The following is a 72,089-nucleotide window of genomic DNA, read 5'->3' as shown; positions in this document are numbered from 1 at the left end:
TTGTAACTGGCTGATATTCAAGTCACAAGACACGACCGTGATATGCTAAACTTAAGGATGGGCTAGGTAAATAACCTAACATACCGGGTGGCTATAATTAAACTGCACATACTGACAGAGGTCCAGTGTGGGCTGTAATAATATTATAATATACCAGCGAAACTTGGTAGGTATGGTACTACATTAATGAGATTTACACTGCAATGCATTAATGCGATTTACACAGAAAACAAAGAAAAAAATAGGTCCAGTTTTGGTCGCCAGCTGTAATTCCGGCGCTGCACAGTACCTCGTCCTAGCCTCCAGTGATTTAACAAATCCTATAGGCGGCAGTTAATAACGACATCAATTTTATTTCTTTCTCATTTGCTTGGGCTTCTTAGCCCACCTTCCCATCCTAATCCATTACATATGGAAACATTTTTAAGCATCTTACTTGCATTCACAGCCCCAGACTTCCACCTGATGGCTAAAATTCAAACTCTTTTGTTTCCAACGTACACTACGTGATCAAAAGTATCCGGAACCCTAAAAACATACGATTTCCATCTTGGGTGCACTGTGCTGCCACCTACTGCCAGGTACTCCATATCAGCGACCTCATTACACATCGTGAGAGAGCAGAATGGGGCGCTCCGCGGAACTCACGGACTTCGAACCTGGTCTGGTGATTGGGGTTCACTTGTGTCTACATCTGTACGCGAGATTTCCACACTCCTAAACATCCCTAGGTCCACTGTTTCCGATGTGATAGTGAAGTGGAAACGAGAAGGAACACGTACAGCACAAATGCGTACAGGCCGACCTCGTCTGTTGACTGACAGAGACCGCCGACAGTTGAAGAGGCTCGTAATGTGTAATAGGCAGACATCTATCCAGACAATCACACACAAATTCCAAACTGCATCAGGATCCACTGCATGTACTACGACTTACCCGGGAGGTGAGAAAACTTGGATTTCATGGTCGAGCGGCTGCTCATAAGCCACAAATCACGTCGCTGCATGCCAAACGACGCCTCGCTTGGTGTAAGGAGCGTAAACATTGGACGATTGGTCGATGGAAAAACGTTATGTGGAGTGACGAATCACAGTACACAATGTGGCGATCCGATGGCAGGGTGTGGCTATAGCGAATACCTGGTGAACGTCATCTGCCGGCGTGTGTAGTGTCAACAGTAAAATTCGGAGGCGGTGGTGTTATGGTGAGGTGGTGTTTTTCATGGAGGGGGCTTGCAACCCTTATTGTTTTGCGTGGCACTATCACATCACAGGCTTACATTGATGTTTCAAGCACCTTGTTCCCTGCCACTGTTGAAGAGCAATTCGGAGATGGCGACTGCATCTTTCAACACGATCGAGCACCTGTTCGTAATGCACCGCCTGTGGCGGAAGCGTTAGACGGTAGTAACATCCCTGTAATGGACTGGACTGCACAGATTGCTGACCTGAATCCTACAGAAGACCTTTGGGATATTCTGGAACGCCGACTTCATGCCAGGCCTCACCGACCGACATAGATATCTCTCCTCAGTCCAGCACTTTGTGAAGAATGGGCTGCTATTCCCCAAGAGACCTTCCAGCACCTGATTGAACGTATGCCTGCGAGAGTGGAAGCTGCCATTGAAGTTAATGGTGGGCCAACACCGTATAGAAATCCAGCATTATCGATGGAAGGTGCCAGGAACTTGTCATTTTCAGCCAAGTGTCCGGATACTTTTGATCACATAGTGTAAATCGGTTCCCGCATTAACGCATCAAAATGTCTGCCAAGCTTCGTTGCCATTCGATAGTTACAGTCTGCACTGTGAGTAGCTACACTTTAATTTTAACCTTCCGGTATTAAGTACTGGGTGGAAATGTATGAAATTGCGCGATCATCTTGTCAAAGGTCTCCTAATCGAGCACAGATAGGTGGACGTCACTCGACGCAAGGTCGACGTGGCTATAGCGCTAAATGGGGCTGGTCGCGCAGTGCGAGATAGTTGAAAGAAGGGGAAAAGATTGCGTGTGTCAGCCAGCGAGCAGTCACGGTCCACTGTGGTGGTGTTCTTCATTGTAACATGGCCCAGAGACAGGCTTTGGATGACTTAATACGGTAAGGATCATCGGGAAACTGGAAGAAGGGCGAAGTGTGAACGAGTGTAGCCATGGAGTGTGGTTTTGCGAACATCATTGTTTCATGCGCTCGGAGAGTCTTCCATACCACAGGTATTGCTGCTCCAGGGAGTGGAGATGGTCCGCCACGGTAAATATAACCACTACATTGGTAACAGGAAGCAAGGGACCACGTAAAACAGCGAGTACAATTAATAGGATTACAAATTATCTCGCGCTCCACAGTCGCATGGCGACTATATGGTGGTCGCATGGCGACTAACGACCAGTTCGTTAGTTCCGCTGACACGCGCACCGTTTGCGATGGTGCCAAGAGCTAAGCGAATGGACCAGAGAAGAGTGCGGTCGTGTTGTCTTCTACCAAGGCAGTGGACTCAGCCTGAGTTGTGATTCTGGACGCTCCCTCATATGTACAGACGTGGCAATACGTAATCCACTCAGAAATGTTATCGAACATGATGATTTTGGTGGTCGAGATGTTACAGCGTAGGGAGGCATAAAGTTGCATGGGTGCACCGACCTCCAAATCTTGTTATTGTGAAACTATATTCCTTCACCAGGTACTTGTTTTTTTTTTTAGGGGTGCATTCGGCTCTGACATTTCTATGGATGACAATGCGCGACCGCATCGAGCAGCCCACGTGGAGGAGCTGATGGAACGAAAGAATATTCAGCGAATGGTCTGGCCTCCCCATTCCCCCAACTTAACACACGTGAGGACGTGCAGGATGTGGGGGAGAGCCGGCCGGAGTGGCAGTGCGGTTCTAGGCGCTACAGTCTGGAGCCGAGCGACCGCTACGGTCGCAGGTTCGAATCCTGCCTCGGGCATGGATGTGTGTGATGTCCTTAGGTTAGTTAGGTTTAAGTAGTTCTAAGTTCTAGGCGACTGATGACCTCAGAAGTTAAGTCCCATAGTGCTCAGAGCCATTCGAACCATTTGATGTGGGGGAGAGACTACTGCGGCATGTCCTCATGCACTAGCGACAAACCAGCAGTGGATCACATTGCAGAACATGCATTGCTCTCTGTCGTGATCACAATCTCTATTAAGAACCTTGTCCAACCTTTTGTAATGACCACAGGAGCATCATTAATCGCGGTGACTTCAGTGTCATTATGAAGTGTACCATAAAGCTAAAAATTGCGTGCCCGTATCCAAGTCAACATTAGCTGTCACGAACCGCGTGAGGACGGCATAAGACGATATGTCTAATAGGAGTCGATTTTTTTATACTCTTATTTGCGAAATGGCTGTAATTCTGTCACATTTTCACAGTCATCATCATCATCACCATCACCATCATCATCATCACCATCTTGAACATTATCCAGCTCCAGACTCGGTATGTTTGGAGAGTAAGTCTCGCCATTAGTCCCATTTTCCCATCATCTTCCTGAGTTCACTCTGGTCCAGTCCTCGTCTCTTTTCTCAACACACTCTTCCACACCTTTCAGCCATCTGTCCCATAGTCTTTCTCTCGGTCCTTTCCTTCGGATCTCCATTTCGAGTATCTTCCTGCGCATCCTCTTGTTTTCCAGTTTCTTCAAAGAAATGGTTCAAATGGCTCTGAGCACTATGGGACTTAACATCTATGGTCATAAGTCCCCTAGAACTTAGAACTACTTAAACCTAACCAACCTAAGGACAGCACACAACACCCAGTCATCACGAGGAAGAGAAAATCCCTGACCCCGCCGAGAATCGAACCCGGGAACCCGGGCGTGGGAAGCGAGAACGCTACCATACGACCACGAGCTGCGGACTTCCAGTTTCTGCAAGTGTCCATATCATCTCAGCCATTATGATTCTATCCTGTTCTGCAAGAGTTCCTCTTTCACTCTCTTACTCTCCCATTCCTCATACTATCTCTCACTGCTACTCCTGTTCTACTTCTGAAGAACTTCATTTCACATGCCTGCAATCTGCTTACATCTCTTTTCTTCAACAGCTATGTTTCAGATGAACAGGTCAGTACTGGGACGTACTAACTTCTATATATTACTTCTTTGCTTTTTTGTGGCACATCTTCGTTCCAAAGCAGACTCCTATCACTTCACAGAAATGCTTCTCCCTGTCTGCCAGTTCACTGTTCTCTTTTTCATTTCGTCCATTTTCCTCTGTCACACTTCCCAAGTACTTCACATTATCTTCTATCTTACTGACCTCATTCTCATTTCTTCAGTTTTCCTCAACCACCTTTCCCAAGTACTTGACATTTTTCACTTTCTTACTAATCTCTTTTTCATTTATTTCGTTTTCCTCTATTACACTTCCCAAGTGCTTCGCACTTTCTCCCATCTTACTGATCTCTTTCTCATTTCTTCTCTTTTCTTGTATCACAGTTCCCAAGTGCATGCCACCTTGCAGCTTCTTACATATCTCTTTTTCATTTGTTCCGTTTCACTCTAACACACCTCTCAAGTACTACACACTTCCTTCCATCTTACTGATCTCCTTTTATTTCTTGCATTTTCCTCCATCACACCTCCCAGGTGCTCAACACTTTTCACCTTCTTATTGATCTCTTCTTCATTTCTTTCATTTTCCTCTACCGCACTTCCTAAGTAGCTTTCCACCTTCTTACATTTTCATAGTACACATTTTTATTTTTCAGACTTCCAGGAAAACCTGTACTTCGGCCTCACTGCCGTATTTTTACTTTTCTGCCAATTTTCATTTGTTCCTTAATCTAGAACATGCGTTATGTTCTACATTCCCGCGTCTGTGCTAAGTGAGTATCGCATGGACCGTGTTTCATGCTGCAGACTGTACTACCCCGTGCTTTACACGCTGTGCGCCGAGTTAATTTCGCGAGAAGACAGCGGCGGCTGCGAGCTGGAACAGCTGCTGTTGCCGACGTCGCGGCGCGGTTGCGGTCGGTCGCAGGTTGAAGGGTTGTGAGGGTGGAGGGAGGAGGGAGGGAGGTGTAGAGGGAAGATTAGCCCCCACACCGCACCGCGCCACCCAGCAGTTGCCGGCTCCAGGGCTAATTCGCACCTTGTAGCGGTCCGGCGCCAGACATTAAGTGCCCGGCTCCTGTTATTGGACCGAGTTTACAGGAGGGGAACCCCCGAAAGCCGGCGATGCAACGGCAGGTAGTTGAGCAGTGCTGCCAACCTCCCCCTTGCAGATAATAGCCTCCGAGCGCAGTTAAAGGCCGAAAAATATTCAGTAATGGGACTTAATTACCTGCAACTAGTCCACCTCCGCAACTGAGTGGTCAGCGTGTCTGACTCCTCTGGGAAAACCCGGATTCGATTCCCAGTACTGCCTAGGATTTTTCCTTGGTGGGAGGACTGGAATGGGATCCACTGAGCACCTTGAGGCCAATTTTGGGGCTACCTGAGTGAGAGGTAGCAGATGTAAAGTCAGGATGGCCTAAAACAACCGGGAAGGTAGTATTCTGGTTACACGGCCCTTCATGTCGAACCTACATCACGTCATTGGCATAGAATGACGCGACGGTCGGTCGGTCCCATTGGCCTATCTGGGCCAAGAACGTGGAGCTTTGCTGTTTGCTTGCTTAGTGCGTCTACATGTTTAAGCGGCAAGGCCCTTATGGTATGTAGAGGAGGGTACTTTCTGTAACAATGTCTTTTCTCCACGTACCTGTTCGAGTTGCGGATGCTGTTTGGAAAGAACAATATTGTTGGTAAGTGTCTGTCTGAGCTCGAATCGTTCTGGTTTCATGTTTATTGCCATTTTACGACGTATATGTGGAAGGAAACGTCTGTTATTTGACTCTTCTCCAAAGAATACTCAGGAAATTTTAATGGTACACCACACTTGTACGAACAGGACTCTATTGTAAGGTATTCCACTGGAATTGGATAACAATCTGTTTGAAGTTCTCGCGCTTACTAAACGAATATATGAAAAATACGCTGCTCTTCTTTGTTGCTTCTGTATTTCGTCTATCAGTTCCATCACAAACTGACGCACAATATTCAAGTATCGATCGAACGACGGTTTTTTAGTAATCAATAATCACCTTCGTGGGTGGACAGCATTGCCGGACGATTTTTGCGGTGAATCTGTCTGCAGGTCTACTCGTATTCCGCCACAGTTTTCTAGCGTTACAGAACAAAGGACCTTTCCGCCTATTTATGTGTCTTGCGTTACATTGGTTTATGTTGAGGGTCAACTGCCAAACGAAGCTCTGCAGACCTACTCGTATTCCGCCACAGTTTTCTAGCGTTACGACTCGTCTGAACACAAGGGCGTCATAGTGCACAGCCTCATAGTGCATGCTACTATACCCACTGATAAATTAATGGATACTGTGTAAAGTAATGACCCTATAACACTCCCTTGACGAAACCGAGTAGTTATTTTTATGTCTGCAGTCTTGTCTCCGTTAAGAATGAAAAGTTGTATGCTGCTTACTAGAAGCCCTTCACTACAATCAACAACCTAGCCTGAAACCCCTTACGCCTGTAATTTGGCATTGTGGATCTCTGTCCAGAACCCTCTGGAACTGAAGGAACGCGACCTGAAACTGGGCGCAAGAGCCTGCTACGTTCCACGTCTCAAGAATCAACGATTCCATTCAGTGTTGGTTTAAAACGGAGCGAATTCCCAACTAATTCAAAGATTAAAAAACCTGGATCCTCGCAGCAAACGAGGCATTTCCATCCAGAATGGCTGTGACACTTCTGGAAAGAAGTAATTTAATTTTAATACCTTAGAACGATCAAAAAAGGCTACTTACTAAATCTCTGGAATACTGTAATTATGTATGTCTAGACGACTATATAAAGAAAAGTCAATGTTTGATATTTTTACCAAAAATCTGGGAAACTACCTGACCGATTTACTTCAAATTTTTAGACGATACTCTAATTAAACGTCGGATGAACACAGGCTATATATTTTCGTTATATATACAATACATTAATACATATGTAATATTCAAGGCAGAAAAGTTGTTAGCAAATATTTCTTGATCAATTTACCTTAGCTTTTGCACGAAGAACTAATAAACATTTGGACGGATGTACGTTATGCATTTTTGAATACAGTAGATAAAGCAATGCCTAAAGCAAAAACGTTGTTACCAAAAGTCTCGAAAAGTTCTTCACCGATGTACTACAAAGTTTTACACGCTTCTCTAATGAACATTCGGAGAACCATAAGCTATGAATCTTTTAATGAATATAATATGTAGATGTAAGTAATAAATAAAGGAGAGATATTATTACCAAAAACTTCGAAAAGTTGTTGACCAATTTACTTCAAATTCTTGCGCAATACGCTAATAAACATTCAAACCGTTATGGGCTATGTAGCTTTTAGGCAACAATGAACAGGGTTTTTAGTTGAAAAATGACCTTAAGGAGGAAAATGCTGTGCTGTCAAATTGCACAGTTTCGATTTCATTCTCCCAGTCATCTTGAGCCACGATAGGATGGCATGTTAAGGATTAGACAAATTATATATATAAATTGTATACACAAAAATGTGCTGTTTTTTTTTTCCTCGCTATCAGTTTCACAGCAAACAGGAAAGTTGTATTTATGGCTTATCGGCTTAAGATTGCAATATTATTACGAAATCTGATTCGTCCAGAACGTTGTAATCCTACCCACTCACAGGTTAAAACTATGCGAAACAGTCAGTGAAGCTACAGTCTTCACAGATCCTGCAGCTGGAGAGGTCTCTCTAATACCCCATATAGCAAGTATCCCGACCGATTTAACCATTCATTTTAAGCTACTTCACTTCCAGTTCCCAATCAATGTTTCGTTGCCAACCACAATAGCGAAGGGCTCATACCCCACATAGCAAGCCGGCCGCGGTGGTCTAGCGGTTCTAGGCGCGCAGTCCGGAACCGTGCGACTGCTACGGTCGCAGGTTCGAATCCTGCCTCAGGCATGGATGTGTGTGATGTCCTTGGTTAGTTAGGTTTAAGTAGTTCTAAGTTCTAGGGGACTGATGACCACAGATGTTAAGTCCCATAGTGCTCAGAGCCATTTGAACCATTTGAACCCACATAACAACAATCCCAACCGATTTACCAATTCATTTTAAACGAACACAATTTCAGTTCCCCGTCAACGTTTCATTGCCAGTAACAAGAAATGAGGTCCAGGGTCAGAGAGGGGTAAGAGGGCATAGAGAGGAGAGGAGACGATGAACAGAGACAGGGAGGAGGACAGAGCAGTGAGTGATGGTAGAAGGCGATGCACAGAGAGTGGGGAGGGGCAGGAGACGGAAAAAGAGAGGGGGGAGGAAGACATGTGCAGGGAGGAGGAGGGGAGAAGGTGATTAGGATGTTTACCCAATTCTCATACACAGTTTGCAATTGTTCGCTAGTACGATATTTGATGAAGTTTACAGCTATTCTTAACCAGAAGGTTTGCTTGATTGCGACAGTACGTCAGCAGGCATGATCCTGTTGGAGGTGGTGTGCAGTTGCGTTACAATAGCTTGTCAATATCTTCAACAGTTTGAGAAGAGATTCTGATTAAGTAGTCAGTTAACTCACCTCTTACAGTATTAGTATAACAGATACCTGCACAAAAGTTACAGACAGAGGTAGGGCAAAATTCAGTCTTATACTTTAACACATTTTCTCCTAAAATATTAGTTAAAATAGTAAAACATGAGACTACCATGTATAACATTACGCTTGATAATCAGTGCAATTTTTGTTTGAAAATGTGTATCGACATACATATTACAAGGATTTCACTTTTTAATCCCCATCGGTTCTATAAAGCCAACGGCCTTGCCGCAGTGGTAACACCGGTTCCTGTCAGATCACTGAAGTTAAGCGCTTTCGGGCTGGGCTAGCACTTGGATGGCTGACCTTCTGGTCTGCCGAACGCTGTTGGCAAATGGGATGCATTCAGCCCTTGTGAAGCAAATTGAGGAGCTACTTGACTGAGAAGTAGCGGCTCTGGTCTCGTAAAACGGCATACGACCGGGAGAGCAGTGTGCTGACCACATGCCCCACCATATCCGCATCCAGTGACGCCTGTGGGCTGAAGATGACGCGGCGGCCGGTCGGTACCGTTGAGCCTTCCGAGGCCTGTTCAGGCGAAGTTTAATTTATTGTATTTCTAACGCACCTTTTCTCGTAAACTGATCAATCAATAAAAATGCAGATTTACTGTTTACAGCTGCATAAGAGGCTAATAAAATGCGAGGAACATATTTTTGTTTAAGGTCATATTTACTTTCAAATTAATTTTTCAGTTTTGTGTTACTTCTATTTTTCTCATATTTTTAAATAAAACTTTTTTCAGTGGAAAGATAACGGAAAAGTACTGCACAGGATTATTCAGGAAGTAATTCTTAAGAACTATGCCAAATTTTAGGATGTTAGATTTTATAGCTCCTGAGAAAAGGTACGTTATAGCTCAAAAGAGTCAGCCTATGGCAATTCGCATTTATAGTTATTTCAGTTTTTGACAGAATTGCTATACCTCTAGTGACTAATGTTGTCCCTATCCTTGATCTTTATTCTCTTCCTCGTCTTTTTGGAGTTACCTCTTCCCCTGCCTCCTCTGCCTCCTCTGCCTAGCCAACTTTCGCATTTTTTCCTTCTGCTGCCTGAGTTTTGTCGAGCAGCGCTTCGTCGATGCTTCTGAGTGTCTTCAGTTTGAATGCATCTGGAGGGAAGCCTAGTCTCTGGAGACACTTATTCTACCTACATTTCCACTAAACAGGCATCACATGCAGATATCTTCACAACAATTGAAGACACAAACACTGTTTTTGGACAACTCATCCATATAAGGTGACTGTAGCTCTCATCTGTGTTTTTCCGTGTACACATTTTTTCGCCCGGTCAAGATTGGGCAGTTACCTAAACCCATTGAGAAACTCGACTTTGGCACTCTACACAGTATCATCAATTCCTTCCTTATTTTCTTCTCCGATAAACTCAATGACTTTGTCGAAGATTGTTATTCACACTTAGGAGCAGCGCCTGTAACAATGCTATATAAATTTCCTGTCTTTTTACACCTGAAATTCAACATTCCCTCACTTTTTTCAATATGCGTCTACTTTTACGACCTATTTCGAGCAAGACAGATTGATATATGCAAAACTAAAAACTAAAATAAGTTTGTAGCATGTACTATTAAAAAAACACGTTGTAAATAAATGAACGATCAAAGATAATCTTAGTCAAAGCCTCATCTGCAGTTTGTTTCGAATTAAAACACAAACAATTTCTAGCTTAGAAAAAGTGTGAGTCACACCATAGAAAAAGGCGCAGGCGGCCAAACTTTTCTAAAACGTATTTCTACCCAGAATTCGATTATGAAACTAAAATTTAGAATTTCGCAATTTTGCCCTACAGCTGCCGTTAATTTCGTAGGACTGTCTCTCTCTCTCTCTCTCTCTCTCTCTCTCTCTCTCTCTCTTACACACACACACACACACACACACACACACATTCCGCTGCTGCACATCAAGTCCCCGTCGTTGTTACTGTCCATCACTCTCTACATGATTTACTGCGAAACTCGCGTTTCCGAGAGTATATTTTCACCCCAACATCAGATGTTTACATTAATTTACGTGTGGTAAACAGTGTTTCCTTACTGACGACGTTTTACCTTCCGTTGCAAATTTCTGCAACGCCGCTAGCAATGTTCACGACAGGTAAACAAATGTAAACACGTGAAGATTGGCCTCCAGGAGTCTTTAAATGCCACCATGGGAAAACAAGCGCTTATAAAACCAACAGACTGCAAGTAATTCATTATAAATTACCTTTAGTTTCAACAGTTGCAATGTTCTAATACATCCGTAACGGACGAGAATTATTTAGGAATGTTAATACGAGAAAGGATAGAGAAAGAAACTACGACAATGAGATGGACAAAACTAGTCCATAAGCAGTTAGGAGTAGCTTTACGAGTTTTGCCCACAGGCAGGTCACTCGAATACTTGAAATTCAATATGAAAATACCCACGAACTCTGTTTATAAGCACTTTTTAAAAATTTGACCAAAAATACTTTTGATGACTCATCGCATATGCACGGGCTATTTTTGTAACACTAAATAAATTAAGCATTCATTTCATTGTTCATTGCAAAAAGTTTAAAGGTCAAAATCGCTTCATCTTAGAATATAAGGATCGTGATGTACGGAACACGAACTGGAAAAATGCGAACAGCAGAATGGTGAATCGTCAGATTGATAATACTCGTCCTCACACGCTCAACACGCTGTAGTAATACTGAAAATATTTTGGTCGGCATCGTTACTGTTCCTCAATATTTCCCTTTCTCACCAGAGTTTTATCTTGACGTATTGAAGATACTATGGAACGTGTGAGGGGCCCCAGAAGTATCCTAAAATGCGATCCGGACGGAGTACAATCCAAGCCCCTCTTTCTCACACAAATTTCTTCCGCGGGCCGGAAGCCCCACTTTCACTGCAGTATGCTTGTTTAAACACTTTATACGCCCGCAGAAAATCCTGTATCTACATAGATAATCCGCAAGCCACCGTACGGTGCGTGGCGGAGGGTACCTGCACCACTAGTAGTCATTTTCTTTCCTGTTCCACCCGCAAATAGAACGAGGGGAAGACCATAGTCCACATGCCTCCGCCACCCAATTTCTCGTATATTATCTTCTTGCTCCTTACGCACAATGTATGATGGCGGCAGTAGAATCGTTCTGCAGTCAGCTTCAAATGCTGGTCCTCTAAATGTTCTCAATAGCGCTCCTCGAAAAGAACGTCGCCTTCATTTCTGGAACCCATTTGAGTTCCTGAAGGATCTCCGTTACACTTGCGTGTTGTTCGAACCTACCGGTAACAATTCCAGCGGCCTGTCTACGAATTCCGTCGATATCTTCCTTTAATCCGATCTGTTACAGATTCCAAACAGTCGAGCAGTATTCGAGAATAGGTTGCATTAGCGTGCTATACGCTATCTCCTTTCCAATGCTCCACATTTTCATAAACTTTTTCCAATAAAGCGAAGTCGACCATTCGACTTCCCTATCATAGTCTTCATATGCTTGTTCCATTTAAAATCATTTTTTAACGTTTCGCGCAGATATGTAACTGACTATACTTTGTCAAGCAGGACACTATACTAATGCTGTATCCGAACATTACGAGTATGTTTCTTCTAGTCATTCGTAGCAATCACAATTTTTCTACATTTAAGGCTAGCTGCTGTAATTTTTCTTCCTATCTATGTAATTATATAGTTATGTAGTTCTCAATTCGTTCGAGCAATCAATGATTCATAATAGGAACACAATCATAACTCAGTCACTCAAAATGATTCAGAAATTTTACTTGTTAGAATGAAATCAGGCGATGATTCTTCTTCTCTGCAGGCTCGTGATTTGCGGCAGTCTGCTAATCTGTACAAATAAAATGCCCGGTATTTTAGGGAGCGTTGTATAATCAGTCGGGAAATCTCAGATCAAGCGGATATTTGGCTTTGATGAAGTTGAACCTTCCGAAGAAGTAATGGGGCTCTTGGACTATTAAATGCAGGTTCGTATCCAGTCTCTCGGAAGTTCCCTTCCGATTAACAACTACGCAATATATCAATGAATATCATTAATTCTCAAATGTCAAATAATGTAAATTGTTACACACCTTTTGTACGAAGGAGCATATATATATATATATATATATATATATATATATATATATATATATATATATATATATATATATATCCCTTTTAATCGTACAATTTCGTATCAGTTATCTATTGTCATAGATCTCAATATTCAGATTACAATTCTTCAAACAATGCTCAGGCTAATCGGTACGAAGACAATCTCGGAAGCCTTTTTCTAACAACCACCAGAGAGAGTTCTACAAAGAATAATTATGCGCTCATGGCATAGCTATTGTATGAAACTACTTTGCGCATGGATTCTGCGAGTATGAAGATATAAAATTAGTAAACGTCATTCAAGGGTAGAATTGTATCAGAATAATTCATCGAATATAAAGAGATATTACACTGCCAAACATCACACCGACAAGACGTTTTCTCTATTTCATCTTCTATCCACCTACATTAACTCAACTACGACACCTTACTGTACACCAGAGCATCATAAGCAAATAAACGCAGATTGGTGTTCAACCTGTCCGCCAAATCATCTATATATAAAACAAATAGCAACGGTCCTATCACTCATGCCTGGGGCACTCCTGATGTTACCCTTGTCTCTGATGTACACTCCCTGTCGTGGACAACATACTGGGTTCTCTTATATACGAAGAAGTCTTCCAGCCACTCACATATCTGTGAACTCATTCCCTATGCTAGTACCTTCGTTAGCAGCCTGCAATGGGGCACCGTGTCAAACACTTTCCGGAAATTAGAAATATGGAATCTGCTGTTCCCCTTCATCCCTAGTTCGCAGTACCTGCGAGAAAGCCGCGCGGGATTAGCCGAGCGGTCTGAGGCGCTGCAGTCATGGACTGTGCGGCTAGTCCCGGCGGAGGTTCGAGTCCTCCCTCAGGCATGTGTGTGTGTGTGTGTTTGTCCTTAGGATAATTTAGGTTAAGTAGTGTGTTAGCTTACGGACTGATGACCTCAGCAGTTAAGTCCCCTAAGATTTCACACACATCTGAACCTGCAAGAAAAGGGCAAGCTGAGTTTCTCATGAGCAATGTACTGTAAAATAATGCTGATTCGTGGATATAAGTTTCTTGGTCTCAAGAAAATTTATTACATTCGAACTGAAGAATATGTTGAAGGATACTGCAGCAAACCGATGTTAGGGATATTGGTCAGTAATTTTGCGGGTTCGTTCTTTTACTCTTCTTATACACAAGAGTCGCCTTTGCTTTTCTCCTATCGCTGTGCTGGGTGAGATATTAGCGATAAATGCAAAGTAGGTAAGAGGACAGTCCCGTACAGTACTCCTTGTAAAACCGGATTGGGATTCCATCCGGACCTGGTGACTTACTTGCTTTCAAATCTTGAAGTTGTTCTCCACGCCAGGGATCTTCATTACTACGACTCCCATGTGGGAGTCTGTCCAATGGTCAAATGACGGTATGTTTGTACGATTCTCCTGCGCGAACGATTTCTTAAACTTTGGCTTTCGTTTTGTCTTCAGCTGCCACAGCAGACTGGTCAACAAGTGACTGGATGGGAGGGTTAGTTTCGCTTAGCGATTTTACATGGGACCAGAGTTTTGTCGAGTTTTCTGTTAGATCTTTCGGTGATGAATGACGGTGGTAGTTGTAACCTTCGCGCGTATATCTTTTCACATATTGCCAGACTAATAGGTGATGACTGAAGTAGAGAACAGTAATGCAGTCATTGAAACTGGTGTGTGGCTCCGAAACGTATAGGACTGAAACAGGGAAACAAAATATTCTGAGTGGAGACAGAGTATTACTAACAAAAATATTGCCAACTGAAAGCAACACTCGCGGACGCTTCACGAGGAAATGTATGTTAATAACTTGTCTACGTCGGAAGGATGCACGAGTAACAGAATACACTGACTCGGTTGTAGGGTTCCTTTGGACTGCTGGTACCTACATCTTCCAAGAGAGAGGGCCGTACAAGGCGCTGCGGTGCGGGCGGAGATGAGTGGGCGGAAATGCAAAGGGAATGTCGCGGCAAGGTGTCTGCAAGCGCCGGAGGCCGGGGGCGGTGGAAGACGGGCGCGCGCCAGCGGCAGCGGGGGCGGGGGGCCGCGCCGTCCTTGTGCAACAGCGGGAGACGACAGCGGGACAAACAGGCTAATTTCCTGCCGCCGCGGCGGGGGCGGAGGCGGCGCCGCTGTATGTGGGCGGGCCGGGGTAAGGTGAGTGCGAGGCGGAGGGTGTTTTATGAAGCCGCCAGCCCGCAGCCGCTGTAGCAGGCAGAGATAATAGCAATAATAATAACAAGGCGCTGCCACGCGGAATGCCAGCCGACGCGGCAGGTAGCGCCTGGCTGCGCTGGTAGCTGTATACATATATATATATACGCCACGCTTGCTGTTGTGGCTCACACAGCGTCTCTGCTCTGCCGTGTGACGTCAAAAACAGGCTGCGGGCAGGACTGTGTAGCAGGCAGCTGGAGGCTACTGAAATCACGCTGTCACACAAATGTCTTGTTGATTTTCCAACTTGTATTTATATAGTTTCCATTTCAATCCTTCCAATCTTTCAGCCCCTCGCTTACTCTTTCTGTCCATCGCACCTGTTTCTTTCAATTTCATTCCTTGTCCATAACTTTCACTTTTCCTTTCTTCTTCTCTCTCTTTACCTCTCAATTTCGATCTGTCTGCTTAGTATTCCCGTTAATCTCACTATAATTTTTTACTTTCCATTTATCTTCCTATCTCTTTCTCCCTCCATATCTATATTGCCCTCTCTCTCGTTTTTTCGCTCCGTCTCTCCCTTTCTCCTCGTTCATTTTGCTGTTATTCTACCCTATTTCTTTTCATCTCAGCCCAAACTGCGATGCACTTTTTACTTTCGTTCACCCCAAATTCTTTCCCACTTTAATTCTCTTTCTTCTCCTTAGCATTGCCGTCCACGCAAATTGCAGCCACATGCTCGGCAATATTTCGAGTCACAGTTGCCTAGTGAAATTTGCTGTAACACACTAACGTCACAAAAGTCATGGGATATCTCCCAATATCGTGTTGGACAAAAAAATGATTCAAATGGCTCTGAGCACTATGGGACTTAACATCTGTGGTCATCAGTCCCCTAGAACTTAGAACTACTTAAACCTAACTAACCTAAGGACATCACACACATCCATGCCCGAGGCAGGGTTCGAACCTGCGATCGTAGCAGCCGCGCGGTTCCGGACTGACGCGCCTAGAACCGCTTGGCCACCGCGGCCGGCTGTTGGACAAGTGGTTGTGATATTCGCTATTTTTGGCTTCATTAAAACAGCAAATAGTTAATAGTTTCAGCCAGAAGGCAAATACGTGTTTATGAAGAATGATTAATGTATAATAATGTGTCGCGTAGCGACGGTGGAATTTCCAAAATAATGTAATTCGTCGTCTTTGGGCGGCAATATAAACAGAAGAATACGGATCGATATGCGATCCTTCACGATTTTGTTCGCTGGAGAACAAATGAAGCCTTGAGCGCTAAACACTTGTACTGTTTTTCTTAAGTAAGATGGACGCAGATTTGTGGCGGTCTGATCTAATTTTCTACTAAATACATAAAAACGTGTTCCGTCTAAGTTTGAGTGAAATGTAAAAAGAAGAACTGTTGTAACTTATCGTGACGACACACGGCCGACTCAAGAGCACAACGGCTATATAAAAGAGCGCTCAATGGACATGAAACGGACATAAAAATCTACCGTCATTGTAGCACTAAGCATAAGGCACGATATATGTTTTAGTTATAATAAATATTTGTTCTGAAAATACTGAATCATTTAGCAGTGCTCATTCCTATCATCTCCTCCGTATTATTTTCATTTTAATTATGCATTTTGCTAAGATTACAGACACCAAGATCAGCAGCCCAATGTGCGTGTTACACTGACTAAAAGAGAACTGTTTTATCGTCTTCTTGCATCAGCTTCAATATTGAATTTCCCTTTTGTGTGGTGTTACAGTTGCTTTTGCGCCGTTAAGAGTTTTCTGGTCCCTTAGGAAATTGTTTTGTCATAACAATAAGTTCACGACCGGGTATGATCGTATCTACGATCATGAAGTAATTAGAAAGACGATAATGCAATTTCTTAATCAATAGCACGCTAGCTGTGATTGCTTCAAGCCACGCGAAAATGCAAGTAAAGACTATAGACATTTCATAATGCAATATTTTATGACAATGGTCAATCCATGATTCTTACGCCAATTGTGATTGATAAAACAGTAAGCGAAATCTCAAATTCCAACTTTTCCATTGAATAACAACATCACATTTATTTTGCTACATCACATGGTGCAGTCCAGGAAATCGACGTGGCATGGACTCAACAAGTCTTTGGGAGGTCCCTGCAAAAATAATGAGGCCTGCTGCCCGCATAGTCGTCCGTAATGGTCGAAGTGTTGCCGGTCCAATATTTTGTGCACCAACTATCCTCTTGATTATGTCCCATAAACGTTCAAATGGCTCTGAGCACTATGGTAGGTAACATCTGAGGTCACCAGTCCCTTAAAACTACTTAAACATAACTAACCTAAGGACGCCACACATCCATGCCCGAGGCAGGATTCGAACCTGCTACCGTAGCAGCAGCGCGGTTCCGGACTGAAGCGCCGAGAACCGCTCGGTCGTAACGGCCGGCCATAAATATTCGATGTGATTCATGTCGGGCCATCTGGGGAGCCTAATCTTTCGCTCAAATCGTCCAAAATGATCACCAAAGCAATCGCAGAATGTTGTGGCCCAGTAACATGGCACACTATCACCCACAAAAAATCCAACGCTGTTTCGCAACAAAAAATCCATGAATGACTGCATATCGTCTCAAATAGCCGAACATATCCATTTCTAGTCAAGGATCGGTTGAGTTGGAACAGAGGTGCCAGTCCAGCCCACACCATTCTGGAGCCACCACTAGCTCGCACATTGCCTTGTTAACGACCCGGGTCCATGGCTTCCTGGGGTCTGCGCCATACTCAAACCTTACCGTCAGCTCTTACCAACGGAAATCGGGGCTCATCTGAGTAGGTTATGGTTTTCCAGTCGTCCAGGGTCCAATCGATATGGTCACGAGCCCAGAAGAGGCGCTACGGACGATGTCGCGCTTTTAGCAAAGGCACTCGCCTCGTTTATCATCTGCCATAGCCCACTAACGCCAGATTTTGCTACACTGCTCGTCGTACGTCCAACATTGATTTCTGTGGCTGTTGCACGCAGTGCTGCTTGTCTGTTAGCACTAACATCTCGACGCAACCGCCGCTGCTCTCGGTCGTTAAATGAAGGCTGTGGGCCACTGCGTTGTCTCTGTTGAGAGGTAATGGCTGGAATGTGGCCTTCTCGGCGCACTCTTGACCTTGTGGATACCGGAATGTTCAATTCCCTGAAGATTTGCGACATGAGGGTCTTCCATGTGTCCAACAACCATTACACGTTCAAAGTCTGTTGTCTCCCGTGGCGCGGCCATAACCATGTCGGAAACCTTTTCACGTGAATCCTATGAGTAGAAATGACAGCTTCGCCAATGCAATGGCCATTTATACCTTATGTACACTACACTACCGCCATCTGTACATGTGAATATCGATATCGCATGACTTCTGTCACCCTAGCGTACATTTGTGGGCCAGAAGTATTTACAACAGACCGGCCGCTGTGGACGAGCGGTTCTAGGCGCTTCAGTCCGGAACTGCGCGACTGCTCCGGTCGCAGGTTGGAATTCTGCCTCGGGCATGGATGTGTGTCATGTCCTTAGGTTAGTTAGGTTTAAGTAGTTCTAAGTTCTAGGAGACTGATGGCCTCAGATGTTAAGTCCCATAGTGCTCAGAGCCACTAATTTACACCAGGCACACTATGGCTGCTAAATGACGAAATCGAGCTGTAGTAACACATTCCCTGAAGGAAAAACAGTTACCAGCAAAAAGAGAAGTCCTGCTTTGTGGCTTCATTTTTTTTAACTAACCGAACTGTTACCGAAAATATTGAACTGACGCAGGATACGTATCATTCCTAGAATACCATTTTCAGTATTTCGTTTAAAAGCACTTCGCACGAGAACTGGTAAGACCAATACAAATATCAAAGTATATCCACCAGTTAGATCAGACTCGTGGTCAACCTTCAGTTTTGGCTACAGGCGACTCATACAGAAATATGATGCACCTTTTTAAGGAGTAGGCCTATTTGTCTTCGGTATGCCTCTTGGTACCTGTCGTTTCCAGCCCTCTGGCAACCTTTTGGTTACATTACTTTCTGTTCGTCGATGTAAGCGTTACATTTATTGAATTCCTTTACTGTAGGCAACAAACAAATCACGTGCGGGGTAGCAAAATGGTTCAAACGGCTCTGAGCACTATGGGACTAAACTTCTGAGGTCATCAGTCCCCAAGAGCTTAGGACTACTTAAACCTAACTAACCTACGGACAACACATACGTCCATGCCCGAGGCAGAATTCGATCCTGCGCAAAGCAGTCGCGCGGTTCCAGACTGAAGGGCCTAGAACCGCTCGGTCACACCGGCCGGCAGTGTTTATGACGTCATGTCTCCTGAACTATGATTGGTAGGTGGTTCTCATCCCCAGAGCGATTCTTGTCTGGCAGTGAAGGATGTGTGAACCAAGATTGGTTGGAATCAGCCCTGTGGTTTAGGATGAGACGTGGAATGTACATACATATACACATACACATCCGCGTATTTATGGATGCGACAACCAGTTTCTGTCCGTTATGCAACATGTAAAGATACATCCTGTTTTGCCAGTTGGAGGAGGTGTCTAAAATTTTCGCTGTCCTCAGTGTCAGCTGTATCTTCTATTCTTTTGAAATCAGTCCACATTTTACATAAATTTATCCGACCATAAACACAAAGTAGAAGAAATAAAAACTGCAATGAAAAATTTACATCGCGTACCCAAACGATCCATAGACAATATTCTGGATGAACTCGAAATTTATATCCACCGAGACGAATTTCCAGACAAAATTCTTAATAAGCAAACGGAAATAAAGCATGAGCAATATTTAGAGAAGTTTAAAGTGCACATAATTTACGAACTTGTAAGAAGCTTCAACAGCACAGGAACTGAAGACACAATCCCAACAGAAACTTCAAAACTATATTGGGTGGGAGGATGGTGTAGGTTAGCGTTCAACATCCCGTCCACAACGAGGTCATTAGAGACGGAGCACAAGGTCGGACTATGTAAGGACGGAGAAGCAAAGCGGCCGTGGTGTTTTGAAGGAACCATCGCGGCAATTGCCTGAATCATACAGAAGTATTATGTACCTCTCCAAAAAGTAGGCCTATTTTTCATCGGCATGCCTCTTTGTACCTGTCGTTTCCAGCCCTCTGGCAACCTTTTGTTTACATTACTTCCTGTTCGCCACATTAATGGAATTCAAGTCTATCTCCTTTACCCACTTCTACATTCCCGTAGGCAACAAACAAAAGCGGCGCGGGGTAGGAGCGCGGTCTAGGCGCCTTGTCACGTTTCGCGCGGCTCCTCCCGTCGGAAGTTCAAAAAATGGCTCTGAGCACTATGGGACTTAACTACTGAGGTCATCAGTTCCCTATAACTTACAACTACTTAAACCTAACTAACCTAAGGATATCACACACATCCATGCCCGAGGCAGGATTCGAACCTGCGACCGCAGCGATCTCGCGGTTCCAGACTGTAGCGCCTAGAACCACACGGCCACTCCGGCCGGCGTCGGAAGTTCGAGTCGTCTCTCGGGCGCGCACGCGTGTGTGTGTGTGTGTGTGTGTGTGTGTGTGTGTGTGTGTGTGTGTGTTGTCCTTAGTGTAAATTACTTTAAGTTAGATTAAATAGTGTGTAAGTCTAGGGACCGATGACCTCAGGAGTTGAGTTCCATAGGAACTTACCAGCACCAAAACAAACAAATACAGTTCCCCTACGTACGCCATGCAAGTAAAGCGTAACAATATTGTTACATTGCTCGATAGCTTGTTACTTGACATATGAATGCAGCGGTGTCAGCATGACAAGGAACAGGCATCGCCGGGAGTCGAAGGAAAACATTTAAAGACAAGGACAGGGTCAGATTTTGTCCGACAGTACGAAATACTCTTCACCCTCGGTGGACGGCACCGGCAACACATCGGCAATCCCTCGGAAAATAAATGGATCATCCTGCCCCGTCAGCAATATTGCTGGGCGATACCGCAATATTGCCAACAGCCTTGCCTCAGCGGTAACATCGGTTCCCGTCAGGTCAGCGGAGTTAAGCGCTGTCGGGCTGGGCTACCACTTGGATGGGTGACCATCCGATCTGCTGAGTGCTGTTGGCAAGCGAGTTGCTCGCAGTCCTTGTGAGGCAAACTGAGAACCTACTTGATTGAGAAGTAGTGGCTCATGTCTCGTAAACTGACTGGCAGAACAGGTAATTAGGATTGTGGAAAGTGCCAAATAAGGTTGGGGTCAGTTTCACCTTCTAATTGTAATTTAATAACACATTTACAACCATAGCGGCAAATAGCCGTACCTTTACCAAATGCAACTCTTTCACGGCTGAGGGCCTCCAAAGAAGGAATCTTAACAAAGCAACAAGTTAAAAATCCAATTGAAATAGCAATAAAATAATTAGAAAATACATCTGTCACAGCTAGGTGGAAAGCCTCGGAGCAAAGTAGATAGAACAATGAGAGGTGCAATGCAAATGGCTGAAGGTCACAATTAAGTATCAAAATTTTAAAATACATTACCATAATCGTTTAAAGGCAGAAGGCCGCAATGTTTAAGCTTGATAGATACTTTTAAAAATAAGGTTGCAAGACTGAAAGCCCACAATTAGTTTTGCAAATTTTTTAAGGAGAAGAAGAAAAAATAACCACAAACCTTGAGTTATAAGCAGCTGAAAACATAATTAACACCGGTGGGAAAGGCAATAAAAACAACGGCACTCAGAAGCCTCCAGGGTGACGGTCTGTCCTCGTTCAGTTAGGTGAGACAGATGGTGAGCCCAGCTATACTCGATCCGTCGGATCCCAACCAGAGGACAGCCACGGACCGACCGACACAACGGCTTGCTTCCCATCAATCAGGACACGAGAACTCAAACATAAAATGTTACAAACGTTATAATCCACAATGGAGTATATACAGGGTGTCCCAGCTATCTTGTCCACCCAAAATATCTCTGGAATAATAACAGCTATTGGAAAACGACTTTCACCGGTATCAATGTAGGGCTGGGGCCCATGAATGTACATATTTGGAAACATTCTAAAACGAAAGCATATGTGTTTTTTAACACAAACTTATGTTGTTTTTTTTAATGGACCTCCTGTATTTTTTCTTCAGCAATCCATAGCGTGACAAAGCACATACACAATGGCGTTGATTGCATCGCAGTATTCCCATTACATCCCGAGATACTGAGACGCGAAGTTGACGCTTGAAACACCCGACATGCGCTGCTAGCGCACGTCCTGAGGCTCAGGCGTGAACCCCATGCTGCCCGTAATCTCGATGTGATTGACATGCGTAATCACACTTCCATACTTATCAAGAGGTCCGAAACGAATAATACGGTCTGCTGCCATCCTGCTGCGATTACGGGCAACATGGGGTTCACGCCTGAGCCTCAGGACGTGCGCTAGCAGCGCATGTCGGGTGTTCCAAGCGTCAACTTCGCGTCTCAATATCTCGGGATGTAATGGGAATATTGCGATGCAATCAACGCCATTGTGTATGTGCTTTGTCATGCTATGGATTGCTGAAGAAAAAATATTGGAGGTCCATTTTAAAAAAACATAAGTTTGTGTTAAAAAACACATATGCTTTCGTTTTAGAATGTTTCCAAATATGTACATTCATGGGCCCCAGCCCTACATTGATACCGGTGAAAGTCGGTTTTCAATAGCTGTTATTGTTCCAGAGATATTTTGGGTGGACAAGATAGCTGGGACACTCTGTATTTGCTGTCAAAATTACACATCATGTTGGACAGCGACAACAGGTGAGGAAAGGACGCTGCCTGAAATTACGTTAGTGGCCAGGGCAGGTACCCGGAACACTAGCGGCCACTAGGCAGAAAATTCCGCAAGTAAACTTGAATTTGAAACATGGTAATATTGTTAACTTCACTCAAAAGAACACTGCCTGAATTTACGTCAGTGGCCAGGGCAGGTAAGCAGAACACTAACGGCCACAAGGCAGAAAATTCCACTGGTGCACTCGAATCGTAGTCAAGCAAAAAAGTTAATTGCAACGCATGGCGGCCAAACTCCAGCAGTAGAAACACTCGGTGTTGCTCACAGGAAAACCTCCCCAACAGCGAACCACCGAAACGAACCACCACAATATGAGTGGACGTGGCTTGGGTAGTTGAAACCACTACTCAACTTTGACGTCCTGGGTCGGTGAGCCACGAAGCTCGCAGCTATCGGACAGCTCCACACACGCTCCGACACTGCGAAGGTACCGCCAGCGGACCCAGCCGACTGCACCACTCGGAGATAACTTCCCTGGACTGCAGCAACCGACCGATTGCCTGCAAAGCCCCCTGGCGTGCCACAGGGGAGTGTTATGGGACCATTGCTTTTCACGATATATATAAACAACCTAGTAGATAGTGTCCGAAGTTCCATGCGGCTTTTCGCGGATGATGCTGTAGTATACAGAGAAGTTGCAGCATTAGAAAATTGTAGCGAAATGCAGGAAGATCTGCAGCGGATAGGCACTTGGTGCAGGGAGTGGCAACTGACACTTAACATAGACAAATGTAATGTATTAAGAATACATAGAAAGAAGGATCCTTTATTGTATGATTATATGATAGCGGAACAAACACTGGTAGCAGTTACTTCTGTAAAATATATGGGAGTATGCGTGCGGAACGATTTGAAGTGGAATGATCATATAAAATTAATTCTTGGTAAGGCGGGTACCAGGTTGAGATTCATTGGGAGAGTGCTTAGAAAATGTAGTCCATCAACAAAGGAGGTGGCTTACAAAACACTCGTTCGACCTATACTTGAGTATTGCTCATCAGTGTGGGATCCGTACCAGATCGGTCTGACGGAGGAGATAGAGAAGATCCAAAGAAGAGCGGCGCGTTTCGTCACAGGGTTGTTTGGTAACCGTGATAGCCTTACGGAGATGTTTAATAAACTCAAGTGGCAGACTCTGCAAGAGAGGCGCTCTGCATCGCGGTGTAGCTTGCTCGCCAGGTTTCGAGAGGGTGCGTTTCTGGATGAGGTATCGAATATATTGCTTCCCCCTACTTATACCTCCCGAGGAGATCACGAATGTAAAATTAGAGAGATTAGAGCGCGCACGGAGGCTTTCAGACAGTCGTTCTTCCCGCGAACCATACGCGACTGGAACAGGAAAGGGAGGTAATGACAGTGGCACGTAAAGTGCCCTCCGCCACACACCGTTGGGTGGCTTGCGGAGTATAAATGTAGATGTAGATGTAGCCGGAAACTATATGCACCAAACCAAAGATGGTACACGACGCAAATATCGATACACATCACTGCTGCCGCACGTAGAAGGAAGAAGAACCACGACGTAACCGCAACAAGGGCGGGAAACCAAACACAGATAGACAGCCAAGTTCACGAAATCGCATAGCTGGGAGCGAGTACGGCTCACTAACATACGGCCGAGAGAGGGGTGTGCTGACCACGCCTCCGTATCCGTATCCGGTGACGTCTAAGGGCTGAGGATGACACGGCGGCCGGTCGTAACCGTTGGGCCTTCATGGCCTGTTCGGGAGTTTAGATACCGCAATATTGCAGACTGTTGCAGCCGCATTGCAACAATGTTGACGACAGCACTATTGCTGCGACACGCCGCCCTAAGACACTGCCCTTACGAACGCACCTCTAGCACCAGATCTCGGAGGCGGCGCCGCTGTGGCGAGGCGGCAGCGTCGGCCTCATTAGTTTCCTCGCGCCTGGGACAACGCGGCGCCACAAACAGCTCTAAATCGCGGCCGGGCGGCGGGGAAAACATGGCGGCGATAACGCGCGGCGGTGACATCACCAGCGGCCCATGTGCGGCACCTCGTGACGTCACACGCTGAAGAACGCGAGGCCGCGAGGTGATGGCTGGCGAAGCGACCTCTGCCGGCCGCGCGTGGCCGAGGTGCACACGTGCCACAGGGCAGGCCTTAGATCCACTGCCGGCTCGTTCACTGTAACGACTTTAGACCACAGCTGATATAGACTGCGTGTGACGTCATTACACTGAAGCCCCGACATCTACGGTTCTGTTTTTCCCTACATCCACCTGGATAATGGATCAGCAGGTGATCGGAATATAGTGCATAGGTTCCCAACATTGGTGTAGAAAATGAAATTTTCTGAGAGGTAAAAACTAAACGATTCGATTCTGCTTTAGTAACGAAACGAAATTATCAAAAGATTATTACGATTATCACAATTTTGAAACACTCCAATAATAATTATATAAATTATCAATAATTACTTTTTCTCTATTTGTAGCATTAATGCGATAGAGATTACAGGTTCTTCATACAGTCCACCCCCTACACACGTATGCTGCGCTTTGTCCCGTACATCGCTGATGATGAAAGTGAGACACATACGTAACAAATGCTAAATATCTCAAGAGCATATCTCCTCCAAGTTGTCGATAGTACCTACAGTAGTGCCGAAATTGCTTCATTACTCGCTTCGAAACAGACGAGTTAATTGACAGCAGGACACAGCAGTAACTACAGAAGGGCTACTATAGTGCTGTACACATTTTATAATTATTATTATTCTTATTATTATTGTGCCGTCTGCTATTACTGTTAGTGTTGTGGTCTGACACAAAGCATTAACAGCCTGAAGTCTTCCAATTTCTGCCAGTTCAAAAGCAAGGAGTGCAGCAATCAAGTAATGTATGAAGTAGAGTGTGCACATTTTAACGTGGTTGACTTTAAATGGGTTTGCAGTGCGTAGGTCAAGCAAATGCCGGAATGGAGAGGAGTAATGTAGTGGGAGAGTGCTATGTAACAAGTGAGTTCCCTCACTATGGAAAGTTAGTTAGCTTTGTTACCTGAGGAGGAGTTGTGAACAGCACTAGCGATGCACCATGAATCATCCTTCATCATACACACACACACACACAGAGACAGACAGACAGACAGAGAGAGACTGAACGTGTAATTCAGTGTTTCACATTACACCTCGATCAGTTGACTGGTGCCAGCATGCGATTGCGGGTGACTTCGGCAATACTACTCAACTTATCTTAATTGTGGTATTTTCTGTACAGATTTCTTCATTACGCTGGTGAAATATCGCGCGGCGTTTTGTTCCGCCGAAATATATGTGGAAGGAAGTAATATTTCATACCATAGGTAAAAAGTTTTATAAAAAGAAAAGAACAAGCAAACACCTTTTTTAGATTAAGTCAGTGAATTTACAAACTGAACCTAATACTGTTACCAGGCAAATGTGACTATCCTCCTATTTCAGGCTAATTTCTTTGTGTCAGCCTTTACACGAAGAGGATATAAGCTCCGGAGGGGAAGACGAGCCGTCCTACAAATGCTACGGAAGTGACTTGTGAACTGTATTCTTTTGCTTGCATTGAAATTGTATGTACCGAAGGACACTGATTATTTGCATGTAGCAGTTGCTTGCGACGCACCTGTCGAGGGCACAAAGTTAAATATTGTCAGTTTAACCCACTGTAATTTGTTTATTTAATCGTATGGCTAGGGCCCCCTGTCGGGCAGACCGTTCGCCGGGTGCCGGTCTTTCAATGTGACGCCACTTCGCCGACATGTAGTAGATGAGGATGATGGGATGATGATGATGATGACAGCGCAACACCCAGTCCCTGAGCGGAGAAAATTCCCCGACCCAGCCGAGAATCGGACCCCGGCCCGGGGGATTGACAAACCGCCAAGCTGACCATTCAGCTACCGGGGGGCGGACACCTACTGTAATAAACTCCATTAATAGGATTTGCTTGAATTGCTGTCTATCAGTCCTAGAAAACAGCTTCATAGGCACCCTATACGAACATAAGACCTAAAGCAGGAGACCGGAATTGGAAACCGTGCTGCAATTCTAGCTCTGCATCAGGAAAGCTATTCTAGTAGGACAACAGCAACAATCATTTTCGTAGCCCAATCTACAGTGGATGTAGACATTGCACACTGATACCAATGCAAGTGTTCCGCGATCCGGAACACCCAGTATTGTGTTCTGTCCACTGGTCTTTATAATGGGCGTTCCGGATCGCGGAACACTTGCATTGGTATCAGTGTGCAATGTCTACACCCACTGTAGATTGGGCTACGAAAATGATTGTTGCTGTTGTCCTACTAGAATAGCCTTCCTGATCCAGACCTACAATTACAGCACGGTTTTCAATTCCAGTCTTCTACTTTCGTTCCATTAGAAGGTAATATGGTATGAACCTTATAAACCTTATAAAGTACACAAGCACACTCCAAGATGCAGGCAATGCAGTCTAAATTAATGCGACACGATTGCTACACAGACACCATAAGGTATGAGGACCATCCGAGAGGGCCCGTCTTCAGTAAAAGGACGTCGGTGTTGTTGAGGATACTCATGAGCACGCTCTAGGCAAAGAACCGGTCAAATACTCAACAGAGACGCTTAGTCTTCATATATTTTTGCTTGTTTTACTATCAGAATAAGGATATGATGGAATACTGAAAGCGAAATCCCTGTTTCAACCACGTGATAGCTGACCAATAATATATCTCGTAAAAATACGTATAGGAACATATAAAATATTACTTCCATTGTCTTTGTGACGTGTTGAAGCCAGTGGCTGCACTCTATAATTCTTGGGGTACGCGAGGTTATCTTTCAACAGGATAACGCAAGACCACATGTGGCCCGTGCTGTCCTGACCGCTATCTCAACACAGAAGGTCTTCGACTGCTGCTGCTCTAGCAAGCACGTTTTGCATACGTTTCACCATCAGACATCTGGTCTCGGGTGCCGGGGGACTGACACGCCAGCACTTGTCAGTCATTATGATAGATGAAATCTGCTGGCACAGAGCTGAAGCAACGTGGAAAGACGGACCCGCATCTCTAGTCCAAACTCAGTTCCACTGACATGGGCAGAGTCATTGCTATTGTCACACGTGACAGCTCAGCGTACTGGATTTCGCAAGCTGTATACTCAAAAACCCCACCAAATTAATCAATAGGCCTACTCTTTCAACACAGTGTATTTTCACAATGTGACAAATCCCTTTAACTGCTAACCTTAGTTTCGTTGCCTTTTTATTGGCCAGCAGGCAACATCCGTACTGCAGATGAATGAACGAACAACAAACTGACTATTTCAGACAGAGCAGTGTTTTCCTTAATCCGATGTGGCCTATTCTACACCATATTTTAGATGTATGTGACGATGGTATGCTGATTATATTTGTATGCTTGGACGATGCCATTATGGCCGTGTCACTTTAGGACATGGTGTATTAAAGGTACGTTATACCATATTTTATCTGTACATTTCCCTGGTGTATGACAGTATATTGTGATACATATTGCTGTTTTATGTTAAAAGACACATTGCTCACTAGATGTTTATATTTATATATTTTAGATCTGAAGATGGTAATTACAGACTGAAACCGGTCATTGTCTAAAGAATTCATTTGTGATCAGAGACTGAAATTAAAAAGCATTTTACCGAAGTTAAGCGCTGTCTAGCTTGTCTAGCACTTGGATGGGTGACCGCCCATATCTGCCTAGCTATGTTGGCCAGCGTGGTGCACTCAGCCCTTGCTCCACCGAGGAGCTACTTGACGGAGAAGTATTGGCTCCGGTCACGAAAACTGACCGGCCGGGAGAGCGGTGTGTTGACCACTTGCCCGCTCCGTATCCGCAACCAGCGATGCCTACAGTCTAAGGATGACACGGCGGTTGGTCGGCACCGCAAGACCTGTTCGCACTGAGTTACCCAGAGCAGTAACGTTCACACCGAAGAGAGGCCGTTTAAAAAGTTACTGCGAAACATGTTTGTGATGCAAGACAGTGACTCATTCACGGTTTTCTGATGAGGGCTCTGGAAGCGTGATGGGTGAAGACGCTTCACGTCAGCGGCGAGACTTTGGCTGTGTGGCGCCTTTCTGGCGTGTTTGCAAACAAGCTCCGAGCGGAGTGCAACCCGCTGCTCTGGGACGGGAACTGTCTGCGCTGTAGCGACGAGAAGAAGTTTTTCTAACGCGCAAACACAAGCAAACGGGACGGAGCTCTCTCTTGCCAGACTCCTAAGTTCAGATAGCGCTGAACGGCGGCCACAGGCGGCCATTGTTTTCATTGTGTCACTTTCAGGGAGACAGCTCACAGACTCTTCCTTGGCCCACACAGTACCTGCTGTCTGCCACTTTGCACATCTGAGTTCCTGAGGTCCATCTCATTCAGCGATGTTCTGTTAACTGATTTCGTTTCCTGCGGCGTAGCCGGTCGCTGTGACCGAGTAGTTCTAGGCGCTTCAGCATGGAACCGCGCTGCTGCTACTGTCGCAGGTTCGAATCCTGCCTCGGGCATGGATGGGTATCGTGTCGTTAGGTTAGTTAGGTTTAAGTAGTTCTAAGGCTAGGGGATGATGACCTCAGATGTTAAGTCCCATAGTGCTCAGAGCCATTTGAACCATTTGAACCTGCGGCGTACTCCGGATCGATCACTTCCTCTGGAGCACACCGGATGTAAAATATCTTCTCAGTTACGTGATTGGATACGTGATTTTCTTTCAGAGAGATCACAGTTCGTAATATATGAGAGAAAGTAGGCAAGTAAAACAGAATTGATTTCTGGTTTTCTCAAGGTAGTGTTATAGGCCCTCTGCTGTTCCTCATCTATATAAACGATATAGGAGACATTCCGAGCAGGCGTATCAGGTTGTTTGCAGATGACACTGTCGTTTATCGACTAGTGAAGTCATCAGAAGATCAAAACTAATTGCAAAACGATTTAAAAAACATATGCGTATTGTGTGGAAACTGCAAATTGACACCAAATAATGAAAAGTGTGAAGCCAGCCACGTGAGTGCTAAAAGAAATCTGTTTAACTTCGGTTACGCTACCAATCAATCAAATGTGAAGGCCGTAAATTCAACCAAATACCTAGGAATTACAATTATGAACAACCTAAATTGGAAGCAACACATAAAATGTTGTAGGGAAGGCGAACGAAAGACGGCGTTTTATCGGCAGTACATTTAGAAAAGGCGGCTGGAATGGCCAGGCGGTTGTAAGCACTATAGTCTGGAACTGCCCGACCGCTACGGTCGCAGGTTCGAATCCTGCCTAGGACATGGATGTGTGTGATGTCCTTAGGTTAGTTAGGTTTAAGTAGTTCTAAGGCTAGGCGACTGGTGACCCTAGATGTTAAGTCGCATAGTGCTCAGAGCCATTTGAACCATTTTTGAACATTTAGGAAATGTTAACAGATCTGCTAAGGAGGCTGCCTACATTACGCTTGTCCGTCCACTTTTAGAATACGGCTGCGCGGTGTGGGACCCTTACCAGAGATATATGAAGACGGTATTTGTTCTTTCGCACATTTCCGAAAGAACAGATATCATCTTAATACAGTTAAGGCTAACCGGCCACTGGCCATTTTCTGTGCTGGATGCACACGCATTGCCCGAACTCTTACGGGACTCGGTAAGATTGTCTGCCGCTATTAGTGAGTGTAATGGGCAGGGGACCACGAATGTAGTGTGTGAACATTAAGTTGTGAAAGTGGGTCGCACGGGTATAAATCCCTCAAAGGATAAATTCCTGCAGTCGCACTATCCCTGTTCTCTCGATGGCCCAGATGAATAGCGCGTCTGCCATGGAAGGAGGAGATCCCGCCTTCGAGTTCCGGTCGGGGCACACATTTTCAACTGTCGCCGTTGATGTATATCTACGCCTTTCGAAAGCTTAGGGTCTTGATTTAACTATCATTTCATCCTTACCAGAAAGGATTAAAGGTACACTTCGAGAATATTCGAAGAAGAGCAGCACGTTTTGTATTATCGCGAAATAGGGGAGGAATGATGCTGGATTTGGGGTCGACCTCGTTAAAACAAAGGCGTGTTTCGTTGCGGCGAAATCTTCTCACGAAATTTCAACCACGAACTTTCTTCTTCGAATGCGAAAATTTTTTGTTGGCGCTTCCCAGCACTCTGTAATTTTGCCCAGGAACTGAATATTTGTGTTGTCATCGTCATCGTCATCGTCATCAAATGATCATCGTCATCGTCATCGTCGCCCCGTCATCATCGTCGCCCCGTCATCATAATCGTCGTCGTCATAATCGTCGTCGTCATAATCGTCGTCGTCATAATCAGCGTCATCATAATCAGCGTCATCATAATCATCGTCATCATAATCATCGTCACCATAATCATCGTCATCATAATCATCGCCATCATAATCATCGCCATCATGATCATCGCCATCATGATCATCGCCATCATGATCATCGCCATCATGATCATCGTCACCATGATCATGGTCACCATAATCAGCGTCACCATAATCAGCGTCACCATAATCAGCGTCACCATAATCAGCGTCACCATAATCAGCGTCACCATAATCATCGCCATCATCATCGTCATCATGATCATCGTCATCATGATCATCGTCATCATGATCATCGTCATCATGATCATCGTCACCATGATCATCGTCACCATAATCATCGTCATCATGATCATCGTCGTCATGATCATCGTCGTCATGATCATCGTCGTCATGATCATCGTCGTCATAATCAGCGTCACCATAATCAGCGTCACCATAATCAGCGTCACCATAATCATCGTCATCATAATCATCATCATAATCATCGTCATCATGATCATCGTCATCATGATCATCGTCATCATGATCATCACCATCATGATCATGGTCACCATAATCAGCGTCACCATAATCAGCCTCACCATAATCAGCATCGTCATAATCATTGTCGTAATGATCATCGTCATCATGATCATCGTCATCATGATCATCATCATCATGATCATCGTCATCATGATCATCGTCATCATGATCATCGTCATCATGATCATCATCATCGTCATCATAATCAGCATCACCATAATCAGCGTCACCATAATCATCATCATAACCATCATCATCATAACCATCGTCATCATAATCGTCATCATAATCATCGTCATCATGATCATCGTCATCATGATCATCGTCCTCATGATCATCGTCATCATGATCATCATCATGATCATCGTCATCATAATCATCGTCATCATGATCGTCGTCATCATGATCATCGTCATCATAATCATCGTCACCATAATCATCGTCATCATAATCATCATCATAACCATCGTCATCATAACCATCGTCATCATGATCATCGTCATCATGATCATCGTCATCATGATCATCGTCATCATGATCATCGTCATCATGATCATCGTCATCATGATCATGGTCACCATAATCAGCGTCATCATAATCAGCGTCACCATAATCAGCGTCATCATAATCAGCGTCACCATAATCAGCGTCACCATAATCAGCGTCACCATAATCAGCGTCATCATAATCAGCGTCACCATAATCAGCGTCATCATAATCAGCGTCATCATGATCAGCGTCATCATAATCAGCGTCATCACAATCAGCGTCATCACAATCAGCGTCATCATAATCATCGTCATTCGTGACAGTGGCTAGATTGGACTATGAATAAAATGGTCTAAGTAAAAACTGGGACTTTGTACTGGCGCTGATGACAGCGCAGATGAGCGCCCCACAAATCAAACATAATCAACATCATTGTTATTCACAAAGCATTCTCTGTGGTCATCGTGGAAATGCGGTACCATACACACAACTCCTCTCTGCATTTTGGTATTTATATATTAGATACTGTATTTCTTTTTAAAATTGGCGCACAATTCACTTACGGTACTTTCTTGCCTGCTACTACATGTTCTGAAATCCTGCACTTTTCCTTCGTCGTTATCGGAGGTTGAAAGCGAAAAAACCAGGTTGCACAGTCACTATTCGCGATTTCTTCGCCATTTATGGTGCCTCTTTTTCCTACGCTGCATTCACAGCGCTGGCAATACGCAGACCCTATACAGAAAACGAATGAGTAGACATAAACGGTGTGCCGAGTAGAAGGTTTTGGTTGCGTGCGGAAGACGTGGAAAATGCAGTAGGCTTACTATTCCCCTTGCGTAGTTTGCGAAAGTGAGGAAAACAGTCACAAATGCAGCGTATGAAAAACCGTGTTAGTAAAAGGCGAAGAATTGTGAAAATTAAAAATGTTCAACCACGTTTCTTTTTTCAACCTCCGCTAACAACGAAGGAAAAAGAATAGTATTTCGCAACACTCAGCAACAGGCAAAAATACTGCTGGAATAACACTATTCGTTGAAAACTGACATTTTGTGAGCCGCGGCTGTAATACTACAAGCAACCAGGCACAAGTGAGGTTTCAAAAAAATGGCTCTGAGCACTATGGGACTTAACTTCTGAGGTCATAAGTCTCCTATAACGTGCTCGAGGCACGATTAGAACCTGCGACCGTAGCGATCACGCGGTTTCAGACTGTAGCGCCTAGAACCGCTCGGCCACTCTGGCCGGCCAAGTGAGGTTTAACAAGGTTTATTTGAATCAGATCATGACTGATCTCGGATTTTTTATTAATCCATCTTCAGATGGTTGTTACAGGTTTCGTTGTTCTATTGCTGGGGCGTCGTTTTATGTCCGTTATTTGTGTCCAGCATTAGGATAGAAAAATTAAAACTTGGAAATTTATGGTAAGGTCTTATGGGATCAAACTGCTGAGGTCATCGGTCCCTAAGCTTATACACTACTTAAACTAACCTGCGCTAAGAACACACACACACACACACACACACACACACACACACACACACACACACACCGATGCCCAAGGGAGGGCTCTAACATCCGACGGGGCGAACCGCCTGAACCGTGACAAGGCTCCCTAGACCGCCACTAGGATAGGCAGAAAATTTTTTAAGAGACAGAGGAATTACAGACATTGGCTGCCAGAGGGTCATGATTTAAATCAATAAGGCGGATGAAAATTTGTGTCGGACGAGGATTCAAAACCGGGTCTCCTATTTATTAGGCAGAAGTTCTATCGCTGAACCATTCGGACAAAGTGATAAGCACCGAAGCATGGCTTCCGTCAGACCCAAATTCTCAGTTTATGCACACAATACTAATGCAGTGACCCTTGTCAATGGCCGTGCGGTTAAAGGCGCTGCAGTCTGGAACCGCAGGACCGCTACGGTCGCAGGTTCGAATCCTGCCTCGGGCATGGATGTTTGTGATGTCCTTAGGTTAGTTAGGTTTAACTAGTTCTAAGTTCTAGGGGACTAATGACCTCAGCAGTTGAGTCCCATAGTGCTCAGAGCCATTTGAACCAACCCTTGTCAATTGTTCTCATTACTCGCGGCATTTCGCCGATTCCCGTAAGAGTTTGAACGTCCAGTGCGGCCGCCCTGAAGAGAGGTTTCAAAGTTATTATTACACTCGTACAACGTGAAATGAGGTGAAAAGCTACGTGTTGTACGAACCGGTGTGACGAAATCGCCCTGTGTTTGTTTGGAGTTCACAACAAATAAAGAGCGTATTAACCTGTAAATATCAGAATGTAGAGACACATATGCGATACTACATTTCCAGATTGGCCACAGAAGATGCTTTACATATTAGACCAGTACAAGTCTGATGAAAAATACTCCTTGTAAGTAGGCTGTCTAGGTTTCTATGTTGGTAACGCCACGTAGTGTCCTCTATTAAAATCGCTGACTGCGCTGTGTGCAGTCTGTGGCTGGTTGGACTCGTTGGAAGTTATTCGCCGGTGTACTGTCGGGTAGCTGGATGTGAAGAACGTGTAGTGTTGAGCATTTGGATGTGAACAGCCCGTAGCGTTGGGCAGTTGGAGGTGAGCCGCCAGCAGTGGTGTATGTGTGGAGAGAGATGGCAGGGTTCTGAGATGTTAATATGAGCGGACGATCTGCACATGTGTCCGTCAGAAAAAGGAAATTTTTTTAATTAGATGTTACGAATATATATATATATATATATATATATATATATATATATATATATATATGATCTTTGAACATTATTAAGGTAAACACATTGTTTGTTCTCTATCAAAATCTTTCATTTGCTAACTATATGCCTATCAGTAGTTAGTGACTTCAATAGTTAGAATCTTTTATTTAGCTGGCAGTATTGGCGCTCCCTGTATTGCTGTAGTACGAGTAATCAAGATTTTTGTAAGGTAAGTGATTGATGAAGGGCATAGGTTATTGTTAGTCGGTTGTTAATCAGGGATATTCTTTTGTAGGCATTACTGAGAGTCAAATTGCGTTGCGCTAAAAATTGTGTGTGTCAGTTTAGAAACGATCAGAATAAGTAAAGAGAAAACTGTCTGAGTACGTTCAGTTTCACTCTGGTGTTTGAAAATCAAGTAACCTAGAAGTTTTACGAGCACAATCAGTATTTACATTCAAAGGGGAAGTTTCATCCTTGATGGCATTAAGCTTGAACCGAAAACAAATAATAAAGATAAAAATTATGATGATAAAAGGAAATATTACATGCGCGCTGTTGCACTCCATCTACATCTACATACATACCCCGAAATCCACCATACGGTGCGTGTCGGAGGGTACATCGTACCACAACTAGCACCTTCTCTCCCTGTTCCACTCCCAAACAGAACGAGGGAAAAATGACTGCCTATATGCCTCTGTACGGGCCCTAATCTCTCTTATCGTATCTTTCCGGTCTTTCCGCGAAATGTAAGTTGGCGGCAGTAAAATTGTACTGCAGTCAGCCTCAAATGCTGGTTCTCTAAATTTCCTCAGTAGCGATTCACGAAAAGAACGCCTCCTTTCCACCAGAGACTCCCACCCGAGTTACTGAAGTATTTCCGTAACACTCGTGTGATGATCAAACCTACCAGTAACAAATCTAGCAGCCCGCCTCTGAATTGCTTCTATGTCCTCCCTCAATCCGACCTGATAGGGATCCCAAACGCTCGAGCAGTACTCAAGAATAGGTCGTATTAGTGTTTTATAAGCGGTCTCCTTTACAGATGAACCACATCTTCCCAAAATTCTACCAATGAACCGAAGACGACTATCCGCCTTCCCCACATCTGCCACTACATGCTTGTCCCACTTCATATCGCTCTGCAATGTTACGCCCAAATATTTAGTCGACGTGACTGTGTCAAGCGCTACACTACTAATGGAATATTCAAACGTTACGAGATTCTTTTTCCTATTCATCTGCATTAATTTACATTTACCTATATTTAGAGTGAGCTGCCATTCTTTACACCAATCACAAATCCTGTCCACATCATCTTGTATCCTCCTACAGTCACTCAACGACGACACCTTCCCGTAGCCCTACACAACGAGATTCTTTTGATGGTACTCCAAAAAAGGTTTCTTGAAATGACGCAAGTATTTCGATTTCGCTCTAAATAGTATCCAAGGTAAAGGTGTGAGTTATTTGCGAGGCTGAAGAAGTGTGTCAGGAAACGCAACACACCCGCGTCTCGTCGCGGTCTTGCTGAGAGGGTTCGTGTAAACACGGGCTCGGTTTTCCTGGTGACTCACTGCCACAGAAGCAACAGTGCGACCGCGTCCGACCAGAGGAAGAACGTTATTGCGCTCACCCTTGACCTATGGCTGCAGCCGAGGCTACAAGTAGCGCTACGTCGCCTTCTCACAGCACGCCAGACGCAAGTCTGACACAGTGAAGCTGATCTGTGCAACAGCTCGGCTCGGTGCATTTCGCAAAAAGCTAATTAACTTCCATGCGCAGTGTTCGTAGATGCTTCCATTTGTTTGCTTTGAATCTACACTGAAGCGCCAAAGAAACTGGTATAAGTATGCGTACACAGATACAGAAGAATGTAAACAGGCGAAATACGGCGCTGCGGTCGGCAACGCCTATATAAGACAAGTGTCTACCGCAGTTGTTAAATCGGTTACTGGTGCTACAATGGCAGGTTATCAAGATTTTAGTGAGTTACAACGTCGCGTTGAAGTAGGCGCACGAGCGATGGGACACATTATCTCCGAGGTAGGGATGAAGTGGGGACCTTACGACCATTTCACGAATGTACTTTCAATATCAGGAATCAAGTAAAATATTAAATTAACAGAATCTTCCGTCGGTTCTTGGTAGAACAACATTATAATAATAAATGAAAAGCACCCGTTGTCTTTTGTTCTACAATATGTACAATATTGTAGAACAAAAGCAAACTGGTGCTTTTCATTTATTATTAAAATACTAAATCTCCGACATCGCTGCGGCCTGGAAAAGATCCTGCAACAACGGGACCAACGACGGCTGAAGAGAATCGTTCAACGTGACAGAAGTGCAACTCTTCCGCTAATTGCCGCAAATTTCAATGCTTGGCCGAGCGGTTCTAGGCGCTTCAGTCCGGAACCGCGCTGCCGCTACGTTCGCAGGTTCGACTCCAGCCTCGAGCATGGATGTGTGTGATATCAAATGGCTCTGAGCACTATGGGACTTAACAGCTATGGTCATCAGTCCCCTAGAACTTAGGACTACTTAAACCTAACTAACGTAAGGACGTCACACAACACCCACTGATCACGAGGCAGAGAAAATCCCAGACCCCGCCGGGATTCGAATCCGGGAACCCGGGCGCGGGAAGTGAGAACGCTACCGCACGACCACGAGCTGCGAACTGTGTGTGATATCCTTAGGTTTAAGTAGTTCTAAATCTATGGGACTGATGACCTCAGATGTTACGTCCCATAGTGCTCAGAGCCATTTTGAACCATTTCAATACTAGGCCAACAACAAGTGTCAGGTTACCAACCATTCAACGAAACATCATCGATATAGACTTTCGCAGCCGAAGGCCCACTCGTGTACCCTTGATGACTGCACGACACAAAGCTTCACGCCTCGCCTTTGTCCGTCAACACAGACATTGGAATACTGATGGCTGGTAACAGAATTCCAGCAGAACACGAGACACCCCACACGCCTAGGATTTCTACAGAATGGCTCCAGGAACACCCTTCCCAGTTTAAACACCTTCGCTGGCCACCAAACTCCCCAGAAGCGAAATTTATTGAGCATATTTGAGAAGCCTTGCAACGTGCTGTTCAGAAGATATCTCCACCACCTCGTACTCTTACGAACAGCTCTGCAGGATTCGTGGCGTCCATTTCCTCCATCACTACTTCAGACATCAGTCGAGTCCATGTCACGTCGTGTTGCGGCACTTCTGCGTGCTCGCGGGGGTCATACACGATATTAGGTAGAGCTGACAAATAAGAATAACTCGAGAAATAAGCTTCACACGAAAAAATGTGCAGAATCAAAAGCTGATTACTTTCGAGGGGGCCATCTGCTGGTGCTAAAATTAACGTGTTGTGTTCTACCTGCTGGAAACTCTAACGCGGTGAAAAATCCGGTCCGAAAGACAATAAGGACGTATTTTGCCAATGAAAGGACGGAGCGGAAGGCAACTTTAAAATTTCAAATGGGAACCCCCATTTTTTATTGCAGAATCTGATTCTACATAAAAAAACTACGTACATTTTGTCTTAAAAATTTGTTTTGATTCTTGGTAGTTGGCGCTGCAATTCAAGAAAACCCATGTTCTCATTTTTGCGTGGTAAATGGTAACGGATAAATAAAAAATACTTATCTACTTCGTAAGTTTTTGATTCGCTACAACTAAAACTCTTCCTCTCTCCCCATAGGGGTAACAGCTGTGGTCGCCGCAGTGCATCGTCGTCAGAGTAACACCGTCACTGCAATTTCGTATTCTTGTACGAGATTGCACCACTGAAGGAAAAGTCTTCCCACGTGTCTGTGTTGGCAGCGTACCGTGGACAAGCAGCAGTTTAGGCCCGTGAATGCAGGCGTCTGGTGGAGCAGCAAGTGGCGCGGTGAGTCAGCGGCCGGCAGCCTGCTGATTGGCTGGCGGCGTCCAGCAGCCGGCGCGGCCCGCGGTACACAGTTTAATCAGCCGGAATCAACACCGGAGGTGGCGGCGGCGCCTTCCCTTTTGTTCTCCACTGTGCGCGCCGTTCGTCGCCGCGGCGGCTTACGTCCCGCGCGGCTTTAGAGGCGTGAATGCCCGCGCCGCGCGATCCAACGCTACTTCGCGTTTTGGCGAAGAGCCATAAGTTCGTTAGCTAAAGACAAAAATGAAATTGTGCTTCTCTAACACATTTTATACAATGAAGAGCCAGAGAAACTGGTACACTTGCCTAATATCGTGAGCACGAAGAAGTGCCGCAACAGGACGTGGCATGGTTCAAATGGCTCTGAGCACTATGGGACTCAACTGCTGTGGTCATCAGTCCCCTAGAACTTAGAACTACTTAAACCTAACTAACCTAAGGACATCACACACACCCATGCCCGAGGCAGGATTCGAACCTGCGACCGTAGCGGCAGCGCGGTTCCGGACTGAAGCGCCTAGAACCGCGAGACGTGGCATGGACTAATGTCTAAAGCACTGCTGGAGGGAAATGACACCATGAATCCTGCTGGGCTATCCATAAATCCGTAAGAGTGCGAAAGGGTGGCGATCTCTTCTGAACAGCACGTTCCAAGGCATCCCAGATATGAAGTTAAAATCTTCTGGGTTATTAGGCCTTGTCACGTTTGTTCTAAAATGTTCGACGTTTCGACCCCTCTGCTGGGATCTTCTTCAGGATCTTTTGGTGTCCACTACAGCGAGAACACTGAGACGAGTGTCGCATCCACTTATAAAGGGGGAGTTTTCTTGGCGTTCGTACTGGCAAAGTGATAGTATTGGATAAAATTCGCCCGCATCTCGTGGTCGTGCGGTAGCGTTCTCGCTTCCCACGCCCGGGTTCCCGGGTTCGATTCCCGGCGGGGTCAGGGATTTTCTCTGCCTCGTGATGGCTGGGTGTTGTGTGCTGTCCTTATGTTAGTTCGGTTTAAGTAGTTCTAAGTTCTAGGGGACTTATGACCACAGCAGTTGAGTCCCATAGTGCTCAGAGCCATTTGAACCATTTTTGATAAAATTCAAATGGCTACCAGTGGTGGTCATACGCTAATATTCCCGCTCTCATGCAGAAGAAGGGGCGTTGGTAGCTCATCTCCTGTGGATACCATTGGCGGTCCACACTTATGCTGCAGAAGGATTATTGGTTGACATGCCTGCTACCGTCAATGGTATCCACAGGAGATGAGCTACCAACGCCCCTTCTGCATCAGAGCGGGAATATTAGCCTATGACTATGGCCCACCAATGGTAGCCATTTGAATTTTAACCAATAGTATCCCTTCGCCAGCACGAACGCCAGAAAACTCCCCCTTTATCAGTGGATGCGACACTCGTCTCTGACAGTGTTCTAGCAGAAGTGGACACCAAAAGATACCGAAGACGATCCCAGCAGAGGGGTCGAAACGTTGAACATTTTAGAACAAACATGACAAGGCCTAATAACCCAGAAGATTTTAAGTTCAGTAAAAACGGCCACGAAAGCCTGCAGACTTACATCCCAGATACGCTCACGTTGAACGATTCTCTTCAGCCGTCGTTGGTCCCGTTCTTGCAGGATATTTTTCCGGCCGCAGCGATGTCGGAGATTTGACGTTTTACCGGATTCTTGATACTCACGGTACACCCGTGAAATGGTGATACAGGAAAATCCCCACTTCATCGCTGCCTCGGAGATGCTGTGACTGTAACACCACGTTCTAACTCACATAATTCTCGATAACCTGCCATTGTAGCAGCAGTAACCGATCTAACAACTGCGCCAGACACTTGATGTCTTGCCAGCCGGAGTGCCCGAGCGGTTCTAGGCGCTTCAGTCTAGAACCGCGCTACCGTTACGGTCGCAGGTTCGAATCCTGCCTCGGGCATGGATGTGTGTGATGTTCTTAGGTTAGTTAGGTTCTAGGGGACTGATGACCACAGATGTTAAATCCCATAGTGCTCAGGGCTATTTGGACCATTTTGTTGAGGTTGTTTGGGGGGGGGGGGGGGAAAGCGGACAGCGAGGTCATCGGTCTCATCGGATTAGGGAAGGACGGGGAAGAAAGTCGACCGTGCCAAGAATCATTCCGGCATTTGCCCGCAGTGATTTAGATGATGATGATGATGATGATGGGTTGAGGGGGCGCTCGACATCACGGTCATCAGCGCCCTGACGAAAAATCAACAGGAAATCTCATTGGAGTGATTTAGGGAAGAACACGAAAAACCTAAATCAGAATGGTCGGACGCGGGATTGAACCGTCGTCCTCCAGAATACGAGTGCAGTGTGCATTCCGTGAGGAACATGCTGTCATCTGCAGGGAGGTGGTAACACCAGAAGACCGTAGAAAATCCACAACAGAAGCATAGATCGGCAGCTGATCCTGAACGTAAAAAACTGTAGCGATTTCAAATAAGTAGACGAAGAAATACCACTATACCACTGTTCGATTATCCTACTGCCGGTAAATTACTGCAAACAGTAACAGGTGTAAAGTGCAACGACCAGATAAAACAAACAGAAGTGAAAACAGATGTTAGGAGGAGATTCATTGGAACAACATTAATGACATGTAATCCATCCGCGAAAGAAGTGGTCTGCAAAACACTCTTTCGACCGACTGTTCGGTACTCCTCGTCAGTCTGGGATCCTCACGAAACACAACCACAAGAAAATATGGAGAATATCGAGAGAAGAGCGGCGCGTTTCTTCACGGGATCGTTTAGTCGGCGTGAGAGCGTTACGGAGATGCTCAACAATCTCCAGTGGCAGGCGCTACAAAAGGGGCGCTGTGCATGACAACAAGGGTCGCTGTTCGAATTCCGAAAGCGTACATTCGAAGAAGAGTCGGGCAGCATTGTACTTCCACTCATACACGTCTAGCGAAATGACCACCACGAGAAAATGAGAGGGTCTAGAGCTCACACGGAGGTTTATTGACATTCGTTCTTTTCGCAGTTTGTGAATGGAAGAAGAAAAGGGGTAAATCATGGTCGTAGCAGAAGAACACTCCCACACACTGTGCAAACCGTTTGAAAATTGTGGTCCAGACGGAACAGATGATGTGTATAGTGAAAGTGAGAACAGGAAATTAAGTATCCTTCGAAGGAGAAACTGCCGAGAAAATAGGCTTAAGGAGTTAGAAAAGATTTACGAATAAAAAAATAAAAGAACAAACAGCATCAGATAGTTTTGTGTAAGAAGAAGAGAAAATTAGAAGACTTCCTAAAAAAAGTAATAAAAAATGTGTGAAGTGATGTGAAGGAAGAAGAAAGGGAAATGATGAAAAGAGGAACAGGAAGTGAGAAGGAATCGCAGCTGCCACACGAAGAAGTGGAAAAAAATAAAGTGAAGGTCAGAAACTGTAGAGAAGAATATGTGAAGCGAGACACATGGCGCGTGTAGCGTAAGACGTACAGCGGTCGCTTGTAAGACTGGGGTTTTGCTGGGCAGATATATTCGCGTCGGGGCCCACGTCTGTGTGCGGTCTGGAGGGGAGAGCCGCCAAGGAGGGGGAGGGGGAGGGGGGAGGAGTTGGACTGTGGGGGATGAAAAGTCGCGCGTGACCCGAATCCCGGCCAGGTTTTATTATACACCTCCACATCGGCCCTGTCCGAGGTTCCCCCCTCCCCAAAGCGCCAGGAGAACGGGGGGAGAGGAGGCGAGAATAGAAGACGTCTTCTTAAAGCAGGCCCTGTTCCACCGGAAGAGCGCAGCTCACACTGCGCCACCAGCGGCGATACACTGTCAGATGTCATTGGTGCGCGTGCGCAGTGAGTTTACGGGACCTTACCAGACTTTCTGGCAGGTTAAAATTGCCCGCTAGACTGGGATTCGAACCCGGAACCTTTCCCTTTCGCGAATAATGGTGTTACCGACTGAACCACATGAGCACTACCCACTCGCAAAGTTTTGCTTCCGCCACTACCTCTATGTAAGTGCCAAATAAAAAGGTATAGGCATGCGAATAAAAATACAGAGATATGTAAATAGGCAGAATACAGCGTTGCGGTCGGCAGACAAATGTCTGACGCAGCTGTTATCAAGACTTAAGTGAGTCTGAACGTGGTGTTATAGTCGTCACACGAGCTATGGGACACAGCATCTCCGAGATAGTGATGAAGTGGGACTTTCCTGTACGACCATTTCACGAGTGTAACGTGAATACCAGGAATCCGGGAAAACATCAAATCTCCGAAGTCACCGCGGCCGGAAAAAGATCCTGCAAGAACGGGACCAACGGAGACTGAAATCAATCGTTGAACATGACACAAGTCCAACCCTTCCGCATATTGCTGCAGATTTCAGTGCTGAGCCATCAACAAGTGCCGCGTGGGATTAGCCGAGCGGTCTAGGCCGCTGCAGTCATGGACTGTGCGGCTGGTCCCGGCGGAGGTTCGAGTCCTCCCTCGGGCATTGGTGTGTCCGTTTGTCCTTAGGATAATTTGGGTTAAATAGTGTGTAAGCTTAGGGACTGATGACCTTAGCAGTTAAGTCCCATAGGTTTTCACACACATTTGAACCATCAACAAGTGTCAGCATGCGAACCATTCAACAAATTCATCGATATGGGCTTTCGTAGCCGAAGGCCCACTCGTGCACCCTTGATGACTGCACGACACAAAGCTTTACGCCTCATCTGGGCCCGTCAACACCGATATTGGACTGTTGATGACTGGAAACATGTTGCCTTGCCGGACGAGCCTCCTTCCGTAGTGTATCGAGCGGATGGACGTGTATGGGTATGGATACAACCTCATGAATCCATGGACCCTGTTCAACTGGTGGAGGCACTGTAACCGTGTGGGACGTGTGCAGTTGGAGTGGTAGAGGACTCCTGATACGTCTAGATACGACTCTGACAGGTGACACGTACGTAAGTGTCCTCCATCATCACCTGCATCTATTCATGTCCATCCTGCATTCCGACGGACTTGGGGCAATTCCAGCAGGACAATGCGGCACCCTACACGTCCAGAATTGCTACAGAGCGGCTCCAGGAACACTCTTGTGAGTTTAAACACTTCCGCTGGCCACCAAAGTCACCAGACATGAACGTTGTTGAACATATCTGGGATGCTTTTCAACTTGCTGTTCAGAAGGGATCTCCATCCCTTCGTATTCTTACGGATTTATGGAGAGCCCTGAAGGATTCATGGTGTCATTTCCCTCCAGAGCTAATTCCGACATTAGTCGAGTCCATGCCACGTCGTGTTGCGCCACTTGTGCGTACCTGCGGGGGTCCCACACGATATTAGGCAGGTGTACCAGTTTCTTCTGCTCTTCATTATATATGGAAGTCTGAGCAAACTGGCAATGGAAAGCTGACTATATAACTTATAAAGAAATAAATTAAACAACAAACAATACTGTTTGCACAACATTCGCAACCGAGCATTATGGTTGGGGTTGAAAATACCACTTCAGTTGTAAATTACTTTATTTCCACACGACCGGTTTCGGACTGTTATAAGCCCATCTTCAGGTGTAGCTGTGCTGTGGTCCTCGAGTGCCGCGTGTAACAGGCGCGGTGTGCTGCCTATGAGCGCAGAACTCCCTGTTCTACCGGCGTGATGTGTGGCTTATGAAATCCAAGTTTTCTCACCTCAAGCCTAACTGTTGAAACGTCCTCTTACTTAGAACAATTATACATGACTGTGCTTAAACTGACACACAATATTTTTAGCGCAACGCAATCTGACTTTCAATAATCCCTACAAAAGAATGGCCCTGACTAACATTAAACTATACCTTTCACAAATCACTTACCTCACAAAAATCTTCGTTGCTCGAACTACTGCAATACAGCGAGCGCTACTACTGCCAGCTAAATAAAAGATTCAACTACGGAAGGCACTAACTACTGATAGGCATAGTTAGCAAATGAAAGATTTTGATAGAGAACAAACAATGTGTTTACCTCAATAGTGTTCAAAAGTCATAATGTATATAGCAGTTCATGACATCCAGTCTTACAAATTTCAAAACTCCGCCATCTCTCTCCCCACATCCACCACTGCTCGCGGCTCACCTCCAACTGCGCAACGCTACGCGCTGTTCACATCCAGCTGCCCAACACTACAATGGCAAACAACAATGCAAACTAGCCACAGACTGCACACAGCACAGCCAGTGATTTTCACACAGAGCGCTACGTGGCGTTACCAATAAGAAAACCTAAACAGCCTACTTACACTGTCCTAGTACTTGCAGTGGATCCTGATGCAGTTTTGAATTCCTGTGTGATCGTCTGGATGGATGGATGTCTGCCTGACACATATTACGACCCGCTTGAGTTGTCGACGGTCTCTGTCAGTAAACAGACGAGGTCGGCCTGTACGTTTTTGCACGTGTCTCTTCACGTTTCTACTTCACTATCACATCAGAAACAGTGGACCTAGGGATGTTTAGGAGTGTGGAAATCTCGCGTAAAGACGTATGACACAAGTGACACCCTATCACCTGACTACGTTCGAAGTCCGTGAGTTCCGCGGACGCCCCATTCTGCTCTGCACGGTGTCTAATGACTACTGAGGTCGCTGGTATGGAGTACCTGGAAGTGGGTACCAGCACAATGCACCTAATATGAAAAACGTGTGCTTTTGGGTGTGTCGGATACTTTTTATCACTTAGTGTATATACACGGACGTAAGACGTAGAATTTCAGACACCTGAACAGCCGGCCTATACGAAATTCGCCAACTAACCGTCCCTTTCCGGGCTAACAATATTCTTGTCGAGTATTCGCGGTTGCCCCTAAGACTTAACACAGTGAAACTACACGAAGTAACCAAGTCTTCGTATTCCACTGTCCGAAATACTGGAGATCATTCTTATGGGAGTCGAGATTTCTGAATAGCACATTGGAAGGCATCCCAAATATGCTGAATAATGTTCATGCCTGGGGAGTTTGGTGGCCTGCAGAAGTGTTTAAACTCACAAGAGTGTTCCTGGAGCCATTCTGTAGCAGTTCTGGACGTGTCGGGTGTGGCCCTGTCCTGCTGGAATTGCCCGTCTCCGTCGGAATGCACAATGAACGTGAATGAATACAGGCAAAAATGAAAATGAGGGTGTGGCATCGTTAACACGATAATAGATAATTCGGAAAAAACATGTTCAACAACCAAGGATAATCGTAACAAAATTTAATTAGTAAAATAATGTCGCTGCTCATCTGTAGAATCTTTGCAAACACTTAACATCGTAAGAGCAGAACTGTCAAACTACCGTCAAACCATGATTAACGTATTATTTTCAATATATTTACGTTATTTACCGTCTTATCAAATCAGTGATAGTTGTAAGACAGTTCACTAATGACGTAATATCGACGTCACATCATTCTAGACGTGCGTACAATACAGTCACTTTAATGCAAATGACATTCACATTGTATTCGCAGGTATTTGACAGTGGCGATAAATGCCGATACAGTGTGTTGTGAATGAAGATCAGTTATTAAAAGTAGCTATTTCGGTGCAGCTTTCTAACTAGTTAGTTACATGTTACATGATATCTATGGAGATGTGGAACGAGTCATTTCGCAGGTGATGTATACATGATCTGTTTGTATGGACACTTGTTGCCCTAAACTGAAAGAGAGTGAACATGTTTGTCCTTGGTACCACGCGCGTTACAAGTGATAAACTTGAGCTTAGTTTTCATTTTTCACTTTTGAAAGCTACACGTTCTGCCAGTATTTAATTAAGGATTCTACTGTGGTACAGGGGTAATGGTCGAGAATAAATTATTTTAGACTAGATTTAAATTATGCTTAGCTAGTTGTCAGACGTTTTATGTTAGCGGACAGATGTTGAACGCGAGAGTTAAAATCGGAAACATGGACATCTGTTCCTGTAATGTGCCGGGAAGTTTCTTATTTGCCGGGTAGTTTCATCTATGTCATCAAGTTCCCTGTGCAACCGCCATTGTTGTTGTTGTTGTTGTTGTTGTGGTCTTCAGTCCTGAGACTGGTTTGACTCATCTCTCCATGCTACTCTCTACTGTGCAAGCTGCTTGATCTCCCAGTACCTACTGCAACCTACATCCTTCTGAATCTGCTTAGTGTATTCATCTCTTGGTCTGCCTCTACGATTTTTACCCTCCACTCTGCCCTCCAATACTAAATTGGTGATCCCTTGATGCCTCAGTACATGTCCTACCAACCGATCCCTTCTTCTTGTGAAGTTGCGCCACAAAATCGTCTTCTCCCCAATTCTTCAATACCTCCTCATTAGTTATGTGATCTACCCATCTAATCTTCGGCATTCTTCTGTAGCACCACATTTCGAAAGCTTCTATTCTCTTCTTGTCCAAACTATTTATCGTCGTGTTTCACTTCCATACATGACTACGCTCCATAAGAATACTTTCAGAAACGACTTCCTGACACTTAAATCTATACTCGATGTTAACAAATTTCTCTTCTTCAGAAAAGCTTTCCTTGCCATTGTCAGTCTACATTTTATATCCTCTCTACTTCAACCATCATCAGTTCTTTTGCTCCGCAAATAGCAAAACTCCTTTACTACTTTAAGTGTCTCATTTCTTAATCTAATTCGCTCAGCATCACCCGACTTAATTCGACTACATTCCATTATCCTCGTTTTGCTTTTGTTGATGTTCATCTTGTATCCTCCTTTCAAGACACTATCCATTCCGTTTAACTGCTTTTACAAATCCTTTACTGTCTCTGACAGAATTACAGTGTCATAGGCGAACCTCAAAGTTTTTGATTCTTCTCCATGGATTTTAATACCTACTCCGAATTTTTCTTTTGTTTCCTTTACTGCTTGCTCAATATCAACCGCCATCTCAGTGCAATACTGAATGTGCAGTATTATTCAATGCTTAATCACAAAATAAACTCGACAGCTTGCATTTATATGGAACTTCCTATCTTGGCGTACCAGTGAGCAATTGTTATCCGATCTTAAACGAAGTCATCACGCTGCGATAGCCAGCAAATCGGTAACAATACGCGATCGACACCCCTCATACTGCGTGGTCTCTAAATTCTCGTCAAGCGGGAGGAGGTTGTCACCATTAACAGCTGAAGAGCAAAACACGTGCCTACCGACAGAACGAAACACATCTTACAGATGATACTCTCTCCGAAATGCGATCACAGCACAGTTCAAGACGATAATCTATATTTTAGTACAGTGTGTTTAAAAAAAAAAAACGAAGTGTTGAAACACTTTATGAAAAACTCAGAATTGTTGATTACTTATAACTCCGATTAGTTTCTACTTCTTTAAGCTAACAAACCCCTAGGCGTAGTTTCACGTTAATTGAACTTCGTAGACTGAACCTTTGATTGCAGATAAGGGTGCTGTACCTTGTGGATAGTGTACCTAGGCACACATGAGACTTTCTGGTCTGTGTTTCAATCTAGTGACCGATGTCAGAACACAACAAGAAATGCGGCACATTCTATTGTTGTTCAAAAAACGGTTCAAATGGCTCTGAGCACTATGTGACTTAACTTCTGAGGTCATCAGTCGCCTAGAACTTAGAACTAATTAAACCTAACTAACCTAAGGACATCCATCACACACATCCATGCCCGAGGCAGGATTCGAACCTGCGGCCGTAGCGGTCGTTCGGTTCCAGACTGTAGCGCCTAGAACCGCACGGCCACTCCGGCCGGCGTTTATGTTGTTGCCAGATATAAGGTTGTGTTTTGTGCAGCATGTGTAAAAATTTTCAGCTTTACACATTCAGTTGGTGGTACCAAATTAAGCCGCGCGGAGTGGCCGCAAGGTTTGAAGCGTCATGTCACAATGTGCGCGGCCCCTCCCGCCGGAGGTTCGAGTTCTCCCTCTGGAATGGGCGTGTGTGTTGTTCTTAGCGTAAGTTAAGTTAGTATAGTGTAAGTCTAGGGACCGATGACCTAAGCAGTTTGGTCCCTTAGGAATTCACACACATTTGAACATTTGTACCAAATTAAAGCTATTAGGAAGATATTGTTAACTATTCAGTTACAGAATTTTATGATGGGGAAGACTAGCAATACAAAGTGATTTCGTGCAATACTTTAGCAGTAGCAATTAAATTCTCCCACCTAATAAGGCAGATTGCGGCAGATGGTCGATGCGAGGCTAATATGGTAAGTGTTTATGCGCTACAAAAAAGCTTTCTTATCAAAGAGATAGCAAATACTGAAACGAAATTAAGAAAGAATGTATCGATTCATGGCATGAAAGTAAAAGATAGATTGTAGAGAAACAGAAGAAAAACAAGAGAACAGAAGTATTTGAAGTGTGGTGCGACAGAAGAAAGAAAAATTGAAGTTGACATAGAAATGAAAGATTACTGATAAGACGGATCTTTCCAAACAGTGTGGAACGCATCCAGGAACATTTCACTAGACACTCTAAGCTATATTAAAAGGAAAGAAAATCGCAGAAACATAGGTGACAGATTGCTCAAAATGTCCGAATTAGAGATGGAAGATGGCACAACAAAAGTACAAAGATGTTTTGAAACGTTTCAGTTCTACATAGGCACTTTAATGTGTTATTTTACTACCCAATTTTTTTTTCACACGATCTCTCTTCCTGTCATCTCCCATTCGTGCGGAGTGCACTGTACGAAGTGACGCGTGGATCGCATGTAGAATGCACTACACACTAAAAGGTAGAACCTGATTACCACAGTGTACGGATATTGAATACCTGTGTCGGCAGCTACTGACTGTATAACGTAATTTCCATTGGCGGCAGTGATGGATGATGGCTTTCATTTTAGTTGGCGTCTTAGTAAGAAGGCTGCCATGTAGTCTGTAGAAAGTAAGTTTACGACAACTGATTATGACCAGGTAATGGGAACACGTAATAAATAAAAAATTGCTTCATGAGCAGCTCTTCGTAGTTTTGAAATAAGACTTTTTTCCAAATAAGCCGGCCGAAGTGGCCGTGCGGTTAAAGGCGCTGCAGTCTGGAACCGCAAGACCGCTACGGTCGCAAGTTCGAATCCTGCCTCGGGCATAGATGTTTGTGATGTCCTTAGGTTAGTTAGGTTTAACTAGTTCTAAGTTCTAGGGGACTAATGACCTCAGCAGTTGAGTCCCATAGTGCTCAGAGCCATTTGAACCATTTTTCCAAATATTTACAAGCTGTGGGGCGCCAACTGAAAAAAAAAAAACTTAAGAAACTTCACTTAATGTTGTTTGGCGAGTTTCATTTCAGAGTGTTCCCTACAGGAGGACAGCTTAAAGCATGGAAAGCAATTCAGGTGGTGTTCTCGCTATTGAGAAGTACTACCGAAATTTCTAGAACGCAGGGGATTCGGTTCGCGAACAAAGGCTGCAGCTGGCGCCTCGTGAGGTAAGCAAGCGGCCACAACCCTCTCCTTCCCTTCCGCTGTCGCGTCGTAAACAAAACCGAATCGACACAGCAACTCGGGGCTGCACCTGATCCCCCAATACACCCTAACGCCCTTTTATTTTTCCATTCGAGCGTCAATAACGGTTGGCGGAGGGAAAAAACCGCCAGCCACGCTAGCGTCTCACAGAGCCATCACATCCGCCTCCCCCCTACCTTTCTGCTGAGGCAGGGGGTGGGGGCGGTTGTGTAATAAGGCCGGTGTTGCTGCGGGCACACCCCCACCCCAGCGATCGTCCTCAGGGGAGGGCGCCCTCTTCTCACCTTAAGCCGGCGCGGCCTGCATCCGCTGAGACAAGCACAATCTCCTCCTCCCTCCTCCCCCACCCCCACCCTTGCAGCCACTACACCTCCACACCTCTCTCTTTCCGCGCTGGCTCACTTCTCTCCCGACCGGAAGAATTCACGCGCGCGAAGTGCGAGACAAGGAAGAGGGAGAGAGAGAGAGACCGCGAATAGGTAGTGGCGACCCTGCCAGGAAAGAAAGGGGAGGGGGTGGGGAAAACACTGGCTCAGCCCCTCCCCCCGCCCCTCCGTCATCCCGTTACGGCCCTCTCCCCCTGCTGCCGCCCCCGCACTCTCGAGCCGTGAGATCCGCTTACCTTCGTCATTTCTGCCCAGGTGGCAAGTTATCCACCCCCTCAGCTCGCCGCCCTGAGCTACCGGCGTGATCTACTCCGGCGCCTCTCCAGCGCGCCTGGAGCCTCCAGATATTGCCCCCTGAGGACTCGTGCCGGGGGAGGACCCCAGGATACAGAGAGATGCCGCCTCAGCCCCTGGAAGTCGCCTCAACGCTGAGACATGCGGGGACAACTCGGCGGTAACACGGCTACTACAGAGCCAATGTATAAACATTCCGTCAGTTGAAACCAAGGCCATTGAAGTATTCAGCAAAGCTCCTTAACGCTTTGCCAGTACGCATCTTAGAGAACTTCTTTCAATGTACTTCAAACTGAGGAACTTGCTGTTGTCTTTGAGGCAATTTCGTGAGCCACGACAAGTCATCGCCAGAGTCATTATCTCTCTGTCTCTGTCTCTGTCTCTCTCTCTCTCTCTCTCTCTCTCTCTCTCTGTCATTTATTCGATTCCGATTCTCCGTGACTCCATGGACTAAAGAATGACAATTTCCCCTGTCCTGCATTTTCTATCGCAGGCTTTCAGGTTGAGATCTATTTCTATTGCAAATACATCCATCCATCTTAACGTTTGTCGTCGTCCTCTCCTTGCCCTTTCTATCTTCCCCAGCATTAATAATCTTCTACAGCGAATCACGTCTCCTCATAATGCGCCCAAAGTAATTCAGTTTTTGTTGCAGTACAAGACTTTCCAACGAGCAAACTAGTTTTATGTGCTGTCATAACGACGTGTTCGTTCTCTTTGCGATCCGTGGAACTCTGGATTTTCCTGCAGTATCACAACTGAATTCTACGCCGTGCAGCCTTTCTTATTGTACAACGCAACTGGAAAAGCCATAGTCTCTTTTATATGGAACTTTGTTGTTAAAGTTATGCCTCTACTCCTCAAAACATGGTCAAGGTTGACTTCCTGGCATCTAACACGCGTCTCTTGATTTCGTGAATGCAGTCACCATCAAATGAAATCTGGGAGCCGAGATAAGTGAGCACAGAAATTGCCTCCAATGGTTTCTCCTCCTAGATGCCATGAAGTGATATGTGAAGTTGCCATAATTTTCGTTTTTTGATGTTCAGCATTAGACCAGCGTTTGTACCATCTTTTTCCACCTTCAGTGACATGATTTTTATTTTTTCTTCACCTTCAACCATAAGTGTGGTATAGTCTGAATATCTAAAGTTAATTACATTCATCGCCGCTATTTTATTTTCGCTTTCTTCTTCATCTAAGCCAATATTCTTCTAAGGTCAAAATGCCGTTCTCCTCTCTGAATTTTGAGCCATCTAGGTTTTCCATATATGGTTCTCAAGGTGGCGTTTTGGGCATGCTACAAATTCCGTATGAGGCAAATGGGGTGATCTGGTACTCCCATGTTTCTTTAGTACTTTCCATAATTTGTTGTGATCAATCAAGTCAAAGGCTTTCGCATAATCAATAAAGAGAGATATACACATTTCTGGAATTCTCTTACTTTCTCCATAATCCATTGGACGTTGGTGATTTGTTCTGAGGTCGCTCTTCCTTTACGAAATCGAGCTTGTTCTTCAGATAGTTGTAAGACTACACACTAATGAAGTCTATATTGTATGAGTTGAAACACGACTTTGCTATCATTTGAGAGAAGTGCGATTGTGCCGTGATTTGATCTTTAGAACCTCCCATCTTTAGAATCGGGATGAATACCGAGTTTTTCCAGTCTTTTCGCCACTGTTGGTTCCTCAATATTTTCTGACGTATGGAATGGAACTTTTTCACTGTATTCTTTTCAATGATTCTGACAAATTATACTCGAATTCGATCATATGCATTGGCTTTGTTTGTAGCAATATTTGCTAGGGCTCATTTGTCTTCACTCTCGCAAATATATGTCCCTTGAGTTGAAATCACATTAACATCATCATTATAAGTATGTAGTTCTTTCTTATAAAGATCCTCTACACATTCCACCCATCTTTATTTCCTGTGCTCTGTGCCTGTTAGATCTTTCTTATTTCTACCTTTTACCATTCCAATTTTTGCCCGGAATTTTCGTTTGATGTTTTTAATTTTCTTGGAAAGATCCCTCGTCTTCTAATAAACAGGTGTTTGTAAATTACCTGTCTGAGTACATAATCAATTTAATTCAGACAGTTGTCATCAGCCTTTACGCATGTATCCGTCAATGCATCCGAAGACAAGCGATTATCGCCGTGTAATGTGACTGGTTGATGGAACAACACGCTGCCTGACAATCAGAAAGCCTCACCATGCTTACTAGGCGAATATTATGTCGAACTGATTCTGTTCTAACGGTCCGAGAATTCGCTTGCTTGTACCGGCAGTCGTCACATATGAGAACAATTTATGCATCCTCTCATTACCATGTTGGGATATTTGTGATTATATTTTTTATCATACTGGATCTTGTCGAAATCCCTGGTTATTAATCAATCAAGGACTGTTGATAGAGAACGCTACCACCCACGAACACTTTTAAGAAGCAATGATAAATAAATTACAATGAATTAAGAAGGAGTCCGCCTTTTTGCAAGTACACACTTGTTGTTTTGCTTTAATGCCCAAACATGTTTCAACGCAGTTGTGGCATCTTCAGCGGTCTTTCTCCTTTTAATTTTCTGAAAAACACACATACAGATTATATTTAAGTTAAGAGATAAGATACATCAGATTTTGTCGTTGATTAAATTCCATACGTACTTCACCGTTTGTTATGACATTTTCTTCAGCTGCCAACCGAAATCAGCCACAGGTCTAAATTAATACACCATGCCATGTGCAAGCGTAAGGGATGTTAGGATATTATCTTCACTGAATTGTTGTTTTTAATCCAATCTTTAAAACAGATATTTCGCCAAAAATCGTGGCATTTGGTCCTTTTAGCTCTTAACATCGCTGTATTTGGTTTGTCCTGAGCTGTGGCTGATTCGTGTTTGTGTCGCGAACGTGTTGTTTTGTTTTTATGTGGTTGGACTCATCTGCGGACATCGATAAAGATTTATTAATCAATGGTATGGAGAACTATTTGGTGTGGTTTGTTATTCATGGGATAAGTCTCGTATTTTAACATTTTCGTATGTTACGTTTTCTCCTGCCCATCTGTGAATACTGTACGCTGTTATGTTGCTGTGGCTTAGACACGTGCTTCGCTGCACAATTTACGTTTCTGATACCTTTTTGACTCTTGTTTGTTTCACTGTTCTGTCTTAGTGTGACGGCCGCGAGATTCCAATTTTCTCCGTTGGTCTCTCTCTCTCTCTCTCTCTCTCTCTCTCTCTCTCTCTCTCTCTCTCTCTCTCTCTGTGTGTGTGTGTGTGTGTGTGTGTGTGTGTGTGTGTGTGTGTGTGTGCGTGCGTGTGCGTGTGTGTGTGTGTGTGTGTGTGTGTGTGTGTGTGTGTGTGAGAGAGAGAGAGAGAGAGACAGAGAGAGAGAGAGAGAGAGAGAGAGACAGATAGATAGATAGATAGATAGATATTTCTTTTAGAGGGTTGAATACCGTTTCGTTGCAGAGTATTCGCAAACGAGCACGAGAAACATGAGTAAACATTGTTGAGCTACGGAACATAATCCATGAATAAGAACCACACCAAACAGCTCTCGATACCAAAGCTTAACAAATCATTACCAATGGCTACAGGTCATTCGAATTACACAAAAACAACACAAACCCGTCTGGCAGACAAACACAAAAGAACTACAGCTCATGAAAGATAAATACAGCAATGGTGAGGCAAAAAAAAGGGTCATATACCACGATTTTACAGGAATATGTATTTTAAAAGGTGGTATCAGAAACAAAAATTCGATCCAGACATTACCCTAACAACCCTTATGCTTGCAGATGGCATGGTGTACAACTTTAGATGTGTACCTGATTTCTGGTGGTAACCACAAGATAGCCACTGCATACTATGCAATAATAAAATATAAAGTACACATGTAATTTAAATAACAACAGAATCCGATATAGCATATTCCCTAACAAAATATAATCCTTGAGTATGTATTTCAAAACAAGGGAAAACAAACCAGGCCGGTGAGGGTACCACAACTGTGGTGAAATGTGTTCCGGCGTTGAAGAAAAAGAATGACTGTGTTCTTGCAAGATGGCGAAGCTATCCTTATTTCATTTTAATTTTATGCAAACACGGGAACAGAGCTCAAAATTTCGGTATTATAAATAAATTAGCCACCGGCTAGAAGGATGGCTTGTAATTTCTTTAAAGCACAGTCGATTTAGGGATTGCCTGCCCAATCTTCAGAAACATCCTGAAACATACGTCTAACGAAGTTGGGTACTGTTTTTTCGGGATCACAGCTGGCTGTCACCACTAACCAGCAAAGGTGCAACACTCGCATTAACAACACAACGCAAAACGACGCCTTAGCGGTCACCAGCTGACTGCCGAAAGAAACTGAATAAATTAAAAAAGCATTCTTGCAGCGAGGGGCTGGTGTAGTTATCAATGTAAATCATATACTGTTGCGTTCCCACCATCCACTACGATGGAAAATCAAGACAGAACACTTATTTCACAGCCTTGACCAGTTTCATTATGTCCATGTTCAGATGGCTGCACATTTTTTACTATGGTGTCAGAATCATCAGCAGTATGTCGTCAACTTCAGCAACGCATCAGATTATTTAAGAAGCTGGTCCCACTTGTCATGCTGTGTTGATGACTTATTCAATATAGAAATATATGATAATGCGCTTGTGACTGTAAAAAAAAAAAAAAAAAAAAGAAATTTTTCTGGATTAACTTGCAGACAGTTGACAATAATGGACCACCATACTTCGAGTCATAAATATTTCCGTGCATGCTATGCCTTTCACCAGAAGCATGCGTCACTGTAAAATATTCGTATAAAATTGTAAACATAGGGTACTGCGACGCGCGGTAACTTACAGGGTGTGTGACGCCGTGTAGTCGATCCAGGTAGATCGAAATAACTTTGTCTTTCTGGTTTTGAAGAGGCGTGGCCAGGACTCCGTATGTTGTCTTGCTTGAATAGTTATACATTTCCAGTGCCTGTTGAAACTGGCAGAGTCCTCTGAAGTTTGTCACTTACCTGAAACAAAAAAGAAGAAAGAAATCAGCTGATGTAATTCAAAATGGATTTTGCAAAGCTATGTGGAAACACTTTCTCTGCTAAAACAACACCATATGTGCTTTCTACATCTGAGATGGAAATGTAGAATTGGTCCACAAGATCGGGATAAATTAGGCAACATTTTTAAAGAAGAGGTCAATCCACATCTCTGCGCTGCGTTCTTTTTAAATTCGAAGTACATTTTCAGCTCGTGCGTCCATTCTCAACTATTTCCTACATAAAAAAACCAGTCATAATAAAGGACTGAAGTATGTAGGTCTATATAAGTACGCCTAAATAATAAAAGGTACAACAGCGTTAAATGTAGCGACTGCAGAAGTAAACATGTGAATCAGCTACAGCGAAAAGTCTTAATTATTGCAAGCAGTTCCGGCCATCACTAAATTTGTAGCTGTATACATCACGCTCAGCGACAGCCATACAACGTCAAAAAAGCAAAACCCTGAACGGCAGAACCTCGTACCTAAAATCTTAACGTTATTCAGAATACCCAACAGAGCCAGTATTGATAACGAATTGCGATAATCAAGCATCGTAGCAATGGTAAGGGCTTTTCGTAGCAGCCAATGTTCGTTCAGTATCATACGATACAATACAATAGGTAAGTCTGTTATACCTTGAACCTCCCTGGCAGATTAAAATAGTGTCTCACCGGAGTCGAACCTGTGACCTTTGGCTTGTGCGGAAAGTGCTCTTACAGACTTAACGACTACTCAGGGCTCGCTATCACAGCATTACATCCTACAGTGTCTCCTGAAAGCTAGGAGAGAGCTTTCCGCGAAAAGCAAAGGTCCTAGTGCTAATCTCGTTGGAGCACACAGTTTTAATCAGCCACAATTCGTGTCATTTCCTATTGCGATAGTACTTTGGGAGGCGCAACTTGTGTCTGCCATATAGGGTATACTACACCGAAGAGCCAAAGAAACTGGTTCACCTGCCGAACATCATGTAGAGCCCCAGCGAATTGCCGCAACACAACGTGCCATGGATTAAGCTAACGTCTGAAGTATTGCTGGAGCGAAATGACACCATAAATCCTGCAGGGCTGTCCATATATCCGTAAGAGTAAGTTTAGTTCCCTTCGGATGAACGACGATTGAAAACATTGTAGCAGGACGTAAAAACCGAAGAATTTTGTACATTAATCATTTCATGGGATGATAGGTATCTAATTTGCAGTATGTCATCCCTCGATATTCGAAGCTGTTTAGACGCTTTCTGCACTGCGTAGTTGGAAACCATTTCGAAATGTCAATTAATACACTGCACTTTGGTATACTTCTTCAAAGACTTAAACTTAGTTCCAGGTATCGAATGCAAATTGTTAAGATGGCTATGAATCACTTGTAACAAAATCCATCATACTTTTGAATGACGTAATGACATCCAAAATCTGCATGATTCCTGCAGGCAAACATTACGCCTTACCTTAGTTACGTGACATTGGCTGGTGCTTATAATTAAACTTTCAAACCGCTTGTAAGTTGGCTGTTTAGGTTTTTTTATTGGTAACGCCACGTAGCGCTCTGTATGAAAATCACTGGCTGTGCTGTGTGAAGTCTGTGGCTGGTTTACATTGTTGTTGGCTATTGTAGTGTTGGGCAGTCGGCTGTTAACAGCGCATAGCGTTGCGCAGTTGGAGGTGAGCCGCCAGCAGTGGTGGATGTGGGGAAGTGAGATGGCGGATTTTTAAGAGCGGATGATCTGGACGTGTGTCCATCAGAAACAGTACATTTGTAAGAATGGATGTCATGAACTGCTATATATATTATGACTTTTGAAAGCCGGCCGGTGTGGCCGTGCGGTTCTAAGCGCGTCAGTTTGGAACCGCGTGACCGCTACGGTCGCAGGTTCGAATCCTGCCTCGGGCATGGATGTGTGTGATATCCTTAGGTTAGTTAGGTTTAAGTAGTTCTAAGTTCTAGGGGACTGATGACCTTAGTAGTTAAGTCCCATAGAGCTCAGAGCCATTTGAACCTTGACTTTTGAACACTATTAAGGTAAATACATTGTTTGTTCTCTATCAAAATCTTTCATTTGCAAACTATGCCTATCAGCAGTTAGTGCCTTCAGTAGTTTGAATCTTTTATTTAGCTGTATTGCAGTAGTTCGAGTAACGAAGATTTTTGTGAGGTAAGTGATTTGTGAAAGGTATAGGTTATTGTTAGTCAGGGCCATTCTTTTGTAGGGATTATTAAAAGTCAGATTGCGTTGCGCTAAAAATATTGTGTGTCAGTTTAAGCACAGTCATGTATAATTTTTCTAAGGGGACGTTTCACGCTGTACGGGTGGTTCAAATGGCTCTAAGCACTATGGGACTTAACATCCGAGGTCATCAGTCTAACATAACTAACCTAAGGACATCACATACATCCATGCCCGAGGCAGGATTAGAACCTGCCACCGTAGCGGTCCGGACTGAAGCGCCTAGAACCGCACGGCCACAACGGACGGTCAAAACGCTGTACAAATAAAACCACTGGTCAGAATGACGTCAAATTGCAACGGAATATTATCGGAGGAGGAGGAAACCGTATGGCAAAGGAAAAAAGATAGAGTGAAAGTTGATCAATAGATGGCGCTGTATGAGTTAGAATCCGTAAATGGAAACTTCTCTCATGCGCATGACCCACTGAGTCAGTATAAACACGCCGGATACACGGCTATTCCTCCTTTCGCGTCTGCGACGTTCGCCATGACAGTCTCAATGCAGGATCGCGCTCTGCTTGTAAAGCTGTACTGGAAGAACGATGACTGTGCACACGTCGCTCTGCAGAAGTTCCGGACACTGAAAGGGTTGGAGAAATGGCGTCGGTCCGATGACTGCCGTGATCTGGAGAAAATGATTCGGAAATTCGAGAAGACGGGTTTTCACATAGCATAAAATCCTACGAAACAGCCTTCTCTGCTATCCATTCAAAATTACCCAGGAGCTGCTTCCTGTTGACCTGCCAGCTAGAGAGACCTTTCCTTTAGAATTTCTTGCTCGCATGGATGTGGACAATGATTGGCCGTGGAAGATTTCGTAGACAGATGAAGCCCACTTCCATCTGCCAGGACATGTCAATACACAGAATTTTATCATAGGGCCGTATTTGTTTCGAAGAGACAGGTGCTTCAGGTCCTGTTGCCTGTACCGTCACTGGTAAGCGCTATGAGTGTGTTTTGCGCAACCACGCCATTCTACTTCAACAGCGTGTATGTGTAGATGGGATCATTTTTATGCAAGATGGCGCACCTCCGCACAATCTAAAACCAGTTTAGCAGCTGCTGAAGCGCCATTTCCCTACAACCTGGCTCTGGGGGTATCTGAAAGATGTGTTCGGTGTTCCGATGAAAAAGTTAGCTTCATTTAGGCACGCATTGCTCAACACATTCTGAACGTGACCGGAAACACTTCCATCAGTTGTGGAACATGCTGTTTCTCGATTTCAACTTGTTTCAGAAAACGGTGGACGGCATACTGAATATGTTTGGCGCCAGTCACAAGGAAATTAACAATCCGACCTGATTTCAGTTGATGCTTTTTATGCGGGTGTTGGCCTGAGGACAGTTAAAAACCAATGTTACTGATGATTTTATGCGGTTTTTGGCTTCAGGACAATTAAAAACAGATTTTTTCCATCTGATGTGACATCACCTTGCCGTAGTGTTTGGGCTTACGTAACTAACATTATCATACCTGTACAGCCATGCAGACTGAGTAGTACAGTTTGTTTACCGTCAAACGTACACCTTAGGCATTGTTGTATGATTCATTTGTGTAGTCGAGCCCTATTAAATTATGATACTTACAGCACCATCTACAGATTCCCGTATGGAGGACATAGTGATAGACATCCCTGGGGGTTGTGAAGCAGCTGAATGGGTTGAAAATAAATAAATCGCCAGGTCCTGATGGGATTTCATTCGGTTTTACAGAGAGAACTCTACTGCATTGGCTCCTTACTTAGCTTGCATTTATCGCGAATCTCTTGCCCAACGTAAAGTCCCGAGCGACTGGAAAAAAGCGCAAGTGACGCTTGTATATAATAAGGGTAGAAGGACGGATCCTCAAAATTACAGACCAATATCCTTAACATCGGTTTGTTGCAGGATTCTCGAACATATTCTCAGTTCGAATATAACGAATTTCCTTCAGACAGAGACGTTGCTGTCCATGCATCAGCACGGCTTTAGAAAGCATCGCTCCTGCAAAACGAAACCCCCCCTTTTTTCACATGATACCTTGCGAACCATGGATAAGGGGTATCAGACGGATGCCATATTCCTTGACTTCCGGAAAGCGTTCGACTCGGTGCCCCACTGCAGGCTCCTAACTAAGATACGAGCATATGGGATTGGTTCCCAAGTATGTGAGTGGCTCGAAGACTTCTTAAGTAATAGAACCCAGTACGTTGTCCTCGGTGGTGAGTGTTCATCGGAGGTGAGGGTATCATCTGGAATGCCCCAGGGAAGTGTGGTAGGTCCGCTGTTGTTTTCTATCTACATAAATGATCTACTGGATAGGGTGGATAGCAGTGTGCGGCAGTTTGCTGATGATGCTGTGGTGTACGGGAAGGTGTCGTCGTTGAGAGACTCTAGGAGGCTACATGATGACATTGACAGGATTTGTGATTGGTGTAAAGAATGGCAGCTAACTCTAAATATAGAAAATGTAAATTAATGCAGATGAATAGGAAAAAGAATCCCGTAATGTTTGAATACTCCATTACTAGTGTAGCGCTTGACACAGTCACGTCGATTAAATATTTGGGCGTAACATTGCAGAGCGATATGAAGTGGGACAAGCATGTAACGGCAGTTGTGGGGAAGGTTCATTGGTAGAATTTTGGGAAGATGTGGTTCATCTGTAAAGGAGACCGCTTATAAAACACTAATACGACCTAATCTTGAGTACTGCTCGAGCGTTTGGGATCCCTATCAGGTCGGATTGAGGGAGGACATAGAAGCAATTCACAGGCGGGCTGCTAGATTTGTTACTGGTAGGTTTGATCATCACGCGAGTGTTACGGAAATGCTTCAGGAACTCGGGTGGGAGTCTCTAGAGGAAAAGAGGCGTTCTTTTCGTGAGTCGCTACTGAGGAAATTTAGAGAGCCAGCATTTGAGGATGACTGCAGTACAATTTTACTGCCGCCTACTTATATTTCGCGGAAAGACCACAAAGATAAGAGAGATTAGGGCTCGTACAGAGGCATATAGGCAGTCATTTTTCCCTCGTTCTGTTTGGGAGTGGAAGCTGTGCGGACATTTGCCACGCCGGACATTTGCCACAATTTTACCAGCTGCGAATGGTTGGGTCCCTTGTCTCCCCTCCTCCTCCTCCTCCTCCTCATCGCTTACTCAGCCTTTCCGCTGGTTTACTTAACACAGGACCAGAATCTCTTTGGATTTTCCGCCACATTTCTAGAGAGAGTTTCGTTGTGGAAACTATTAAATGCATCTCGCATTGAAATACGCACCAAATTTCGAGCCTCAATAAAACTTCGTCAATCTTGGAGATTTTGCGCTCGTCTAAATTATACTTGCCTTTTTCGGTGCTCCTGCAGCAGCTTTCTGTCGTGTTTTGTGTACCATGGGGGATCAATTCTGTCTCTTATTAATTTATTCTGTATGAATCTCTCTAGTGCTGTTGATACTATTACTTTGAACTTAAGCCACATATGGTCTTCACTTACATAGTTTGGAAGGATTGGAGACTGTCTGTTAGAAAGACGTCAACCGAATTTTTAGTTGCGTTTATAAACAGATACATTTCGCGTTAAGTTTTGGTGAATTTCTTAGCTACGGAATTGATCCTCGCTACGACTGTGTGTTCACTAATCCCTGTATCCGTCGTGATGCTCAGGATTATTTGTGGCTAAGAGGTCAAGTGTGTTTTCGTAACCATTTACTATTTGAATGGCCTCGTGAACTAATTGTTTAAAATAATTTTTAAAAAACCATTTAGAACAATAACGGAAGTTGTCTTCTATCTACAATAGGGTCTGAAAACGTATTTTTGTCAACATACGGAAGGTAGATTGAAGTCACTGCCAACTATAATTGTATTGGTAGGGTACCTATATGTGATGAGACTCCAGTTTTCCTTAACTGTTCAGCAACTGTTTCATCAGAGACCGGGGGTCAGTAAAAGGAGCCAGTTATTAATTTATTCCGGCTGTCGAATATAACCTCTGCCCATACTATGTCACAGGATCTAACTGCTTCAATATCGCTTGTGAGCTGGAACACACATTACATTATTTTTCATTAAGTTGTGCTTCTTCTTTCTGTTGTAGTGCAGATCATTACGATTACGGCTTTTCCCTCCAAAACATTGGATGCTTTCTCTGTGACTCTGTAAATACCAGAGCTGAACGATGTAGAACAACAACGTACGTTACAAACACAGCATTCTGTATTACTTCATTTCCTTATTTCTAACATTTTAAAATTGTGCGTCGACTTTACATGACATGTCAATCATAGATGTTCTTATCTCTATTTAGTGAACGCATTTTCAGTCATGTTTTGAACATTGTCCCGCAACATTTTATTAACTAATGTTTCGCCGCAAGGGATATCGCAGTTTACAGAGTAAATTAATAGGGAGTATATCGTTCTTCTTTTCAAACATTCACATAGGCATTTCTTCTTTCCTTACTGTCTTTTGGACATGCAGTTGTAGTAATTGAAATAGGCACAAATGCAGTGATCAAAAAGAAATGATTAGCGTGCATTCGAATTCTCTTTACATCGTTCCCTTCTTGTTACTCTAATGGCGATGGACTGTTTCTATTGCAATCAGTAAGCGTGAAAGGAAGCTACTGTACAGATAGATGGATCTATATTTATACTTGACAGAACTAATTACATACTGATATAATCGTCGGTATTGCTTTCGTTTCCAAAAAGTTATAAATGTTTCGATTTCGGAAAAGAAGCTTTTTATTTGGGCAAGATGTCGAAGGAGAAGGTCTCTTACGTACTGGTTGTATCGAGTAAGATGTGGAGACGGGGGTTTGAAAGCGGACAGAAGTACAAGGAAGGGCGTCCCTTAACCTGAAGGATCGCTACTCAAGCTACCTGGCGAAGGGCAAGTGTGGCAAATGTCCGGCGTGGCAAATGTCCGGCATTCGAGTGGAACAGGGAGAGAAGATGCTAGTTGTGGTACGAGGTACCCTCCGCCGCGCAGCGTATGATGGATTGCGAAGTATGTATGTAGATGTAGACCTATTGCTACATTTTGTAACTATTTTTCTTCTACCATACGTTTTCGCCCTTCTCCAAAAATATTCCGTTGCAGTTTGACATGATTCTGGCCAGTGGTGTTATTTCTACAGCGGTTTGAGAATTTAATTATAATCAACCTGTATTTTAACGAAGCAAAAATTATATTGCGCGTCTCCTGAGCTGTTTTCATTGTATGATAACATTGTACACAGCACGTGCAACTGACTACGACCTGACGATGTTGTGCAACTCAACGGAACACCGCTTCTCATCGTAAAAAAGAAGAAGAGCTCTTTGAAAGGTGGTAGGACGTCAAATGGGCCGACTTGGAGCAGGAGAGGCACCACACGACATTTTCATTTCCACTGTCTATACTTTTACGAATAAATTCACAAAACTTTGTGAACACGACCAAGAAGGTTCAAATGGCTCTGAGCACTATGGGACTTAACATCTATGGTCATCAGTCCCCTAGAACTTAGAACTACTTAAACCTAACTAATCTAAGGACATCACACACATCCACGCCCGAGGCAGGATTCGAACCTGCGACCGTAGCGGTCACGCGGTTCCAGACTGAAGCGCCTAGAACCGCACGGCCACACCGCGACCAAGAAGGATTCAGGATTCAAACTCATAGCAATGTAAGTTAGAAAGTATAACAAAATAAATTTTTTTTTACGTGTGAAATTTCATCATTTTTTCACTTACTATTGGCTGCATTTGTTGCTATAGGTACACTTTTCCTCATAAGTTAGAGAGATTCTTCGATGAATTTTGCACAGCATACAAAACATACTTGTATCAAAGTCTAGAATTTATTTAATTAATGAAAAATGAATGAGCTGTTACATTTTAAACTACATGTTTAGAAAAAACTCAAATTTTATGGTTTATTATCTCAATTTTTAGCACAGTTCTTAATAGATTTGGAAAATTCTAGAGTTTCATACACCTGTAAGTATGGTTTGTATGCTGTGCAAAATTCATCGAAGAATCTTCCTTACTTATGAAGGAAAGTGTACCTATAGCAACGAATGCAGCCAATAGTAAGTGAAAAAATGATGACATTTCACATGTGGAAAAAATATATTTTGTTATATTTTTGAACTTCCACTGCTATGAGCGTGAATCCTGAACCCTTCTTGGTCATGCTGACAAAGTTTTATGAATTTATTCGTAAAAGTATAGACAGTGGAAATTAAAAGTCCTGTGGTGCCTCTCCTACCCCCTTAAATGTAAGAAAACACATTTTCGGAGCCTGTGCACAGTGGCAACCCCTGCACAGCCGGCTACCCGCATTACAGCGGTGCTGCGCGGGCAGGTAGGGCGGCGAGCCTGCAGGCGCTGCTGTCGGGGGCTTTTATTAAGTCTTAGCTGGCTGGCGTGCCGCTCGCTGTTGGCTGCCCCATTAATTGAGAGAAGCCAGCGGAGAGGATTATTCCAATTAGAGCGCCGGATGCCAGGGCTGAGCGCGCCGGAGCCACGGCCCGGTGCGGGAGGAGGAAGCCCGGGCATGTGTGGAGGAGACGAGGGAGACGCAGAGGCGAGAAGGAGAGAGGACCGCGAGGAAACGCACGCCGCGTATATGTGTGTGTGTGTGTGTGTGTGTGTGTGTGTGTGTGTGTGTGTGTGTACGTACTGCACGCATTGTCCTCCAGCACGCTCCTCTCTATCTCCGCTCCTTCTTGTCGCCTTCCGCCTTGATTCCCACTTTCGAGTTCAACTGAACGGCGGTCAGGAGGTCATTGAGATGCTAGCCACACTTGTGTGTAACAAGTTTACTGCCGCCCTGGTAGACTCGTAGGAATTAGTTGACGTCCGGCAGTGTCACAAGTATTTCAGTCGCCTGGTGATTTTAGGGAGCACAATCACGTGACCGAATATACCTGAATCATGTTTCACCCCGCTAACTCGTCCTCTTAATCAACATCTACCGGGTGATCAAAAAGTCAGTATAAATTTGAAAACTTAATAAACCACGGAATAATGTAGATGGAGAGGTAAAAATTGACACACATGCTTGGAAGGACATGGGCTTTTATTAGAACCATCCGTATTGCTAGACGCGTGAAAGATCTCTTGCGCACGTCGTTTGGTGATGATCGTGTGCTCAGCCGCCACTTTCGTCATGCTTGGCCTCCCAGGTCCCCAGATCTCAGTCCGTCCGATTATTGGCTTTGACGTCGCAAGTGTATCGTGATCGACCGACATCTCTAGGGATGCTGAAAGACAACATCCGACGCCAATGCCTCACCATAACGCCAGACATGCTTTATAATGCTGTTCACAACATTATTCCTCGACTACAGCTATTGCTGAGGAATGATGGTGGACATATTGAGCATTTCCTGTACAGAACATCATCTTTGATTTGTCTTACTTCGTTATGTTAATTATTGCTCTTCTGATCAGATGAAGCGCCATCTGTCGGACATTTTTTGAACGCTTGTATTTTTTTGGTTCTAATAAAACCCCATATCATTCCAAGCATGTGTGTCAATTTGTACCTCTCTACCTACATTATTCCGTGATTTATGCAGTTTTCAAATTTATACTGACTTTTTAATCACCCAGTACTTCTACATCAGCATCTATGCCACCCCATACCAATCTCTTAAACTGTCACAGTGTGAATGTCGCTAATATTTTGGCGTATGTGTCTGCAAATTTTGCGGCAGGAAAGTGAAGCACGGTTTTATAGCTACCTAATGAGCCGAGATGTGCTTCACATTCTTAAATTTGTATGGGAATGGGATGTACGTCCTAGTCTCCTTTTGCCCCTTCTGTGTCCATCTCCTCCTTGTCTCTGTCTACGACCAGTTCCTTCCACCCCATCCGCCCTCTGTCCGACTCCTCTGTTACACCCCTCTCTAACTTTCAGCTTTGTTTAGTGTTATTGAAAAGTCAGATTCCGTTGTAGTATTCTAATCATAGGTCGATGTATGGGGAGTTCAAATTGTGGCTGGAGACCAATTCATGAATATAATAAGCAGGTTCACATCGCACTGCAGGCAGCAGTAGCTATTCGGAGATGAAACGTCTTGCACAGGATAGTCTAGCGTGTAGAGCTGTATCCCACCAGGCTTAGGACCGAAGACGACAGGAAGTCGATTTACGCCACTAATGGTGTTATAGGGAACGAATGATGCGCTGTGAACAAGGAGTAAGGTAAGCATATTCAGAATACGCAGATGAGGTTTCTGAGAAATGGGAAGAGGCGTACATGGAAAGACAGAGTGATAAATACTGATACCAGAAAGTAAACTAAACATACGCAGTGTGAACAGACATGTTAGAAGAAAACAGGATATGTTAGTGGTTCGACGATTCTTAGGTAATGGAAATGCCGTGTGGTTGGGGCTTCCCGTCGGGTAGACCGTTCGCCTGGTGCAAGTCTTTCGAGTTGACGCCACTGCAGTGACTTGCGAGGCGATGGGGATGAAATGATGATGATGACAATGATGATGATGATAAGGACAACACAACACCCAGTCCCTGACGAATCGCACCCGAGCCTTTATGTATGACATTCCGTTGTGCTGACCACTCGGCTACCAGGGGCGGGTGATTCTTACGTAACAGAACCCAGTACATCGTTTTGGACGGCGAATGTTCATAATAAAAAAGGATATCATTAGGAGTGCCCCAGGGAAATGAGATAGGGCCGTTGTTTTCCTGGATATACATAAATGATCCAGCTGATACCGGCTGTTTGCTGATGAAGCTGTAGTACATGGGAAGCAATCGGGTGTGAGTGACTGTACGAGCATAAAAGATGACTTGGACAGGACTTCCACACAAATAAAAGAAAAGTTTTGCATCACCCCGGTTCCCAAAGCTCCTGAAGACAGACGTTGACTGTGGATATTGCTTCACAGACACGGTCCCTTTGATTGTTCAGAATGTCACTAAACCTTCCCAAAGATGTAAACAACCATGCATTAGCAGCGCCTATTAGACGGAGAGGGTCCGACAGCCAATCAGTTCGTCATTCCACCAGGAAGGAGGTACACGGCTCGTGTTGTCTGTAGTTCAACCATGCCTAGACGGTCAATACTGCAGTTCGATCGCGTCCGCATTGTTACTTTGTGCCAGGGAGGGCTCTCAACAAGGGAAGTGTCCAGGCGTCTCGGAGTGAACCAAAGCGGTGTTGTTCGGATACAGAGGAGATACAGTGAGATAGGAACTGTCGATGACATGCCTCGCTCAGGCCGCCCAACGGCTACTACTGCAGTGGATGACCGCTACCAACGGATTACGGCGCGGAGGAACCCTGACAGCAACGTCACCATGTTCAATAAAGTCTTACGTGTAACCACAGGACGCCGTGTTACGACCCAAACTGTTCGCAATAGGCTGCATGTTGCGCTACTTCACTCCCGATGTCCATGGCGATATCCATCTTCGCAAGCACGACACCATGCAGTGCGGTACAGATGGGCCCAACAACATGCCGAATGAACCGCTCGGGATTGGCATCACGTTCTCATCGATGAGTGTCGCATATACCTTCAACCAGACAAACGTCGGAGACGTGTTTGGAGGCAACCCGGTCGGGCTGAACGCCTTAGACACACTGTCCAGCGAGTGCAGCAAGGAGGAAGTTCCCTGCTGTTTTGGGGTGGCATTTTGTGGGGCCCACGTACGCCGCTGGTGGTCATGGAATGCGCCGTAATGGGTGTACGATACGTGAATGCCATCCTCCGACCGATAGTGCAACAATATCGGCAGAATATTGGCGAGACATTCGTCTTGAAGGACGACAATTCGTGCCCCCATTGTGCACATTCTTGTGAATGACTTTCTTCAGAATAACGACGTTGCACGAATACAGTGGCCAGCATACTTTCCAGAAATGAAACCTATCGAAACATGCCTGGGATAGATTGAAAAGGGCTGTTTATGGACGACGTGACCCACCAACCACTCTGAGGAATCTACGCCGAATCGCCGCTGAGGAGTGGGACAATCTGGACCAACAGTGCCTTGATGAACTTGTGGACACTATGCTACGACGAATACAGGCATGCATCAATGCAGGAGGACGTGCTACTGCGTATGAGAGGTACCGATGTGTACAGCAATCTGGGCCACCACCTCTGAAGGTCGCGCTGTATGGTGGTACCACATGCAATGTGTGGTTTTCATGAGCAATAAAAAGGGCGGAAATGATGTTTATGTTGAACTCTATTCCAATTTTCTGTACAGATTCCGAAACTCTCGGAACCGAGGTGATGCAAAGCTTTCTTTGATGTGTATGTATGTAGATGTATATGACGTAGCTTATAGTTTTGTCAGTAATATCAGCTCGTGGATTTCGGAGAACACATTAATCCTTAAATGTAGGAAAATGCAACACATAAAATTACTGACACTGAGCTCTCGTAAATGCTAAAGTTTAATTTCCTAAGATTGTCAAACATTCAGTTATAATATGTAAGAAACAACACTTGTCCGTCCTCTGGTAGAGCGGTGCAGCGCTTTAGAAGAGCAGTACCAAGTAGAATTGTCGGTGAACTTCCAAAATATTCAGAGAAAGGCACATCGTTTTGAATTATTGCGGAATTGGGAAGAGGGTGCCACCGATATAATATGCTAGTTGGTATGGCGATCACTGAAAGAAAGACGTTTTTCGTTGCGCCGGGATATTTTCAATAAGTATTAGTCACCAACTTTTTCCTCCAAATGCGAAAATATTTTGTTGAGTCCCACGTACATAAGGAGAAATTACCATTAAATAAAATAAGAGTAATCGGAGATAGCACGGAAAGATTTAGGTAATCGTTTTTTCCCGCGTTTTTCTCAAGAGTAGAACGGTAGAGAAATAAAAGTAGGAGACGAGGTACTGGCGGAAGTAAAGCTTTGAGGAATGGCGTGAGTCGTGCTTGGGTAGCTCAGATGGTAGAGCCCTTGCCCGCGAAAGGCAAAGGTCCCGAGTTCGAGTTTCGGTCTGGCACACAGTTTTAATCTGCGAGGAAGTTTCATATCAGCGCACACTCCGCTGCAGAGTGAAAATCTCATTCTGGTAGAGAAATAATGTGAAAGCAGTGGTATGATTTCTCTGCCAAGGACTTGAGCGTGAGCAGGCCCGGGATGGCCGAGCGGTTCTAGGCGCTACAGTCTGGAATCGTGCGACCACTATGGTCGCAGGTTCGAATCCTGCCTCGGGCATGGATGTGTGTGATGTCCTTAGGTTAGTTAGGTTTAAGTAGTTCTAAGTTCTAGGGGACTGATGACCTTGGAAGTTAAGTCCCATAGTGCTCAGAGCCATTTGAACCATTTTTGAACTTGAGCGTGAATTTCAGAGTACTCATGAAGATATAGTTGTAGATTAAGTCAGTTCTACATGTGGGTCATATGAACTACATGCGTTATACTTCACCGGACGTTATGACAAAAAGCGTGAAATCAGACAATGTATTACAACCGTGCTAGAGTTCCGAATCTGCCAATACCTGCAGCACGCAATTCTAATATGCAAGGTAGTTTGGAAAGAGATTTTATTGTTGTCGGGTACAGGCGCGTACCAAGTTCAAATGGTTCAAATGGCTCTGAGCACTATGGGACTTACCTTCTAAGGTCATCAGTCCCCTAGAACTCACAACTACTTAAACCTAACTAACCTAAGGACATCACAAACACATCCATGCCCGAGGCAGGATTCGAACCTGCGACCGTGGCGGTCTCGCGGTTTCAAACTGAAGCGCCTAGAACCGCTCGGCCACCCCGGCCGGCGCGTACCAAGTGTTTATTCGTCCTGGAACAGGCAGTTTAACATTTTACTTCGGTCGTAACGGCAATGAAAAGAACAAAATCACGATTGAGTAGAATAACGTGGAGCACATTGCAGCTGTGTGATGTATTTTCTGTCAGGTGCTGTTGTGTACCAGACACATTTCCTGTAGCAAGCTGCCGGGGAAACACACACACACACACACACACACATTTTCCGCTCCCTCCCTACGCCAAACGAGAGTCTAATAGTATTCTGAGTGGGCAGCGGCGATATTACAGGAGAACGAGGCGTTCCCGTGTGTGTGTATGTGTGTGTGTGTGTGTGTGTCAGAGGATGGCTGGAGTGAGGGGTCCGACTCGCGTAGCTACGAGAAACTGATGGGCAAACAGGAATTTTTCACTGCCCCCGTTCCGGGCCCGGAGTACCAACAAAATATTAATCAACGTTTCCCGGCGCGGCTGGAAACACTTGGCGATGCGGCATTACGGCCCGGCCGAGGAACACCAATTAGAATTGCCGATTGCTCGACGCCGGCGTTGCCTACTCCGGTATAACGGCAATCTGCGGTCCGCTGCATGCATATGCATTCGCTGCGAGGCCGCGCGGGCTTCACGGGGGCTCTCTCTCGAACAAAGAGAGGGGAGGGGAAGGGAGGGAAAAGAGAGCGAGAGAGTAAGAGAGAGGTGGAGAGAGGGAGGTGGAAGAGGGGAGGAAGGGAAAGGTAGCGGCCGGGACATTTGTGTTACACTTGCGGGCCGCAGGCGATGACGTCACGGCGGCTGCCGACAGCCGAGCTAACGCGCAGCCGGCGGCCCTAATTCACTTAGCGGTGTGTGGCGGAGGGTGGGGCGGACAGACGCCGGCGAGTGATTATTTGGAGCAAGTACACGGGCCAAAGTGTGTTTGCCAGCCCCCTGTCTGTGGGTATGTGTGCCGTACGTTTAATTCGCGCAGACTCAGCTGTCGAAGCGAGACGCCTTTTATACACAACGAGTGCGTTACGCGGCGTCTCCAGTAGAGGTATATTTTTGCTGGTTCAGTCACGGTCGGCAAACCTGCAGGCATAGTTGCTGTCGGACGAGTAAGTTGTGGAACAGTGAGTGCAGCATGCAGGAGCAGCTGAAGACCCGCGTCTTCCAATGCGCATAATCTCGTAAGTTAGTCTACCTCTTCCAGTAGGCAAAAGCTTTAAAGTTAGTCTAAGGAGATTAGATAGAAATGATAGTTAAAGCTCTCTTTCCAGTACAATTGAAATTTTCAGATTTCCTCCGACGTAAGGTTTTTGTAGGCTACAGAAAAATAATCATTCCACAAATACTAAATGTTGATTTTTAAACTCCATCTCCAGCAAAAGACAATGCTCGGGGGATGAACAAAAATGTAGAAACTACAGAAACACGTCACATTACCTTGTCTAATATGGTGCAGGAAAATCATTAGTATTCAAAACTGCTTTCAGTCGTCTGGGAATGGGTAAATATAGGTCTTGTGTAGTTTTCAAAGTAACCTTATGCAGCAGGTATAAACGACAACCAACCAGTTTCAATAAATGGTCGTTTTCAAATAACCCTTACCATGGTTACCTTCTTCAGAAGCCCAAACCAGTCAATGCGATAACGTAACTTATAACGGAAACGCCATGGACCAATATTACGTGTCTAGCAGAAGCTGTTCTCTACAATAAGTGTAGGAAAATCACGAACAACATGGTATAAACAACACAGGGCAAGTAGTGCTTACAAATTTCACATTAGCAGTTTATTCAGTAAAAGCTGTCACCACGTGACATGTACAAAGGATAGGCAAGATAATGTGACCAGTGGTAGTAATGGGATGGTAAGGCTCGTGTCGCGCTGGACTGTGAGTGTTCAGTACGGACTACGCATCAGTGCAGCTTGTTTACGACTTGTGCACACTTCGTATTTGCGTTTGAAGGCCGTGGTGGACGTGCAATGAAAGACATAACAGAGTCCCAAAGAGGACAGATTGTGGGGGCCCGATTAGCTGCAGCATCAGTAACCAAGACAGCCCACTTATCGAATGTTTCAAGAGCAGCCTACACAAAACATGGACAGGCATCATCGTGTAAACATAATAGTGGGCGCAAATCAAAACCAAATGACAGAAATCGTCGCACGCTAAGACGAATTGTATCACGAACACACAAAACTACGGCAGCTGAGGTGATTGCAGAACTCAACAGTCATCTTTGATACACCGTATCCACCGATACTGTCCGCCGATAACTCCATAAAGCGAATATTAATGGACGAGCT

The 72,089-nt window shown here is 44.7% G+C and overlaps 1 protein-coding gene across 1 annotated transcript; it reads left to right on the top strand.

Moving 5' to 3' along the window:
• Positions 1–31,545: 31,545 nt before the first annotated feature.
• Positions 31,546–38,833, top strand: LOC124718653. Its single transcript, XM_047244281.1, has 2 exons — positions 31,546–32,358; positions 38,588–38,833. The coding sequence occupies exons 1-2, from the start codon at positions 31,546–31,548 to the stop codon at positions 38,831–38,833; spliced, it is 1,059 nt and encodes a 352-aa protein (XP_047100237.1).
• The last annotated feature ends 33,256 nt before the right edge of the window (positions 38,834–72,089 follow it).

This window comes from Schistocerca piceifrons, chromosome 10 (genome assembly GCF_021461385.2).
Source record: "Schistocerca piceifrons isolate TAMUIC-IGC-003096 chromosome 10, iqSchPice1.1, whole genome shotgun sequence".
NCBI classification, from domain to species: Eukaryota; Metazoa; Arthropoda; class Insecta; order Orthoptera; family Acrididae; genus Schistocerca; species Schistocerca piceifrons.
Note: the sequence above shows the minus strand (reverse complement) of the source record. Positions and strands in the feature narration are given on the sequence as shown.

Coding starts and splice junctions, on each gene's coding strand:
- LOC124718653 (XM_047244281.1), top strand. CDS start 31,546: ATGATCATCGTCATCATGATCATCACCATCATGATCATGGTCACCATA. Junction 32,359..38,587: donor TCAGCGTCATCATAATCATC/GTCATTCGTGAC, acceptor CTGTGTTGGCAG/CGTACCGTGGACAAGCAGCA.